At 48.8% G+C, this 71,818-nt stretch overlaps 2 protein-coding genes across 4 annotated transcripts in view; both read left to right on the plus strand.

Annotated features, from left to right (window-relative positions):
* The window catches only part of LOC139239201 (cyclin-dependent kinase-like 1), an 84,536-nt gene extending 74,468 nt beyond the window's left edge, over positions 1 to 10,068 (plus strand). The window contains exons 8-9 of one of the 2 annotated variants that reach the window (XM_070867842.1): positions 5,540 to 5,695; positions 9,708 to 10,068. In XM_070867842.1, coding sequence (XP_070723943.1) covers positions 5,540 to 5,695; positions 9,708 to 9,803 — 252 coding nt within the window. In that variant the 3' untranslated portion in view covers positions 9,804 to 10,068. The remainder of the gene's footprint in view (positions 1 to 5,539; positions 5,696 to 9,707) is intronic. The other variant, XM_070867843.1, reaches the window with a different exon arrangement.
* Positions 10,069 to 27,875: 17,807 nt separating this feature from the next.
* srsf7a (serine and arginine rich splicing factor 7a) lies at positions 27,876 to 57,754 on the plus strand. Of its 2 annotated transcripts, XM_070867845.1 has the most exons (8): positions 27,876 to 27,971; positions 42,817 to 43,041; positions 46,478 to 46,657; positions 49,141 to 49,227; positions 49,353 to 49,397; positions 50,395 to 50,442; positions 51,931 to 51,960; positions 57,427 to 57,754. In XM_070867845.1, the coding sequence occupies exons 2-7, from the start codon at positions 42,827 to 42,829 to the stop codon at positions 51,944 to 51,946; spliced, it is 591 nt and encodes a 196-aa protein (XP_070723946.1). In that variant the 5' UTR covers positions 27,876 to 27,971; positions 42,817 to 42,826; the 3' UTR covers positions 51,947 to 51,960; positions 57,427 to 57,754. The 2 variants fall into 2 exon arrangements, with proteins under 2 accessions (XP_070723946.1, XP_070723945.1); XM_070867844.1 differs by lacking the exon at positions 51,931 to 51,960.
* Positions 57,755 to 71,818: the final 14,064 nt, after the last annotated feature.

Raw genomic sequence — 71,818 nt, forward strand, 5'->3', positions numbered from 1 at the left:
TACACCACATCCACTGGCTCCCCCTTATCCACCCTGCTCGTTACATTCTCAAAGAACTCCAGCAAATTTGTCAAACATGATTTCCCTTTCATAAAACCATGCTGACTCTGCTTGATTGAATCATGCTTTTCCCAATGTCCCACTACTGCTTCCTTAATAATGGACTCCAGCATTTTCCCAACGACAGATGTTAGACTAACTGGTCTATAGTTTCCTGCTTTCTGTCTGCTTCCTTTTTTAAATAGGGGCGTTACATTTGCAGTTTTCCAATCCGTTGGGACTGCCCCAGAATCCAGGGAATTTTGGTAGATTACAACCAATGCATCCACTATCTCTGCAGCCACTTCTTTTAGGATCTTAGGATGTAAGCCATCAGGTCCAGGGGACTTGTCCGCCTTTAGTCCCATTATTTTACCGAGTACTACTTCTTTAGTGATAGTGATTGTATTAAGTCCCTCCCTCTCTATAGCCCCTTGATTATCCCTTATTGGGATGTTTTTAGTGTCTTCTACCGTGAAGACCGATACAAAATATTTGCTCAGAGTCTTTGCCATTTCCCTGTTCCCATTATTAATTCCCCAGTCTCATCCTCCAGGGGACCAACAATTGCTTTAGCCACTCTTTTCCTTTTTATGTACCTGTAGAAACTCTTATTAACTGTTGTTATATTCCGTGCTAGTTTACTTTCATAATCTATCTTCCCTCTCTATTATTTTTTTAATGTTAGTTAGGCAATGCGGGTAACTCAAGGCTGACCAGTGACAGTCAGGCTGCGGAACTGATGATGTCGACGGCAGGATTGGCTTCTGGTTCAAGCTGTCGACGTTGAAACCATTCTCTGTACGAGGGCCCCGAACCCTATCTGTATAACAGTCTGTTCCACACCACACCCCTCACAGCAACACTTGGATCCACAACACCCGCCCTCCCCATGAGTAACATTCTGATCTACACCAGTCAGTAACACTAATGTACCCCACACCCCTCACTGCAACACACTGATATACCCCACACCCCTCACTGTAACACTGATAAAGCCCACACCCCTCACTGTAACACTGATATACCCCACACCCCTCACTAACACTGATATACCCCACACCTCTCACTGTAACACTGATATACCCCACACCCCTCACTGTAACACTGATATACCCCACACCCCTTACTGTAACACTAATGTACCCCACATCCCTCACTGTAACACTGATATACCCCACACCCCTCACTGTAACACTGATATACCCCACACCCCTCACTAACACTGATATACCCCACACCTCTCACTTTAACACTGATATACCCCACACCCCTCACTGTAACACTGATATACCCCACACTAACACTGATGTACCCCACACCCCTCGCTGTAACACACTGATGTACCCCACACCCCTCACTGTAACACTGATATACCCCACACTGCAACACTGATATACACCCCACCCCTCACTGTAACACTGATATACCCCACACCCTTCACTGTAACACTGATGTACCCCACACCCCTCACTAACACTGATATACCCCACACCCCTCACTGTAACACTGATATACCCCCCACCTCTCACTGTAACACACTGATGTACCCCACACCCCTCACTGTAACACTGATATACCCCACACTGCAACACTGATATACACCCCACCCCTCACTGTAACACTGATATACCCCACACCCCTCACTGTAATACTGATATACCCCTCACTGTAACACGCTGATATGCCCCCCCCACCCCTCACTGTAACACTGATATACCCCACATCCCTCACTGTAACACTGATATACCCCACACCCCTCACTGTAATACTGATATACCCCTCATGTAACACACTGATATACCCCACACCCCTCGCTGTAACAGTGATATACCCCACACCCCTCACTGTAACACTGATATACCCCTCACTAACACTGATATATCCAACACCCCTCACTGCAACACACTGATATACCCCACACCCCTCGCTGTAACACACTGATATAGCCCACACCCCTCGCTGTAACACACTGATATAGCCCACACCCCTCACTGTAACACTGATATACCCCTCACTGTAACACTGATATACCCCACACCCCTCGCTGTAACACAGATATACCCCACACCCCTCACTGTTACACTGATATACCCCGCACCCCTCACTAACACTGATGTACCCCACACCCCTCACTGTAACACTGATGTACCCCACATCCCTCACTGTAACACTCTGATATACCCCACACCCCTCGCTGTAACACTGATATACCCCATACCCCTCACTAACACTGATATACCCCGCACCCCTCACTGTAACACTGATGTACCCCACACCCCTCGCTGTAACACTGATATACCCCACACCCCTCGCTGTAACACTGATGTACCCCACACCCCTCACTGTAACACTGATATACCCCAAACCCCTCACTGTAACACTGATATGCCCCTCACTGTAACACTGATATACCCCACACCCCTCGCTGTAACAGTGATATACCCCACACCCCTCACTAACACTGATATATCCAACACCCCTCACTGCAACACACTGATATACGCCACACCCCTCGCTGTAACACTGATATACCCCCACTGTAACACTGATATACCCCACACCCCTCGCTGTAACACACTGATATACCCCACACCCCTCACTGTTACACTGATATACCCCGCACCCCTCACTAACACTGATGTACCCCACATCCCTCGCTGTAACACTGATATACCCCATACCCCTCACTAACACTGATATACCCCGCACCCCTCACTGTAACACTGATGTACCCCACACCCCTCGCTGTAACACTGATATACCCCACACCCCTCGCTGTAACACTGATGTACCTCACACCCCTCACTGTAACACTGATGTACCCCATACCCCTCACTGTTACACTGATATACCCCACACCCCTCGCTGTAACACTGATGTACCCCACACCCCTCGCTGTAACACTGATGTACCCCACACCCCTCGCTGTAACACTGATGTACCCCACACCCCTCGCTGTAACACTGATGTACCTCACACCCCTCACTGTAACACTGATGTACCTCACACCCCTCACTGTAACACTGATGTACCCCATACCCCTCACTGTTACACTGATGTACCTCACACCCCTCACTGTAACACTGATGTACCCCATACCCCTCACTGTTACACTGATATACCCCACACCCCTCGTTGTAACACTGATATACTCCACACCCCTCACTGTAACACTGATATACCCCAAACCCCTCACTGTAACACTGATATACCCCTCACTGTAACACTGATATACCCCACACCCCTCACTAACACTGATATACCCCACATCCATCACTGTAACACTGATGTATCCCACACCCCTCGCTGTAACACTGATATACCCCACACCCCTCGCTGTAACACTGATATACCCCATACCCCTCACTAACACTGATATACCCCGCACCCCTCACTGTAACACTGATGTACCCCACACCCCTCGCTGTAACACTGATATACCCCACACCCCTCGCTGTAACACTGATGTACCTCACACCCCTCACTGTAACACTGATGTACCCCATACCCCTCACTGTTACACTGATATACCCCACACCCCTCGCTGTAACACTGATGTACCCCACACCCCTCGCTGTAACACTGATGTACCCCACACCCCTCGCTGTAACACTGATGTACCCCACACCCCTCGCTGTAACACTGATGTACCTCACACCCCTCACTGTAACACTGATGTACCTCACACCCCTCACTGTAACACTGATGTACCCCATACCCCTCACTGTTACACTGATGTACCTCACACCCCTCACTGTAACACTGATGTACCCCATACCCCTCACTGTTACACTGATATACCCCACACCCCTCGTTGTAACACTGATATACTCCACACCCCTCACTGTAACACTGATATACCCCAAACCCCTCACTGTAACACTGATATACCCCTCACTGTAACACTGATATACCCCACACCCCTCACTAACACTGATATACCCCACATCCATCACTGTAACACTGATGTATCCCACACCCCTCGCTGTAACACTGATGTATCCCACACCCCTCGCTGTAACACTGATGTACCCCACACCCCTCGCTGTAACACTGATATACCCCACACCCCTCGCTGTAACACTGATGTACCCCACACCCCTCGCTGTAACACTGATGTACCCCACACCCCTCGCTGTAACACTGATGTACCCCACACCCCTCGCTGTAACACTGATGTACCCCACACCCCTCGCTGTAACACTGATGTACCCCACACCCCTCGCTGTAACACTGATGTACCCCACACCCCTCGCTGTAACACTGATGTACCCCACACCCCTCGCTGTAACACTGATGTACCCCACACCCCTCGCTCTAACACTGATGTACCCCACACCCCTCGCTGTAACACTGATGTACCTCACACCCCTCGCTGTAACACTGATATACCCCATACCCCTCACTGTTACACTGATATACCCCACACCCCTCGTTGTAACACTGATATACCCCAAACCCCTCACTGTAACACTGATATACCCCTCACTGTAACACTGATATACCCCACACCCCTTGCTGTAACACTGATATACCTCACACCCCTCACTGTAACACTGATATACCCCATACCCCTCACTGTTACACTGATATACCCCACACCCCTCGTTGTAACACTGATATACCCCAAACCCCTCACTGTAACACTGATATACCCCTCACTGTAACACTGATATACCCCACACCCCTCGCTGTAACACTGATATACCCCACACGCCTCACTGTAACACTGATATACCCCACACCCCTCGTTGTAACACTGATATACCCCACACCCCTCACTGTAACACTGATGTACCCCACACCCCTCACTGTAACACTGATATACCCCACACCCCTCGCTGTAACACTGATGTACCCCACACCCCTCACTGTAACACTGATATACCCCATACCCCTCACTGTTACACTGATATACCCCACACCCCTCGTTGTAACACTGATATACCCCACACCCCTCACTGTAACACTGATATACCCCAAACCCCTCACTGTAACACTGATATACCCCATACCCCTCACTGTTACACTGATATACCCCACACCCCTCGTTGTAACACTGATATACCCCACACCCCTCACTGTAACACTGATATACCCCAAACCCCTCACTGTAGCACTGATATACCGCTCACTGTAACACTGATGTACCCCACCCCTCGCTGTAACACTGATGTACCTCACACCCCTCACTGTAACACTGATATACCCCATACCCCTCACTGTTACACTGATATACCCCACACCCATCGTTGTAACACTGATATACCCCACACCACTCACTGTAACACTGATGTACCCCACACCCCTCGCTGTAACACTGATGTACCCCACACCCCTCGCTGTAACACTGATGTACCCTGCACTCTCCGGTGCGGATGGGCCTGCCTCGGTCTCCGCCGCGTTGTGTGCCGCGGTTTCTGGGTGGCGGGGCTGCGAGCCGCGGTTGCCGTGTTGGCGAGTTTGAAGGTCTGTCCCCTCTGTCGCTTGTCCCCAGGGCTGTTTGATGATGAACCCCGCCGAGAGGCTGACCTGCGAGCAGCTCCTGCAGCACCCGCACTTCGCCAGCTGCCGGGAAGAGATGGAGAGCGGCCGGGATGGCGAGAAGGTGAGCCGGCGGCACGAGAGGGTGCCCCGCCGGCGACCCCCAGGGGTAAGGTCACGGGCTGCTCCCACCCATTGACGGGGCCACCTCGCCACTGCCCGTCCACGTCAATCATCGCGGAGCTGTGAGCCGCCAGTGTGCGAGGCCCATAATGTACAGATTATTTCTCTCTTCGTTCCTGGGATGCAGGCATCGCTGGCAAGGCCGGCATTTATTGCCCATCCCTAATTACCCCTTGAGAAGGTGGTGGTGAGACGCCTTCTTGAACTGCTGCAGTCCGTGTGGTGAAGGTGCTCCCACACAGTGCTGTTAGGGAGGGAGTTCCAGGATTTTGACCCAGCGACGATGAACGAAAGGCCGATATATTTCCAAGTCAGGATGGTGTGTGATTCCAAAAGTCTCAGTCTCAGCCTTGAGTATACTCGATGATTCACCATCCACAATCCTTTAAGGTGGAAAGTTCCAAAGACTCATACCCTCCAAGTGAAGAAATTCCTCCTCCTCGTCTTAAATGGCCGACCCCTTATCCTGAGACTGTGACCCTGGTTCTAGACTCCCCAGCCCGGGGAAAACATCCTCTCAGCATCTACCCTGTCAATCCCCCTCAGAATGTTATATGTCTCGATCAGGCCACCTTTCATTCTTCTAAACTCCAGAGAGTCTCGGCCCAATCTGCTCAATCTCTCCTCATAGGACAACCCTCTCATCCCAGGAATCAATCGAGTGAATCTTCGATGCACTGCCTCTAAGGCAAGTCGATCTTGCACACATTACTCCAACTAATACACCTCGACTTTTATATTCTGTAGCTCTTGCCATGAAACCCAGTATTTCATTCACTTTATTTATGGCCTTGTCCACTTGAGGTGCTGTTTTTAATGTTTCAAGAACCTGAATCTCCAAATCCCTCTCTTCTTCCACTCCACTCAGCCTTCCCCCATTCAAAGTATAATTATTACTTTTATTTTTCTACAAAAACATACCAGCTTACGTTTACTGACATTGAATACCATCTGCCACACCTTGTCCACGTCCCCTTGATGTTCTTTTGGGTCCTGGGTCACCTATTTTAGTATCGTCCACAAGGTTGGATACCACTCTCTCCAGGCCTATATCCAGCTCACCAGGGCAAGGAGACGGGGCCTCGGTTTACCGTCTCATCTGGCTCATCGCACCTTCGACAGCGCCAGCGCTCCCTCGGGACTGTGCTGACGCGCCTGCCTGGACTATAGGCCGAAGTCCTGGTGAGACGCAGCACCCAGTTTGGGTACTGAGTCACAATAGACCGGGAACCATCCCTGGCCTGTGCTGGGCTGGTTCATCCCAGCCACAACAATAAGGAGCCTGGCAAGCTTCTGGACTCGGGAGTAGGTTATCCAGATTTACAAAAGGCCTTCGATAAGGTATCACATATTGAATAAGGTCAGGGGATAAGGAGCAGAATGGCTAGCCAGCGGGCTTCATAGACAGAAAGAGCGAGCAGGGGTAAATGGTAGCTATATTTTCTATTCGTTCACGGACTGTGGCCAGCATTTATTGCCCATCCCTGATTGCCCTGTGAGGCCATTTCAGATGGCAGTAAAGTGTCAACCACATAGCTCTAGGTCTGGAGTCACATATAGGCCAGACCGGGTAAGGATGGCAGATTTCCTTAGTGAAGGGTTTTTTTTCCCTAGCAATCCAGTAATTTCATGGTCACCAGCTTTTTATTCCAGATTTATTAATTTAATTATTTTTATAATTTCCCCAGTTGCCGTGGTGGGATTTGAACACTTGGCACCGGGTTATCAGTCTAGGCCTCTGGATTTCTAGCCCAGTAACCACTATGCTACCGTTCCCTCTTCAGAGCGGCAGAAGGTGGGAAGTGAGTGATGTTCCACTACTAGGATCACTGTTACAACTCTTTTGTTGCAAAAACAAAATCAATGAAATCAAGTGCCCCCTGATTAAAAGGGGGAGCGAGGGGGGGGGAACCCTCCAAACTGTTTCAGTGTCCTTTTTTGATTTTTTTTTTGGGGGGTTCTTTGGGCCCTTAAACCACAAATTATTACAAGTGCCCCCTGGCTAAAAGGGGAGGAGGACACTAAAACCGGCAATAAAATAAATTGAACATTAAAACCTATAAAATCAAATTAAAATTTGGTTGCCGGGGGTGATGATACACTCCAGTCCCTCCGGCACCCACCTCTCGCGGAAGGCCGCGAGCGTACCGGTGGACACCGCGTGCTCCATCTCCAGGGACACCCTGGCTCGGATGTAACCGCGGAAGAGAGGCAGGCAGCCAGGCTGAACGACCCCCTCGACCGCCCGCTGTCTGGACCGGCTGATGGCCCCCTTGGCCGTGCCCAGGAGCAGTCCTACGAGGAGGCCCTCGGACCTACCCGCTCCCCTCCGCACAGGGTGCCCAAAGATCAGGACTGTGGGACTGCACCAGAAATTGAGGAGCAGCCCCTTTAAATAATGGAAGAGGGGCTGCAACCTCGTGCATTCGATAAAAAAACGTGGAACACGGACTCTTCCAGACCGCAGAAATTGCAGGCGGCCTGGGAGCCCGTGAACCGACTTAAAAATTTGTTGCACGGGACTGCTCCAGGCCAAGTCCCCGATAAATAGTGGGAGGACTCCTGCGTAGAGTGCACTCCATCGGGGACCCCCGCCTCCTCCGGACGGCAAGATGGTACGCCATGGCGTGTCCGGACGGCAGACAAGGATGACAAGGTGGAGAGTGTGCAGGAGCAGCCCGTACAGGAAACCCCTCCGCGCAGAACTGAAAGGCACGGAGGGTATTTCCCCGAGGCGGCTCAAGTTGTGAGGTGCCGGTTCCCAAGGGAGGTTTCGGGGCTTGGCGCCGATGAGGAATTCCGTCCGGACCACTGTTACATTCACAATTTGGACTTTGGAATCAAAAACATAATTTCTAAATTTGCAGATGACACTAAATTGGGAGCGGTGGGGGTGAGGGGGGGGATCGTGTCTACTTCAATAGATTACAAGAACACATTAATAAACTCGCAGAATGGGCATATAATTGGCAAATGAAATTCGACACAGATAAATGTCAAGTATTACATTTTGGTAAGAAAAATAGGGAGGTCACTTGTTACTTGGAAAATACCAATCTAAATGGGGTAGCGAGGCAAAGGGATCTCAGAGTACAAATACACAAACCACAAAAAGTTGCGACACAGGTTAGCAAGGCCATAAAAAGCAAACCAAGCACTAGGGTTTATTTCTAGAGGGATTGAATTGAAAAGTAGGGAAGTTATGCTGAACTTGTATCGAACCTTGGTTAGACCGCACTTAGAGCACTGCGTACAGTTCTGGCCGCCATATTATAAAAAGGATGTAGAGGCACTGGAGAGGGTGCAGGGAAGATTTACAAGGATGATACCAGAAATGCGAGGGTGTACCAAGCAGGAAAGGATGAACAGGCTGGGTCTCTCTTCTCTTGAAAAAAGAAGGCTGAGGGGTGACCTAATAGAGGTCTTTAAAATGATGAAAGGTTTTGATAGAGTTGATACAGAGAGAGTGTTTCGACTTGTGGGGAAGAGCATAACTAGAGGCCATCAATATAAGATCGTAACCAAGAAATCCAATGGGGAATTCAGGAGAAACTTCTTTACCCAGAGAGTGGTGAGAATGTGGAACTCGCTGCCACAGGGAAGGGTTGAAGCGAATATATCGATGTATTTAAGGGGAGGGCATAAGATAGATATGCTTCGTTCCATATGCAGGAGAAGGGAATAGAGGGTTATGCTGATAGAGTTAAATGAGGAATGACAAGAGGAGGCTCGAGTGGAGCATAAACGCCGGCAGGGACTGGTTGGGGCTGAATGAACCTGTTTCTGTGCCATATATCCTGTGTAAAGTCTGCTGGGGTTCCTGCTCTTCATCGCCATCTAGTGGCTGCTGTTGGAGATTGCATGGTGCAGGCGCCTTGGCCGAGCAGGCTGGACTGCGACGCACCCCGCGGTCCACCAGCCTGCACCATGAAGAAGGGCCGAATTCGGAGTGCACGTGTGATTGTAGTTTATTTTTTGTTTGTGTTCTGCATCTCCAGTACCTGCCTCAGCTGACGAGCAGCAACATCTCGCCCGCGCCCGAGACCAAGAAGTACCATCGGCACAAATTCGACCATCACTTGCCCAACATCTGACTATATGGCAGCAAAAGCCCGCGAGCCCAGCCAAACGCCCAGGCGCACCTCCACACCTACCCCAGCAAGTGGAAGTCCTGACAACCGCTTCCAAACCCGCACTCCACATTTAAAGGGACCTGGCTGTTCAGTCCAGGGCGTTAAAGAGGAGGGGGGACACTCACATAGTAATCCTCCTGATGGCCAGGCCCCTTTAATATCTGTGAAGATACCTGCGATTATACAGCCACGGGTGCTGACGTATTCACAATAAATTTGTACCTTTTGTGGTTTGCACATACTTTTTATAGACCAGTAGATCACAAGTGGCAGTCCTGCTAGTCGGTTGATGCATAGATTTTTTTTTAAATACAAGGAGTGTAAAATGTTGCGGTGCAAGGGGTATCGCGGTTGTGTGGGGCGGACTGGTTGGGCCGGATGTTCTTTACCTGTCCACCATTGTTCATGGGTTTATATGTGACCTTCAGGGCTGCTGACAGAGGGCCGTGCGGCTCTTTGTCGACCAGCGCAGACACGATGGACCGAAATGGCCTCCTCCTGCGCTGTAAATTTCGATGTTTCTATGTGACAATGAAGTTGATTCTTCAGATCCTTGTTGCACAGCGCCACCTAGTGGCCAGAGCCTGCAACTACAGCGTGACGGTTGACAGAGTAAAATTGAATGGGAAATGTTAACGTCGCAATCTACACTGGGAATTGTTGGCACAAAAGTGCGACCAAAGATTGTGACAACAGGGAGTAAGCTTTTATGGACAGTAAGTGTGCGTCCTATGTAAGAATTTTAGATGACCAAAAAAACAGTGTGTGTGTGCATGTCATCGGCAATGGGCCGGATTTACAGCTTTCAGGGTTTTTCAGCAAACGGTAGCAATACGTGGAAATTATCGTTTTCGCTGCTGCTACCGTTTTTGGGCCGAACTTTCGGCTTTTGGGGTCTGACGTTCCATGATTATTCACGGCGCAAAATGCGAGTCTCGGCATCTTTAGTGCGGGGTCATTTGCGCTGCGAGAGAGGCCTTGGGAGGGGTGTGGGGGAGGGGGGGGGATCCAAAAACATTTACTAGACCCTTAACTAATTATTCGCTGGAAAAAAAATTGAAACGTCTTAACTTATCTTTTTTGCAGGTTTTTGTACTTATCGCTGCTGGCAAAGCTGCACCGACAGGTTTGACCTGTCTCTGTTCTGGGCGCAGCGCATGGGTCGGGACAGTGCCAAACTTTGGACGGTAAACGCAATCCGCGTCGCTACACGTCCGGCACAGCTCTCCCCGGCGGTACGTCCCAAAGTCCCAGCGCCGCCGGGACCTTTGTGACTGCGGAGGGTCAAAAGGCGGCAAAAACCCGGTCTCAAATCCGGCCCGGTGTTCTCTTGTCATTTTTGGGGGTGCGCGGTCCCTTTAAATTTGCCATGTGGCCGTCTCTCTTCTGGCGGCAATGGCTGGTGAGTGGCCTGCGCGGGACGTCCCGATCGGCGCGAGCCTTCGGCGGGAATGTTGGTCGTGGGGGGCGACTTTTCCCTCTTGTTTGAAACCCGAGTGTACACCCAGCCCCTCCCCCCCCCCCCCCCCCCCCCCCCAGACATTCCCCGGGCTCTCCCTCCCTCCTCAGTGCCGACATCGAATTAAAAACCATTACTCCAGCTTGAATTTAAACCTGGAGCGGCCGCTGATGAAACCCTTGTTTTATAAAACTGACGGCAATAACGTTCCTGAAATGCCGGCACAAATCTGACAGCGGTGATCGAATTGTGTTTTCTCCACCCACATCAAAGCGTTTTACAGTCAATGAATGACTTTTTGAAGTGTAGTCACTGTTGTAATGTGGGATTCAGAGCCTGACATTATAGCAGGACGTAGAGAGGTGTACGCTGACCAGTGTCTCTCAGCCACCCCGAGCTTCACAACCACCCTACCTGTATCCAGCACTCCGAGCACACCAGGTTACTGAGCCACGCCAGTCAGTGTACAAGTATCACCCACTTTAAGATTATGAAGCAATTTAATAGCCTCTAAATCTCTTTGACCCAAACCCTTCCTTTAACGACTGCCTGAGAGCTATACTCGGACACTGCGCCAGCTCTGCTCGCTGACCCTTCCCCCCACTAAGGGTCGCCAACACTCCAGGATTGGCCTGGAGTCTCCAGGGACGAAAGATTAATCTGTTGGACTCTGCCTGAGAGCAAACCAGAGAGAGAAATCATTTTTTTTAAATGTTTTTTTTTTACAATTTTCTTTTGACAACTTTTGTTTTAGTTATAAAAATATGGGAGATGGACAATGGCCGCTTGACCGGGGCAGGTCGTGTGGTCATGTGATGAAACCTCCGGGAATATGGCCAACCAGAGTTGGGAACCCTATTCACCCCCTGCACCTCACTTGCTGTACAGTCTGGAAGGCTTGGCATGCAGAAAGGCAACAGTTCCTTTGACTTGAGACAAAGTTGTCTGTCTTTAAATCCCACTCTGGTACCAGGCCCATGTCTCTCCTTGCAGAAGAACGCGGGCCTGTGGAGAGAGGCTTGTGAACTCGGGGTATGGGGAGTGGTGTGTTTGGGTCACTCTCGAGCTACAGGGCCCACTGATTTGGGGCTAATCTTGGGGCCATGGGCCTCTCGTTGGTGCAGACAATGGATAGCATAGCAGGAAGCCATTCGGCCCATCGTGCCTGTGCTGGCCTTTGATAGAGCTATCGCGTAGTGCTAATGTTACTGGACTATTAATTCAGAGGCGGGGGTTAGTAATCCGGAGGCAAGTGTTCAAATCCCACCACGGCAGCTGGGGAATTTAAATTGTTAATTAAATAAATCCGCAATTTTTTTTTAAAAGCTAGTATCAGTAATGGTGACCATGAAACTACCGGACTGTTGCAAAAACCCAATTGGTTCACTAATGTCCTTTAGGAAAGGAAATCTGCTGTCTTTTCCCGGTCTGGCCGATATGAGACTCCAGACCCACAGCAATGTGGGTGACTCTTAATTACCCTCAAAGCCTCCCTGATTAAAGTGCAACATCCCCACTGACACCTGGGAGTCCCTGGCCAAAGACCGCCCTAAGTGGAGGAAGTGCATCCGGGAGGGCGCTGAGCACCTCGAGTCTCGTCGCCAAGAGCAAGCAGAAACCAAACGCATGATTGGTTTCTGCATGCTCTCACCCACCCTTTCCTTCAACCACTGTCTGTCCCACATGCGACAGAGACTGTAATTCCTGTATTGGACTGTTCAGTCACCTGAGAACTTGCGTTTAGAGTGGAAGCAAGTCTTTCGAGGGACTGCCTATGATGATGGCCCTCACCACCACCTTCTCCAGGGTGAGTAGGGATGGGCAATAAATGCTGGCCTTGCTGGTGACGCCCACATCCCATGAACGAGTAAATAAAATGTTTTAAAAATGAGTCCCACTCCCCATTGCCCTGCAAGTTTTTCCTCTTGACGTATATCTCCAATTCCCCTTTGAAAGTTACTGCTGTGTGAGACGGGTCACCCAACCTGGGTCTGACCAACAATTTAAGTGGCCTGTAAATGGGATGATACTGTCCCCACCGGCACCTGGGAGTCCCTGGCCCAGGACCGCCCTAAGTGGAGGAAGTGCATCCGGGAGGGCGCTGAGCACCTCGAGTCTCGTCGCCGAGAGCATGCAGAAACCAAGCGCAGGCAGCGGAAGGAGCGTGCGGCAAACCAGTCCCACCCTCCCTTTCCCTCAACCACTGTCTGTCCCACCTGTGACAGAGACTGTAATTGCCGTATTGGACTGTACAGCCACCTGAGAGCTCATGTTAAGAGTGGAAGCAAGTCTTCCTCGACTTCGAGGGACTGCCTATGATGATGTTGATACTGGAGGCGACGGTGCTACCCACTGAGCCATGGGCTCGCATGTTTTCAACTGTAGACCCAGCCGAGGGGGGGAGGGCAGGAGGGTCGGTGATGCACGAACAGGGTCTCTTCTGTCCCCCAATAAAAATGGGGCCGCTCTATTCGTTACACACGCAGCGGCTTCTGCGGAAACGGCGAGGGGTCACGAAGGCAGCCCCTTTGCTTCCTTTGCCGCCCGCGGTATCATCCCATTTTACACGGCCGGCCAATCGCCAGCGATCGACCGGACAGGTGACGGAAGGCTTGGCGGCTTTGTGTAACTGGGCCCTGCCCACGGGACGGGCGCGGGAATGGGAGGTCGGACCTGGACCTCGGATCGTTCCGGCTCTCGGGTCACCGGACACTCGGCCAGTCCACCCTCGCTCCGTCCCCTCGATACAGCCAGTCCGCGTAAGGTGATGTACAACTAAGGGCCCGGCCCAAGCAGGCCGCAGAATGCTTCTGTCTACCATTAAACCTGTTTCTTTGAAGCTAAACTGAACAGCTGGTGGGTTTTGTTGTGTGTGTGTGTGTTTTATTATCTGTCACTCTCGCAAACACTTCACAACGGAGATAATATGTGTACGGGTAAAAAGGAAGGTTTCTCTTTCTCGGGGCAGACTACCTGATATAGGTAATCGACACCTTGTCCTTCACCCTCGGCATAACGACCACGGAAAACTTAGGTTCAATCGGCTTTATTTCGAGCAATGCACGGGAAGGTTCAGTCATGGAACCTCCGTGGTCGTTATAGATAATCGCCCTTCGCCCTCAGTATATCAGTTAATCCACCCCGAAGAAGAGAAGCCTTTTTACCCCTACAATATGAAACATACAAAATTCTTACACGGCTCGACAGGGAAGCTGCAGGAAGAATGTTTCCCCCGGGCTGGAGAGTCTAGAACCAGGGGTCACAGTCTCAGAATAAGGGGTCGGCCATTTAGGACTGAGATGAGGAGAAACTTCTTCACTCAGAGGGTGGTGAATCTTTGGAATTCTCTACCCCAGAGGGCTGTGGAGGCTCAGTCGTTGAGTATACTCAAAATAGAGAGCGATAAATTTTTAGATATCAAGGGATATGGGGATAGTGCAGGAAAGTGGAGTTGAGGTCGAAGATCAGCCATGGTCTTATTGAATGGCGGAGCAGACTCGAGGGGCCGAATGGCCGACTTCTGCTCCAATTTCTTATGTTCTCATAATATCAAAAAAGGAGATAATACAGCCTTCAGCCCGACACTTCCCCCATCGCCCATTTTCCCTCAGGTTTAGTGTTAGGTATGGCAGCATAGTGCTTATGTTACTGGACTAGTAATCTGGAGGAACACAGGAACAGGAGGAGGCCATTTAGCCCCTCGAGCTTGTTTCGCCATTCACTGAGATCATGGCTGATCTGCGACCTAACTCCACATATCCGCCTTTGGCCGATATCCCTAAATACCTTTGGTTAACAGAAAGCTATCAATCTCCGATTTAAAATTAATAATTGATCCGGCATTAATTGCTGTTTGCGGAAGAGAGTTCCAAACTTCAACCACCCAATGGGCTCAAAATTGGCCAGGAGTTGCTCCGTTTTTTTTGGAGCAAACTTGATTTTTCTGAAATATCTTAAAAATCCACATTTTGCACATTCAATTTGCATTCAGTGTAAGTGAGTTAGTTAGGATTTTTTTTTAGTTTAGTTTTTTTTTCCAAAGGAGGCGTTACTAGCCACCTATACCTATTTAGGCCACTTTGGCCAGCTAACAGTTACTCCAAACTAACTTAGGCCAGCATTTGTGGTCGCTTGTGAAAACCCTTGCGGAAAGTTAAGAAATCTTGCAGGTAGGTACATCGGAGGCCAGCAGAACTTAATGACGTGAATAGGATCAAACAGCTATACAGGACATCATATGACAAACTTCGCAAAGTTAATTTACTATTCAACAGAAGCATTCATGGAAGCTTAAACTACAAAAGTAAAAGAAGTAAAAGATAGTTGAATTAAATTGCCCTAATCTCACAACTAATTTAAACAACTATTTGTTTGCAATGATTATACTGGGCCAAAATTGAGCCCATATTATCGAAATGAAGTCTACTTCAATAAATAAGATATTCTCTCAGTGTTCCTCTGTCACTTATGTTCTTCTTTCACAATAGCACCAGATGAATAGGCTTGACAAATGGTCATCACTATTCACAAGAGACAAACATATTTACATAATTTTTTCAAAATATCCAAATAAAAAATAGGAGTCAGTCCTACCCAACCTTCATCTCCAGCCCGGGAAGACAGCGGGCTAGCCTGTGCGGTAGACCACTCGGCCTGGGATAGGGGCAGGATGCACCAGCAGCCGGTATGATGACGATGATCGGGTCCCACGCTGCAGCACGCACACCGAGAGGCTGCGGGCAGGAGCTACTGCGCATGCGCGCACACTCCAACGCGCACGTGCAGACGTCCCAGCACTGTTTTCAGCGCGGGACACTGGCTCTGCCCCCGGCCCAACTGGCCGTGCTGCGCAAAGACCTGGGTGAGGCCCGACAGTGGCCAAAGTGGGGACCGATTTTTCTCGGAGCACTTTTCAACGCAGAAAAGCAGCGCATCTCTGGTCAGTGCACCGAAAAAAGGTGTGCCAATTTTGAACCCTTTGTGTGTAGAAATGTTTCCTAATTTCACCCCTGAAAGGCCTGGCTCTAATTTTTAGACTATGCCTCTTCACCCTACAATCCCCAACCAGCGGACATAGTTTCTCTCTATCTATCCTATCCGTTCCCCTTAATATCCTGAAAACATCGATCAGGTCACCCCTTAACCTTCTAAATACCAGGGAATACAGTCCTAGTTTGTGTAATCTCTCCTCGTAACCCTTGCAGTCCGGGTATCATTCTGGTAAACTCACGCTGCACTCCCTCCAAAGGCCAATATACCCTCCCTCAGGTGTGGAGCCCAGAACTGCTCACAGTGCTCCAGGTGGGGTCTAACCAGGGCTTTGTACAGCTGCAGCATAACTTCTACCCCCTTGTATTTGAATTGGAGATAGACTTCAAAATCCAGAGACCTGGGCTAATGATCCAGAGACCAGAGTTCAAATCACACCATGGCAGCTGGGGAATTTAAATTCAATTAATTAAATAAATCTGGAATTAAAAAGCCAGTATCAGCAATGGTGACCATGAAACTACCGGACTGTCGTAAAAACCCACTGATTTTTTTTTTCAGAAATATACTTTATTCATAGAATGTTGTCAAAATACATTAAGTTACTTTTCAAGATACATTGCAATACAATACACAAATCACATTACATGTCGCATGATGCAGATGAAAGCAGTACATGGTAATCTATTTACACAAACTGATTTCAAATACATTTTCATTAAAAATATTTTCTGCTTCATACAATCCGAGTGGGTTGTTATACTGGTTCCGGCCCCTCAGTGAAGGGAGGGCTTTAAAGTGTGGCCCCTTCCCCATCGTGCCCTTGCAACGGCTGCAGCAAGTTTTCATGTGTCCCTCAGCACGTACTCCTGGACCTTGGAATATGTCGGTCTGCAGCAAGCGGTCGTGGAAGACCAGCAAGTTTCGGGCAGAGCAAAGGGCTTCTTTCACCGAGTCGATGATCCTCCAGCAGCAGTTGATGTCTGTCTCGGTGTGCGTCCCCGGGGACGGTCCGTAGTGCACGGAGTTCCTGTGTCACGGAGCTGCTCGGGTGAACCTCGACCGGAACCACTGCATTCCTTTCCAGACCTTCTTTTGCAACAGCATAGTCCAGAAGGAGATGGATGATAGTCTCGTTCCCCCACCGCAGCCTGGTCCACTGTTGCCCTTTAGGGAAGGAAATCTGCCGTTTTTACCCGGTCTGGCCTATATGTGACTCAAGACCCACACCAGTGCAATGGCAGCCACCACCTTCTCGAGGCAATGAATGCCAGCCTTGCTTCCGACGCCCACGTCCCATGAATGAATAAAATAGTTAACCCTTCCTATGCTGACCAATTTTAAAAGGGGACGGTTCAGGATTTAGCAAAGGGTCAAATAACAGATTGTTTCAGCGGTCTTATTCCATTGGTCACTGAAGGGCTGCAGTAATGCCATCCTGCCTTTTGGCGGCGCTGCCGAGTCGAAAGGCCCAACAGTGACACCACGAGGCTGTTGGATGTTACTGCAGCTGCTCCCTCCAACAGAAGGCAAAGGTGGAATTGTCATGTGGGAATATTGAGGAAAAGGCAGAATGCTGCAGATGCTGGAAGGAAACTAGGGGACGCTCAGCAGGTCAACAATCCAAGTGGCCTGTAAACGGGATCATAATGTGAGCCGAGAGGGAGAGAGCTCTTGGCATAGAAGTCAGGGGACAAACAGAAAACGCTGGAAATACTCAGCAGGTCAGTAGCATCTGCGGAGAGAGAAACAGAGTTAACGTTTCAGGTCGGTGACTTTGGTCAGAACTGGAAAAAGTTAGCAATGTAACAGGTTTTAAGCAAGTGCCGAGACAGGGAAAGGGGGTGGGGAGGAAAGAAGAAAAGGGAAGGTCTGTGATAGGGTGGAAGACAGGAGAGATTGAGTGACAAAAGGGATGATTGTTCAAAGCACAAGGAGGTGGTAATGGGAAAAATAAAGAAACAAACGATGGGTCTAGAAGAGGTGTACTTGCTTAAAGTACTAGGTCAGCGAGCACAGGGGTGATGGGTGAGCGGGACTTAGTGCGAGTTAGGACTCGGGCAGCCCAGTTTGGATCACCTCTAGTTTACATAGGTGTGGGAGGCCAGCCAGTAGTGTGGTGGAATAATCAAATCTAGAGGTAACAAAGGCATGGATGAGGGTTTCAGCAGCGGATGAGCTGAGGCAAGGGCGGAGACGGGCGATGTTACGGAGGAGGAAATAAGCGGTCTTAGTTATGTCGTGGATATGTGGTCGGAAGCTCGTTTCAGGGTCAAATAGGACACCAAGGTTGCGAACAGTCTGGTTCAGCCTCAGACAGGAGTTGGAGAGAGGGATGGAGTCAGTGGCTAGGGAACGGAGTTTGTGGCAAAGACCGAAAACAAGCGCTTTGGTCTTCGCATTATTCATTTGGAGAAAATTTCTGCTCATCCAAAACTGAATGTGGGACAAGCAGTCTGACAATTTAGAGACCGTGGAGGGGTCGAGAGAAGTGGTGGTGAGGTAGAGCTGGGTGTCGCCTGTGTACATGTGGAAACTGACGCTGTGTTTTAGGATGATGTCACCAAGGGGCATGAGAAATAGGAGGGGGCCAAGGACAGATCCTTGGGGGATACCAGAGGTAACGATGCGGGGACGGGAAGAGAAGCCATTGCAGGTGATTCTCTGGCCACGATTAGATAGATAAGAATGGAGTGCAGTCTCACCCAGCTGGACGTTGGTGGAGAGGCGTTGGAGGAGGATGGAGTGGTTAAGAAAGCAAATGGCATGTTGGCCTTCATAGCAAGGGGATTTGAGTACAGGGGCAGGGAGGTGTTGCTACAGTTGTACAGGGCATTGGTGAGGCCACACCTGGAGTATTGTGTACAGTTTTGGTCTCCTAACCTGAGGAAGGACATTCTTGCTATTGAGGGAGTACAGCGAAGGTTCACCAGACTGATTCCCGGGATGGCGGGACTGACCTATCAAGAAAGACTGGATCAACTGGGCTTGTATTCACTGGAGTTCAGAAGAATGAGAGGGGACCTCATAGATACATTTAAAATTCTGACGGGGTTAGACAGGTTAGATGCAGGAAGAATGTTCCCAATGTTGGGGAAGTCCTGAACCAGAGGTCACAGTCTAAGGATAAGGGGTAAGCCATTTAGGACCGAGATGCGGAGGAACTTCTTCACCCAGAGAGTGGTGCACCTGTGGAATTCTCTACCACAGCAAGTTGTTGAGGCCAATTCACTAAATATATTCAAAAAGGAGTTAGATGAGGTCCTTACTACTAGGGGGATCAAGGGGTATGGCGAGAAAGCAGGAATGGGGTACTGAAGTTGAATGTTCAGCCATGAACTCATTGAATGGCGGTGCAGGCTAGAAGGGCCGAATGGCCTACTCCTGCACCTATTCTCTATGTTTCTATGTTTCTATGTTTCAAACGTGTCAAAGGCTGCAGACAGGTCCAGAAGGACGAGGAGGGATAGTTTACCTTTGTCACAGTCACAAAGTACGTCATTTGTGACTTTGACAAGAGCCGTTTCAGTACTGTGGGAACCGGATTGGAGGGATTACTGTGGGAACCGGATTGGAGGGATTACTGTGGGAACCGGATTGGAGGGATTACTGTGGAAACCGGATTGGAGGGATTCAAACATGGAATGGCGGGAAAGATGGGCACGGATTTGGGAGGTGACAATACATTCAAGGACTTTGGAGAGGAAAGGGAGGTTGGAGATGGACCTCGGTAAATACGCCGACTATGTCCTGGAGTTCAGGCACTGTGCGTGCACAGACGCAGGCGTCGTCCGCGTACTGTAGCTCAACGACAGAGGCTGGGGTGGTCTTGGTGCAACTGCTCAATCACACCCTCACCACCACCTTTGATGCCCTAGTACCTGTTGAAACAATTACTCTCTCACCCTGGATGTTCTCCCCAGTACAGCCCTGATCTTTGCTCCCTTCAACCACTGTCTGACCCACCTGTGACAGAGACTGTGGTTCTCATATTGGACTGTTCAGCCACCCAAGAACTCATGCTAAGAGTGGAAGCAAATCTTCCTCGATTCCGAGGGACTGCCCATGATGATGATGAGCTGCCGAAATGTTATGGTGAATGGAAGGACAAAGGCTGGACAGTTGGGATGTGTAAGTGCAGTTGTCAGAGAGTCGAGGGAGAGATTGTTTCCAGGGGCGGGCACAGAAGGAGGTAGAATTGGAGGAGGGGGCCGGAGGGGGAAGGGGGATTTGGGTGGAGAGCGATACGAGGAAGAGGTAAGAGATGGCCTTATCTGCGATTGACACGATGGGAGTAGCGAGGCCATAAGAGGTGACAAGGTCGAGGGGTTGGCTGTGTATATGGGTTGGGGAGTTTATAAGGAGGGAGAGATTAAGGAAGGATAGGAGGCTAGTGAACTCAGTGGAGAGAAAGCATGATGAATTGAGATAGAGTTTGAAATCACAGAGGATGAGAAGTCGTTCGGTGCGGAGGCAGAGGGAGGAAAGCAGTGAAGAAATATTGGTAATAAATCATAGAAATGTACGGCACGGAAGGAGGTTATTTGGTCCGTGCCGGCCAAAGAGCTACCCAGCCTAATCCCAGTCTCCACCTCTTGGTCCGTAGCCCTGTAGGTTACGGCACTTCAAGTGCACAACCAAGTACTTTTTAAAATGTGGTGAGGGTTTCTGCCCCTCATCATCATAGGCAGTCCCTTGGAATCGAGGAACATAAGAACATAAGAAATTGGCGCAGGAGTAGGCCATACAGCCTCCCGAGCCTGCCCTGCCATTTAATAAGATCATGCTGATCCGATCATGGACTCAGCTCCACTTCCCCGCCCGCTCCCCATAACCCCTTATCCCCTTGTTGTTTAAGAAATTGTCTATTTCTGTCTTAAATTTATTCAATGTTCCAGTTTCCACAGCTCTCTGAGGCAGCGAATTCCACAGATTTTACAACCCTCTGAGAGAAAAAATTTCTCCTCATCTCTGTTTTAAATGGGCGGCCCCTTATTCTAAGATCATGCCCCCTAGTTCTAGTCTCCCCCTCTCTGCATCCACCTTGTCAAGCCCCCTCATAATTTTACACATTTCGATAAGATCACCTCTCATTCTTCTGAATTCCAATGAGTAGAGGCCCAACCTACTCAACCTTTCCTCATAAGTCAACCCCCTCATCTCCAGAATCAACCGAGTGAACCTTCTCTGAACAAAGCAAGTATATCCTTTCGTAAATATGGAAACCAAAACTGCACGCAGTATTCCAGGTGTGGCCTCACCAATACCTTATATACCTGTAGTAAAACTTCCCTGCTTTTATATTCCATCCCCTTTGCAATAAAGGCCAAGATTTGTAAAATTTACCAATATTTCGCGAAGATTCCTTGTACCTTTCCCCTGCAGAGGAGACAAATCCCTTTTTGGACTTTTAAAATGCGTTTAAAGGGCAGACGAGGCCTGCAGGAGATAAACAGGGGATGCACCCAATGTTTGGACTCATAGGAAAGGGAATTTAATTTGGAACTCGATGAACATTTTGGTATCCTAGGAAAAACTCTGAGGAAGATACCTAAGAGCTTTACAAGTTTAAGATCTCTAAAGGAGCAATTTGGAACAGACTGCCAGAACAGAGGGTGGGACTTCACTCAGGAATCGGGTATTGGAGCTAATTCAATTTGTCTGGGAGAATGATTCAATCGATAACTAACAAGAACTGTGAGGCATACAAATTCGCTCCCTAGGACATAAACGCATCAAGAGCTATCAGGCTAATCACCGGAGACCATTATTGGCATGTATGTGCAAATAGACCTATAGAAATCACAGGCCCAGCCCAACGGCCCAAGAGTTTAAACACTGCATCAACAATGGTGATTTTCCACATTACCACATCATAATCAAATTACTGTTGAACGAGCCCGCCAAATTCTGACAAAGAAGACAGCTCAAAACTAATGAGCAGCTTCCTTGAAACAAGGAGCTGGGCCAGATTTGGCGGGAGATAAGGAAGCCTTTTTGGGGTATATCTATTCCCAGTTTTACAAGGGAACATCGACAAGCAGCAGGAGGTGGGGAGTGAAGAAATGGAGTAGTGGGGAAAACTACAAGAAACCATCAAGGACCGACCAAGCACGCCGACAGCAAGAGGCCCACGAAACGGAAGGTTGTCAGCAACCAAATTGACGACCCGGGCCACCACAACCTGCGAAACGGCCAACCGAAACCAACTCAGCAAAAAACGAAGAATCGACATTTATTTCCACTCTACAATCTACTTCTGAACGACCAAAGAGTGAGAAATTACCGAAAAGGACGCACTAAAACTATTCCTAACCAAAGAAAGTGAGTACTTACCCCATGCGTCCAAAACGCGACTTACCGCATCAGCGGACTCACCCCAACTGAAGACTAAGCAGTCCGAAGTCCTCTCCTCCGTCCGGGGTACAGCTCACCTAGAATGCAAAGTGCAGCGAACCCCGATTCACTGGCAACTGTCAAAAGGGATTGGTGAGCATAACCCCCTGAACCCCCAGAGCTATAACTTAGTTAGTTAGGGGAATTGGGAGGGGGAGGCTGGGATAACTTGTGTTAATGTATCTGCATTCTCCTCTTTACCCCATTTAGAGTTTAAACTGTATTCTTTTCCCCACAGGCTGTATTTTGACATTTTATTCAATGTGTTGTACCTCTCAGTGTGTATTGGTATCACTATTCTGTGTGTGTTATTAAAGGTGTTTTTTAAACACAATAAAGCCATACCTGCTTCCTACCTTGAAACTGATTGCCTGTCCAAGTCTGTCACAGTCCCTTCATAATTCCAGAGTCTAGAACCAAGGGTGTGGGAGCAATTCGAAACCGCACATATAAGGTCAGAAGGGAAAGCTGACCCCCTGAAAACCACCCCTTACAGATTCCATTGGCCTTCCTGATCACTTGCTGTGGCTGCATACTAACTTTTGTGTTTCATGCGCAAGTACCCCCAGGTCCCGCTGTACTGCGGCACTTTGCAATCTTTCTCCATTTAAAATAACTCGCTCTTTGACTTTTTCTGCCAAAGTGCATGACCTCACACTTTCCAACATTATACTCCATCTGCCAAATTTTTGCCCACTCACTTAACCTGTCCTTTTGCAGATTTTTTGTGTCCTCACAACTTTGTATCATCAGCAAACTTGGCTACATTACACTCGGTCTCTTCTTCCAAGTGATCAATATAGATTGTAAATAGTTGGGGTCCCAGCACTGATCCCTGCGGCACCCCACTAGTTACTGGTTGCCAACCAGAGAATGAACCATTTATCCTGATTCACTGTTCTCTGTTAGTTAGCCAATCCCCTATCCATGTTAATATATTACCCCCAACCCCGTGAACTGTTATCTTGTGCAGTAACCTTTTATGTGGCACCCTGAAGTGAGTTCTTTGGTGGCTGAACAGTCCAATACGAGAGCCACAGACTCTGTCACAGGTGGGACAGATAGTCGTTGAAGGAAAGGATGGGTGGGACTGGTTTGCCACACGCTCTTTCCGCTGCCTGCGCTTGATTTCTGCATGCTCTCGGCGACGAGACTCGGGATGCTCAGCGCCCTCCCGGATGCACTTCCTCTACTTAGGGCAGTCTTGGACCAGGGACTCCCAGGTGTCAGTGGGGATGTCGCACTTTATCAGGGAGGCTTTGAGGGTGTCCTTGTAATATTTCTGCTGCCCACTTTGGCTCGTTTGCTGTGAAGGAGCTCCGAGTAGAGCACTTGCTTTGGGAGTCTCGTGTCTGGCACGCAAACTATGTGGCCAGCCCAGCGGAGCTGATCGAGTGTGGTCAGTGCTTCAATGCTGGGGATGTTGGCCTAGACGAGGACGCTAATGTTTGCTCGCCTGTCCTCCCAGGGGATTTGTAGGATCTTGTGGAGACATCGTTGGTGATATTTCACCAGCGACTTGAGGTGTCTACAGTACATGGTCCATGTCTCTGAGCCATACAGGAGGGCGGGTATTACTACAGCCCTGTAGACCATGAGCTTGGTGGAAATTTTGAGGGCCTGGTCTTCAAATACTCTTTTCCTCAGGCGGCCGAAGGTTGCACTGGCGCACTGGAGGCGGTGTTGGATCTCGTCGTCGACGCCTGCTCTTGTTGATAGGAGGCTCCCAAAATATGGGAAGTGGTCCACGGTGTCCAGGGCCGCGCCGTGGATCTTGGGGGGGAGGGGGAGAGTGCTGTGCGGCGAGGACAGGCTGGTGGAGGACCTTTGTCTTACAGATGTTTACCACCCTTTGAGGCAGTGAGTTCCAGACCCTCACCCTCTGGGGGAAAAAATGTCTCCTCAAATCCCCTCTTAAACCTCCTACCAACTATTTTAAATCTATGCCCTCTGGTTATTGACCCTTCTGCTAAGGGAACTAGGTCCTCATAAATCTCCTCTGTACCCTCTCCAGTGCAACCTGTAACGTGGTGACCAGAACTGCACGCAGTACTCCAGCTGTGGCCTCACTAGTGTTTTATACAGTTCAAGCATAACCTCCCTGCTCTTATATTCTATGCCTGGGCTAATAAAGGCAAGTATCCCGTATGCCTTCTTAAACACCTTATCTACTTGTCCTGCGACCTTCAGGGATCTATGGACATGCACTCCAAGGTCCCTTTGTTCCTCTACACTTCTCAGTGTCCTACCATTTACCTACTCGGAACTCCTTCACGGCAAAGGAGCCAAAGGTGGGCAGAGGAAACATTACAAGGACACCCTCAAAGCCTCCCTGATAAAGTGCAACATCCCCACTGACACCTGGGAGTCCCTGGCCAAAGACCGCCCTAAGTGGAGGAAGTGCATCCGGGAGGGCACTGAGCACCTCGAGTCTCGTCGCCGAGAGTGTGCAGAAACCAAGCGCAGGCAGCGGAAGGAGCATGCGGCAAACCTGTCCCACCCTCCTTTCCCTCACTGACTATCTGTCCCACCTGTGACTGAGACTGTGGTTCTGTTCAGTCACATAAGGACTCATTTTTAAAGTGGAAGCAAGTCTTCCTCAATTCCACGGGACTGTCTATGATGATGATGATGATTTCCTTGCCTTGTTAGCCCTCCCCAAATGCATTACCTCATACTTCTCGAAATTGAATTCCATTTGCCGCCATTCTGCCCACCTGACCAGTCCATTGATATCTTCCTGCAGCCTACAGCTTTCTTCATTATCAACCACACAGGCAATTTTTGTATCATCTGCAAACTTCTTAACCATACCCCCTACATTCAAGTCTAAATCATTGATATATATCACAAAAAGCAAGAAACATAGAAACATAGAAAATAGGTGCAGGAGTAGGCCATTCGGCCCTTCTAGCCTGCACCGCCATTCAATGAGTTCATGGCTAAACATGCAACTTCAGTACCCCATTCCTGCTTTCTCGCCATACCCTTTGATCCCCCTAGTAGTAAGGACTACATCTAACTCCTTTTTGAATATATTTAGTGAATTGGCCTCAACAACTTTCTGTGGTAGAGAATTCCACAGGTTCACCACTCTCTGGGTGAAGAAGTTTCTCCTCATCTCGGTCCTAAATGGCTTACCCCTTATCCTTAGACTGTGACCCCTGGTTCTGGACTTCCCCAACATTGGGAACATTCTTCCTGTATCTAACCTGTCTAAACCCATCAGAATTTTAAACGTTTCTATGAGGTCCCCTCTCATTCTGCTGAACTCCAGTGAATACAAGCCCAGTTGATCCAGTCTTTCTTGATAGGTCAGTCCCGCCATCCCGGGAATCAGTCTGGTGAACCTTCGCTGCACTCCCTCAATAGCAAGAATATCCTTCCTCAGGTTAGGAGACCAAAACTGTACACAATACTCCAGGTGTGGCCTCACCAAGGCCCTGTACAACTGTAGCAACACCTCCCTGCCCCTGTACTCAAATCCCCTCGCTATGAAGGCCAACATGCCATTTGCTTTCTTAACCGCCTGCTGTACCTGCATGCCAACCTTCAATGACTGATGTACCATGACACCCAGGTCTCGTTGCACCTCCCCTTTTCCTAATCTGTCACCATTCAGATAATAGTCTGTCTCTCTGTTTTTACCACCAAAGTGGATAACCTCACATTTATCCACATTATACTTCATCTGCCATGCATTTGCCCACTCACCTAACCTATCCAAGTTGCTCTGCAGTCTCATAGCATCCTCCTCGCAGCTCACACTGCCACCTAACTTAGTGTCATCCGCAAATTTGGAGATACTACATTTAATCCCCTCGTCTAAATCATTAATGTACAGTGTAACAGCTGGGGCCCCAGCACAGAACCTTGCGGTACCCCACTAGTCACTGCCTGCCATTCTGAAAAGTACCCATTTACTCCTACTCTTTGCTTCCTGTCTGACAACCAGTTCTCAATCCATGTCAGCACACTACCCCCAATCCCATGTGCTTTAACTTTGCACATTAATCTCTTGTGTGGGACCTTGTCGAAAGCCTTCTGAAAGTCCAAATATACCACATCAACTGGTTCTCCCTTGTCCACTCTACTCCACTCAAGGGATCCAGCACTGAGCTCTGCAGAACCCCACTGGATACAGCCATCCATTCACAAAAACACTTACCAACCATTACCCTTTACTTCCTGACTCTGAGCTAATTTTGGATCCAACTTGCCACTTTACCTTACATAAGAACATAAGAAATAGGAACAGGAGTAGGCCATAGGGCCCCTCAAACCTGCTCCGCCATTTAACACGATCATGGCTGATCCGATCATGGACTCAGATCCACTTCCCTGCCCGCTCCCCATAACTCCTTATCCCCTTATCGGTTAAGGGGTCCCATGGGCTTTAACTTTCATAACCAGTCTGCTATGTGGGACCTTATCAAAAGCCTTGCTAAACTCCATATACATTACATCAAATGCACTGCCCTCGTTGACCCTCCTGGTTACCTCCTTGAAAAGTTCAATCAAGTTAGTCAGACACGACCTTATCTTAACAAATCCATGCTTATGAAAGTCTTTTTATAATATAGAATATACAGCACAGAAACAGGCCATTCGGCCCAGCCGGTCCATTCCTAAGACAGACTTACATTTATATAGCGCAATTCACAATTTCAGGACGTCCCAAAGCACTTTACAGCCAATGAAGAACTTTTTGAAGTGTGGTCACTGTTGTAACATGGGAAACGCTGCAGCCAATTTGCGCACAGCAAGCTCCCACAAACAGCAATTATTGTCTGCAGCTCGCAGGCTGGACGACAATGAGGCAGTGGGCCCAATATTGTGCGCCCCTTGGGCCTGTCCACTCAGGCGCAGGAAGCGCCTCCTTGGCGCCCAATTTTTGGAGGCGCTCCGTAGCACAGCGCCCTCCCGCGGCTTCAGGCCGGCAGTTTGCCGGCGCGCGCATACTCCTGCCGGCATCCGGCGGGTGGGTGAAGCGGCGCATGCTCCGGTGCCGCGGCGAGCGATGACAAAGCGCGCATGCGTTTCTAACCTTCCCCCACCGAGGGCGTTGACATATTCCGCATGCGCCGCACTCCCAGGCGACGCCAAGTTGCGCATGCGCTGCCCCTTGAGGCGGACCAATTACGCGTGCACGGACAAGCCGCGCATGCGCCTTCCCCGCCCGTGATTAAACTGCGCACGCGTTAGCGGCCGCCTGGTTGGTGTGGGGAAGTGCGCAGGCGCCGAGTTCCGCGGGTGGCGAGAGCGGGACGGAGGGAAAGAAAACGGTAAAAAAAAACACATCAACACAGCCCGAGGCCGGGGGGGGGAAATCCAGGGTGAGGGGAAGGGAGGCCGCGGGCTGGGCCCGAGAGCCCCCCCTCCCTCCCTCCCTGAGTGTGGTGCCCGGCTCTAGGCTCCGTGCGGCGGCGGCGTGGTTGGTGGCGCGGCGGGGGGCGGCCTAGGCCGCAGGCCTTTGTTACAGCGGCGCCGGGTGATGGACCGGGCCAGGGGGGGGAGCGCGCCTTTTAACCCCAGGCCCTCGGGCCCTGCTGACCGGGGGGGGGGAGTTGGTGTGACTGTGGCCGGGCGGCTGGACCGCGTGTGTCGAAGGTAAGCCGGGGTCCCGGGCCTCGGTCTCCGCCTCCCCGGGGCCCGTGTGTCCTGGAGACCCGGCGCTGGGCTTCAGCCAGCCGATGGGCGGCTCCTGGTACTGGCACAGCCCCCCGATGACCGTTCTACACCCATTTAAATGCAAGGAAAAGTCTTTCGTTCTTTAGATAATGAAAAAAAAGACTTTCATTTATGTAGCGCCTTTCACGTTCTAAAGTGCTTAAGAGCCAATGAAGTACTTTCGGAGTGTAGTCACTATTGCAATGTGGGAAACGCAGCAGCCAATTCGTGCACAGCAAGCTCCCGCACACAGCAATGTGATCATGACCAGATAATCTGTTTCTCGTGATGTTGATGGAGGGATAAATTTTGGCCAGGACACCATAACTCCCCTGCTCTTCAAAACAGTGCCATGTGGTCTTTTACCTGAAAGCAGACGGGCCTCGGTTTAACATCTTCCCTCAGCACTGCACTGGGAATGTCGGCCTGGATTTTTGTACTGAAGTCTCACTTGAACACACAACTTCTGACTCCAAGGCGAGAGCCTGCGACCCACTGAGCCACTGCTGACATTGACAAAGGAGATAGACAAAGGGATCGCGTATAATGTATCCAAGTTTCCTGACGATACAAAGCTAGGTGGGGACAGTAAGCTGTGAGGCGAGCATCTGCAATGGGATATAGACTAAATGAGTGAGCAGTAAGGTGGCAGATGGAGTATAATGCAGGGAAATGTGAGGTTATTCACTTTGGTGGGAAGAATAGAAAAACAGAATCTTTTTTAAACGGAAACACTTTTAAATGTTGGTGTTCAGAGAGAAATGCAGAAAGCAAGCAATAAGGAAGGCAAATGGCATGTTGGCCATTATTGCAAGGGGGTTGGAGTATAAGAGTAAGGAAGTCTTGCTACAATTGTACAGGGCCTTGGTGAGATCATACCTGGAGTACTGCGCACAGTTTTGGTCTCCTTATCGAAGGAAGGATATGGAGGTTCACTAGATTGATTCCTGGGATGAGAGGACTGTCTTGGGATGAGATTGTGTAGAATGGGCCTATACGCTCTGGAGTTTAGAAGAATGAGAGATGATCTCATTGAAACATACAGGATTCTGAAGGGGAGTGACAGGGTAGATGCTAAGAGGCTGTTTCCCCTGGCTGGAGTGTTTAGAACTAAGGGGCACAATCTCAGGATAAGGGGTCGGCCATTTAAGATAAAGACGGGGAGGAATTTCTTCACTCAGAGGGTTGTGAATCTTTGGTGTTCTCTGCCCAAGAGGATACTGAGTCTGAGTATATTCAAGGCTGAGATAGATAGATTTTTAGAGTTGAGGGGAATCGATGGATATAGGGATCTGGCGGGAAAGTGGAGTTGAGGTCGATGATCAGGTCTTTGGATTGCTAGCTCAGTAACATAACCACAATGCTGCGGTACCCTTGAGCCAGGTTGGTGGGCTGAGCAGCCAGATCTCAGCCAGGGACTACAGAGACGTGGAGTTAGGGGAGGGAGAAATCAGTCTGTGTTCCTGACCACACTTTAGTGATCGTTGCTGGATGTGAGGATATTAGGGCAGCGTACGGCTGTCGTGCTCCCATGGTCAAATAGTATCCTGATAGGATGCAGAGGCTTGTGCATGAATAAGAGGCATTTCAGGTACTGAAAATAGAGACTTATTTAGATAGCTCCTTTCACAATCCAAAATGCTTTACAGCCAATGAGTACTTTTGAAGTGTAGTCACTGTGTAGGAAATGCAGCAGCCAAATTATGCACAGCAAACTCCCACAAACATCAGTGTGATAATGACCAGGACATCTGTTTTAGCAATGCCGGTTGAAGGAGAAATATTAACCAAGAATGCACCTGCTCTTCTTTGAATAATGCCCTGGAATCTTTTACGTCCACCTGAGAGACCACATAAAAGGTTACTGCACAAGATAAAAGTTCACTGGGTTAGTGGTAATATATTAGCATGGATAGAGGATTGGCTAACTAACAGAGAACAGAGAGTCGGGATAAATGGTTTATTCTCGAGTTGGCAATCAGTAACTAGTGGGGTGCTGCAAGGATCAGTGCTGGGACCCCAACTATTTACAATCTATATTAATGACTTGGAAGAAGGGACTGAGTGTAACGTAGCCAAGTTTGCTGACGATACAAAGTTGGGAGGAAAAGCAATGTGTGAGGAGGACACAAAATCTGCAAAAGGACATACAGGCTAAGTGAGTGGGCAAAAATTTGGCAGATGGAGTATAATGTTGGAATGTGTGAGGTCATGCACTTTGGCAGAAAAAAAATCAAAGAGCAAGTTATTTAAATGGAGAAAGATTGCAAAGTGCAGCGGGACCTGGAGGTACCTGTGCATGAAACACAAAAGGATAGTATGCAGGTACAGCAAGTGATCAGAAGGCCAATGGTATCGTGGCCTTTATTGCAAAGGGAATGGAGTATAAAAGCAGGGAAGTCTTGCTACAGCTATACAAGGTATTGGTGAGGCCACACCTGGAATACTGCATGCAGTTTTGGTTTCCATATTTCTGAAAGGATATCTTGCTTTGGATGCAGTTCAGAAAAGGTTCACTTGGTTGATTCCGGAGATGAGGGGGTTGGGCCTCTGCTCATTGGAATTCAGAAGAATGTGGTGTGATCTTATAGAAACATATAAGATTATGAGTGGGCTTGACAAGGTGGATACAGAGAGGATGTTTCCACTGGTGGTGGAGACTAGAACTAGAGGGCATGATCTTAGAATAAGGGGCCGCCCATTTAAAGCCGAGATGAGGAGAAATTTCTTCTCTCAGAAGGTTGTAAATCTGTGGAATTTGCTGCCAGAGTGCTGTGGAAGCTGGGACATTGAGACAGAGAGAGACAGTTTCCTAACCGATAAGGGGTTATGGGCTACAGGCAGGGAAATGGACCTGAGGCCATGATCGGATCAGCCTGATTGTGTTAAATGGCGGAGCAGGCTCGAGGGGCCGTATGGCCTACTCCTGCTCCTATTTCTTATGTTCTTAAACTGAGGCCCCGTTTGCCCCCTCACAACGTCTCATCCGAAAGATGGCACCTCCGACAGTGCAGCACTCCCTCGGTACCACACTGGAGTGTCAGCCCAAATTTTGCGCTCCAGTCTCTGGAGTGGGATTCGAACCCACTCCGGTGTGAGAATGCTGCCACTGACGAATACTGGAGGGATTCCAGACCTTTGGTATCTTGGTCGATTTCAGTTTTTCCAGGAATGAGAAAAGTTTGCAAGGAAGGGAGGAAAAATCCCCATAAGCTGCCAAGCGTGACCGCTTGTTACAACAAACCACTCTACTGTCACTTTTAGCTGGTGTGGTTCAGTTATGGGCATAAGCCGTTGCTGCTTGGCAATCCTCCTCTATAAATCGGATCTGTTCATCAAAGTGCATTTATTTTGGTGAGCGCCTTTTGAGATTTTAAAATGCTGCAGAATGCCAACTGCACTGACGCGTCACGTAAGGTTCGGTTATATTGGTTGTAGCGATCCTATCAGCTGCTGAACTTGTGAATTGAGAGAGTTTTGGCGCCAGATGCATTTGTGCTTCCTATTTTGAGAAGTTTGTTTCTGGCCGCACTTCCAGTTTAGAATCTGGAGCGCTGCACGGATCCGGCGAGCTCAGGTTCTAATCACTGAAGTGGCTTTGTGGTGCCTGTTTCACGCTGTGTTGCTATGTGACGCTGTGCATCACTAAACAATTACAAGAAGTTGGAATTGTATCGAGCCTTTAAGGCAGTAAAAAGCCCCCAAGGCACTTCACAGGAGTGTTATAAAACAAAAGAAGAAATTAGGGCAGATGACCAAAAGCTTGATCAAAGGTAGCTTTTAAGAACATAAATAGAGTAGGCCACCTGACCCCTCGAGCCTGCTCTGCCATTTAATAAGATCATGGCTGATCTGATCATGGACTCAGCTCCACTTCCCCATCCGCTCCCCATAACCCTTTACTCCCTTATAGAAACATAGAAAATAGGTGCAGGAGTAGGCCAATCAGCCCTTCTAGCCTGCACCGCCATTCAATGAGTTCATGGCTGAACATGCAACTTCAGTACCCCCTTCCTGCTTTCTCTCCATACCCCTTGATCCCCCTAGTAGTAAGGACTTCATCTAACTCCCTTTTGAATATATTTAGTGAATTGGCCTCAACTACTTTCTGTGGTAGAGAATTCCACAGGTTCACCACTCTCTGGGTGAAGAAGTTTCTCCTCATCTCGGTCCTAAATGGCTTACCCCTTATCCTTAGACTGTGACCCCTGGTTCTGGACTTCCCCAACATTGGGAGCATTCTTCCTGCATCTAACCTGTCTAAACCCGTCAGAATTTTAAACGTTTCTATGAGGTCCCCTCTCATTCTTCTGAAATCCAGTGAATACAAGCCCAGTTGATCCAGTCTTTCTTGATAGGTCAGTCCCACCATCCCGGGAATCAGTCTGGTGAATCTTCGCTGCACTCCCTCAATAGCAAGAATGTCCTTCCTCAAGTTAGGAGACTAAAACTGTACACAATACTCCAGGTGTGGCCTCACCAAGGCCCTGTACAACTGTAGCAACACCTCCCTGCCCCTGTACTCAAATCCCCTCGCTATGAAGGCCAACATGTCATTTGCTTTTTTAACCGCCTGCTGTACCTGCATGCCAATCTTCAATGACTGATGTGCCATGACACCCAGGTCTCGTTGCACCTTCCCTTTTCCTAATCTGTCATCATTCAGATAATAGTCTGTCTCTCTGTTTTTAGCACCAAAGTGGATAACCTCACATTTATCCACATTATACTTCATCTGCCATGCATTTGCCCACTCACCTATCCAAGTCACTCTGCAGTCTCATAGCATCCTCCTCGCAGCTCACACTGCCACCCAACTTAGTGTCATCCGCAAATTTGGAGATACTACATTTAATCCCCTCGTCTAAATCATTAATGTACAATGTAAACAGCTGGGGCCCCAGCACAGAACCTTGCGGTACCCCACTAGTCACTGCCTGCCATTCTGAAAAGTACCCATTTACTCCTACTCTTTGCTTCCTGTCTGACAACCAGTTCTCATCGCTTTTCTTTTCTTATTGCTCAAAAATCTGTTTTATCTCCCCCTTGAATATATTCAATGACCCAGTCTTCACAGCTCCCTGGGGCAGAGAATTCTGCAGATTTACAACCCTCAGAAGAAATTTCTCATCAGTTTTAAATGGGCGGCCCCTTATTCTGAGATTGTCCCCTAGTTTTAGTTTCCCCTATGAGTGGAAATATCCTCTCTGCATCCACCTTATCAAGCCCCTCATTATCTTATGTTTTGATAAGATCACTCTCATTCTTCTGAACTCCAATGAGTACAGGCCCAAACTACTCAACCTATTTTCATAAGTCAACCCCCTCCAGAATCAACCGAGTGAATCTTCTCTGAACCAGCTCCAATACAAGTATATCCTTCCTTAAATACGGAGATCAAAACTGTACACAGTACTCCAGGTGTACAGTTGTAGCAGGACTTCTCTGCTTTTATACTCCATCCCCCTTGCAATAATGACACACATTCCATTTGCCTTCCTGATTACTTGCTATAGAAACATAGAAAATAGGTGCAGGAGCAGGCCATTCAGCCCTTCTAGCCTGCACCGCCATTCAATGAGTTAATGGCTGAACATGAAACTTCAGTACTCCCTTCCTGCTTTCTCGCCATACCCCTTGATCCCCCGAGTAGTAAGGACTTCATCCAACTCCCTTTTGAATATATTTAGTGAATTGGCCTCAACTACTTTCTGTGGTAGAGAATTCCACAGGTTCACCACTTTCTGGGTGAAGAAGTTTCTCCTCATCTCGGTCCTAAATGGCTTACCCCTTATCCTTAGACTGTGACCCCTGGTTCTGGACTTCCCCAACATTGGGAACATTCTTCCTGCATCCAACCTGTCCAAACCCGTCAGAATTTTAAACGTTTCTATGAGGTCCCCTCTCACTCTTCTGAACTCCAGTGAATACAAGCCCAGTTGATCCAGTCTTTCTTGATAGGTCAGTCCCACCATCCCGGGAATCAGTCTGGTGAATCTTAGCTGCACTCCCTCAATAGCAAGAACGTCCTTCCTCAAGTTAGGAGACCAAAACTGTACACAATACTCCAGGTGTGGCCTCACCAAGGCCCTATACAACTGTAGCAACACCTCCCTGCCCCTGTACTCAAATCCCCTCGCTATGAAGGCCGACATGCCATTTGCTTTCTTAACCGCCTGCTGTACCTGCATACTAACTTTTTGTGTTTCATGCATAAGGACCCCCAGGTCCCTCTGTACTGCAGCACTTTGCAATTTTTCTCCAATTAAATTATAATTAGCTTTTCTATTTTTTCTGCCAAAGTTGATGACCTCACATTTTCCCACATTATACGCCATCTGCCAAATTTTTGCCCACTCACTTAGCCTGTCAAAATCTGAAAAGGGATATATTGTGTCCTCCTCACAATTTGCTTTCCCACCCATCTTTGTATCATCAGCAAACTTGGCTACATTACACTCAGTCCCTTCACTTTTATCTTGTGTAGTAATCTTTTATGTGGCACCTTGTCGAATGCCTTCTGGAAATCCAAATACACCACATCGACTGGTCCCCTCCCCTTCCCGCTCGTTACATCCTCAAAGATCTCCAGCAAATTTGTCAAATGTGATTTCCCTTTCATAAATCCATGCTGACTCTGCTTGATTGAATTATGCTTTTCCAAATGTCCCGCTACTGCTTCCTTAATAATGGACTCCAGCATTTTCCCAACGGCAGATGTTGGGCTAACCGGTCTGTAGTTTCCTGCTTTTTATCTGCCTCCTTTTTTAGGAGCGTCTTAAAGGAGGAAAGAGAGGTGGAGAGGTTTAGGAATGAATTTCCAGAGTTTAGGGCCAAGGTAACTGAAAGCACGATCGCCAATGATTGAGCGATTAAAAGCGTGATTTCTTAAGATGCCATAACTGGAGGAACGCAGATATCTCTGAAAGGGGGGGGGGAGGGGAGGGGTTGTAGGGCTGGAGGAGATTAGAGATAGGGAGCTGCGAGGCCATGGAGGGATTTGAAAAGTTCCAGTAATTCTTGTAGGAAGCATCAGCTAACCTATTGCACTCCGCAGTTGCTATATAAAACAGTGGACTTAGTTTAGACCTATAAACGGGAGGCTACATTCTGCACTTGTTTTCTGTGACTGGTGAGGGACTGTGCTTTTCAGGATTATGAAGTGAAAGGGTCCCAGTTTAGAAGAAAGGTTGAGCAGGTTGGGCCTGTATTCATTGGAGTGTAGAAGACTGAGAGATGATCTTGAAACGTACAAGGTTCTGAGGGGGCTCGACAAGGTAGATGCAGAGAGGATGTTTCCCCCTCGTGGGGGAATCTAGAACAAGGGGCATAGTTTCAGAATAAGAGGTCGCCCATTTAAAAAGGAAATGAGGAATTTCTTATCAGAGGATTGTGAAACTTTGGAATTCTCTACCCCAGAAAGCTGTGGAGGCTGGGACATTGAATATTTAAGGTGGTGATACAGATTTTTGGAAGATCGGGGGGTCGAGGGTTATGGGGAGTAAACGGGGAAGTGGAGTTGAGGCCAGGATCAGATCAACCATCTTATTGAATGGCGGAGCAGGCTCGAGGGGCCAAATGGCCAACTCCTGCTCCTATTTCTTTTGTAGAATATGTACTCTGGGCTCTCTCTTTCTAACCGTCCCCTTCCTGTGCTGCACACCTTTCCAAGATGTTCCATTTCAGTTTTGAGCTGATGCTGGAAAATGCTTAAATGGATTGGACTGATGCGTTCAGATTGCGTCTCCCTCACTGGTGGCGAAGGAGCTGGCCTCCATTTGGCCCCTGCACCGGTTTAAGAAATCAGATCTAAGGCATGTCACGAAGAGAACCTCTGTGAATCTGGTGTCCTGTTCAGAAACTGTTGCATAGGGGCAGCATGTGGATGGTCGATAGGTGGGGACTAAGAATAAGCCCTTGGGGGACTCCGGGAAGAGTCGCTATTGCAGGAGGCTCTCTGGCTACGACTGGTGAAGTCAGGCGATCGCAGTCCCACTCAGCGAGACAGTGGCGGAGTTGCAGAGGAGGATGGTGTGGTCGACCGTGTCAAAGGCTGCAGAGAGGTCGAGAAGCACGAGGAGGGATAGTGCACCATGAAAGAAGCTGAGGGTTATCATTGCGTTGCAGGATGATACTGGAGCAGAGAGTAGTTTTGAGCACCAAGTGCTTGATGTGGTCCAGTCAGATCCGGTGATGAGTAGCTAAACCATATATGTTCAAGTCTGCATCTCTTGGACTTAAGGGAGCAAAGCTGGGGCCATACTAGGGGTGTAGCGACCAGAATTAGAGAGTAATCGTTTTGCTGGGGAGGAGGGCATCAAGGGTGAAAATGAGGAAGCAATTGAGAAAGAAAGACTTACATTTATATAGCGCCTTTCACGACCACCTGACATCCCAAAGCGCTTTACAGTCAATGAAGCACTTTTTGGAGCAGTCACTATTTGTAATGTAGGAAACGCAGCACACTATTTGTGCACAGCAAGCTCCCACAAACAGCAATGTGATAATGACCAGATAATCAGTTTTTGTTATGTTGATTGAGGGATAAATATAGGACACCGGGGATAACTCCCCTGCTCTTCTTTGACATAGTGCCATGGGATCTTCTGAGAGAGCAGACGGGGCCTCGGTTTAACGTCTCATCCGCAAGACGGCAACTCCGACAGTGCAGCGCTCCCTCAGCACTGTACTGGCGTGTCGGCTTGGATTTTTGTGCTCCAGTCTGCGGAGTGGGACTTGAACCCACGACCTTCTGACTCAGGTTGCTACCCACTGAGCCACAGGCTGACAATTAACAGCTGCAGAAGTATCATTGCAAGCGGAGGGACAGAGAGAGTTAGGAGTTTGTGGCGTAAGTGGGAGAGCTTTTTTCCCCCGGTGGTGGATGCAGAGGAAGTGGGGTTTGAAAAGGGGTACAAGGAAGTGATCAGAGATGGCCTTGTCTGTGCTTGAGTTGATGGGAATAGGGGAGAGTCCACATAAGAACATAGGAAATAGGAGCAGGAGTCGGCCATTTGGCCCCTCGAGCCTGCTCCGCCATTCAATAAGATCATGGCTGATCTGATCTTGGCCTCAACTCCACTTCCCCACCTGCTCCCCATAACCCTTGACTCCCTTATTGTTCAAAATCTGTCTATTTCCATCTTAAATACATTCAATGACCCAGCCTCCACAGCTCTCTGGGGCAGAGAATGCCAAAGATTCATGACCCTGAGAGAAGAAATTCCTCCTCATTTCTGTTTTAAATGGACGACCTCTTATTCTGAAACTATGCCCCATAGTTCTAGATTCCCCCACGAGAGGAAAACATCCTGCCTGCATCCAACCTGTCAAGCCCCCTCAGAATCTTATACCTTTCAATAAGATCACCTCTCATTCTTCTGAACTCTAATGAGTACAGACCCAACCTGCTCAACCGCTCTTCATAAGACAACCCCTTCATCTCCGGAATCAACCGAGTGAACTTTCTCTGAACTGCCTCCAATGCAAGTATATCCCTTTATTCTGAAACTATGCCCCCTAGTTCTGGATTCCCCCACGAGGGGAAACATCCTTTCTGCATCTACCCTGTCGAGCAGAAAGTTCTCCTGCTATTTACATCTGAATTTTCATATGGCTGTTTGTGTTCACAACATCATGTTAGAAGGAAAATTCTCCGGGTTTATACATACACAAAGTGAGTGCAGCTTCAGCTTTGTTTTTGCTTCTCTTTGTCTTGATTTGGCCGAAACTAGTTTAACAACTCAACCCTGCCAGTGCTGCTATTTTTATAAATACTTAAAAATGAGATAGGATCAGAGAGTAAAAACATAAATGTTCGGTGCACTCCAAAGCTGAGTAACGTTGCTGTGGCCAACATTGGTCACCGTGCTAGATCCTATTGCAGCTTTAGAAAAGATGCAGAGAAGGACCACGAGATAAATTGCCAATTTAAAACACCTTTGCTTCCCAGTCAGTCTTAGAGCTGGGACATGAAAGAAAGACTTGAATTTATATAGCGCCTTTCATGACCACTGGACGTCTCAAAGCCTTTTACAGCCAATGAAGTACTTTTGGAGTGTAGTCACTGTTGTAATGTGGGAAACTCTGCAGCCAATTTGCGCAGAGCAAGCTCCCACACACAGCAATGTGATAATGACCAGATATGATGATTGAGGGATAAATATTGGCCCAGGACACCAGGGATAACTCCCCTGCTCCTCTTCGAAATAGTGCCATGGGATCTTTTACATCCAGCTGAGAGAGCAGACGGGGCCTCGGTTTAACACCTCATCTGAAAGACGGCACCTCCGACAGTGCGACGCTCCCTCAGCACTGCACTGGGAGTGTCAGCCTAGATTTATATGCTGGAAATGCTCAGCAGGTCAGGCAGCATCTGTGGCGAGAGAAACAGAGTTAACGTTTCATCTCTGACAAAAGGTCACCTACCTGAAACAATAACTCTTTCTCTCTCCACTGACAATTAGAAGAGCTGGGTGTGTGCACTTTCGGGAAGCGTAGACTTGGGGGTGATTTGATCGAGGTTTGCGAGGCTAATTTGTGTTCATGTGGACAAATCATTTCAGCTGGTAGGTTCGGGAGAACCAAAGATCACGTTTACAAGTTATGTAAGGGCAGAGCTACAAATTCATAAATCATTAAAAGTAGTAACGCAGGCTAACAAGGCCACAGAAAATGCGAATTGAAAAGAGAGAAGTTATGTTGAACTTGTTGAACTGGTTAGAAAACACTTGGAGTACTGGGCACAGTTCTGATCTCCTTTATTATAAAGGCACTGGAGGAAGTTCAACAACAAAAAAGATTTACAAGGATGATACCAGAACTGAGAGGTTATAACTATCAGAAAAGACTGAACGAGGCTCGGGCTGTTCAGAAGGCTGAGGGATGACATAATAGAGAGCTTTACAATTATGATGGGGTTGGATGGGGTCGATGTAGAGAAGATGTTTCTACGTGTGTGTGTGGGGTCCAAAACTAGGGGCCATAAATATAAGATAGTCTCTAATAAATCCAATACGAAACTTCTTTACCCAAAGAGTGGTTAGAATGTGGAACTCGCTACCACAGGGAGCAGTTGAGACAAATAGCATAAATGTGTTTAAGCTGAAGCTAGATAAGCACGCGGGAGAAAAGAAATGAAGGATATTCTGACGGGGTTAGATGAAGTAGGGTGAGGAGTGTAGACCAGTTGGGCCGAATGGCCTGTTCCTGTTCTGTAAATTCTATGTAATAACTAGCTTGGATGTTGGACAGTGATTCTTTGTCCAAGTAGTGGGCCTGTGGCTCGTGCAATGAACTCTAATTCACTGTATTGCTTCAAGCGAGAGCTGGACTTCCTTCTGGCTGGGGAGGCGATCACCATAGTACAAGTCGATATCCTATAATATAAATGAGGGTCACAGTGACCTACTGGACTAGTTTCGATTGCCTAAAGGGCTGGAGTGGAATTTTTCTCCTCCCCCCACCAATTCGCCTGGGTTTTTAATCTGTTTTTTCGCTCCTCCCGGGAGATGACATGGATCCAGGTGGGGATTGTCTGTATTGCAAAGCATAGGGCATCATGACAGTGTGGGATGGGAGAGTGAGTCTTTTCATGTTCCACGTTTTCGTATGTTAATATGTAACATTCTCAGACTATCTTGTCTATCGATCTGTAATTATGCCCTGTAAACCTTTCATGTAGCTCCGTGAGTTTAGAGGGCTTCCAACACTCCCAGATCTGTTTTAGTCTCATAAACCCCGAGGGTTAATATGGTGCACTTCAGGTGCAGGTTACTTGCTGGTTATTAACCTGGTTGTGTGATTACTGAATGCACTGTAGTTGTTCGTTGGCACATCTCTCTCTAAGCTCAGGTGGTGCTGTTTTGCACTTGCAATACACGGCGCTCCTATATCTGTCCTCTTCCCACAGTCTTAACTGTGTCACTCTGCGATGGACTCTTGTCATTGCCCCCTGCAGTTATGGTAAAAAAAAAGAAAGATTTGCATTTATATAGCGCCTTTCATGGCCACCCGACGTCCCAAAGTGCTTTACAGCTAATGAAGCACTTTTGAAGTGTAGTCACTGTTGTAAGCTACATGGCAGCCAATTTGCGCACAGCAAGCTCCCAAAAACAGCAATGTGATAATGACCAGATCATTTTTTTTTGTGATTTTGATTGAGGGATAAATATTGGCCAGGACACTGGGGGATAACTCTCCTGCTCTTCTTCGAAATAGTGCCAGATCCACGTGAGGGAGCAAACAGGGACTCGGTTTAATATCTCATCTGAAAGGCGGCATTTCCGACAGTGCTGCACTCCCTCAGTACTGCACTTGAGTTTCAGCTTAGATTTTCTTTGCTCTAGTCTCTGCAATGGGACTTGAACGCACAACCATCTCACTCGGAGGCAAGAGTGTGAGCCACTGAGCTGTCTGACCAGCTGTGAACCGCGCTTGGCACTGGCCCTTGTAGCATTGGGAGCATGAGAGCTCATGCAAGTTTTATGGGGTCATACTTGATACGATAGCGTTGAAATGGGTTATAAATAATACTGGCCTGCTTCCTAAAGGAGACTGCAGAGAATCAAATCCGTTACACTGCTAGAAGGCATCTGGCACTTTAGGTAAATGGTATTTTATCCTTGAGGTGTTGCAATCTTATTAGTGGCCATGTCCTGAGAATTGTACTTAATGGAGTTTCTGTCTTGTTTCACAATGTCTTCCTGAATTAATTTTCAAGAGATGCTCTTTTTGCGACCTCGATTATGTCAAGAAACCTCACTTTATTGGCATACTGTAATACTGTATGGCACTGTGCATTTCTGTTAATGTCGCATTGTATTACGAAATGGTGCTGTGCATTGCTGCATGGACGTACTGCTCATTGCTGTATGGGCTGTGTGCATTGCTGCACAGTTCTGCTCCGATTATGTAACAATAACGTGGGAGGGTACTTTGATCATCTGCAACTTAAATTTATATAACTCATATACCGTGGCAAAACATCCCAAGGCACTTAATAAGCACTTGACACCGAACCACATAAGGAAATATCAGGACAAATGACCAAAATCTTGGCCAGAAGTAGGTTTTAAGGAGCATCTGAAAAGAGGTAGAGAGGTTAGGGAAGGAATTCTAGTGGGCGAGGAGGGCGAGAGAAACAAGATATCGCTGCTGGACTTTCCTCATTCCTGGTGTTAAAAGAATTCCATGTGCGATTTTTTTTTCTCTCTCAAGGATTTTAAACCAATGTTAGGAAAGGAAACTCAGCTGTGTGGCTGACTGTGCAAGTTGTCCCCTGGCAGATACATTTAGTGTGCGTCAGTGCCTGTGGTTCCTGCTGTTCAGTCTGCTCCAGTGCCGGTTGGCATGGGCCGCTGTGACTGAACACACGACTCGAGCGCTGCGCATTCTCCAGTTTAGCTGTGTGAGGGCACCGAAGCTCTCAAGGTTGTGCGAGTGTCGTTTGCCTCTGAGGTACATTTTATACTCTCGCACTTGGTACCGCTGTGTTCTGTGATCCTCTCGGTTTCCACATGTTCTCCAGGAGAGCCGGGAGCTGTGTCAAACATGGCCACGCACGACAGCGAAGTGTTTGAAAATGTTGGCTTACAGGTGCTCTTAAAGACCATAGCTATCATCGCAACCTTGTACTAACGCATTTTAATTGTGCAGAATGACAAGTAGGCAGATTCTGAGCCAGTTTTATCTCAAAACATAGAAAGTGGCCAGTGATTAACAACTTGTATTTATATAGTGCCTTTAACATAGTTTAAAAAGTCCCAAGACACTTCACAGGAGAATTATGAAACAAAATTCGATGATGAGCCACAAAAGGAGATATTTGGGCATCTGAGGTAGGCTTTAAGAACATAACAAGAATTAGGAGCAGGAGAAGGCCATTCGGCCCCTCGAGCCTGCTCTGCCATTCAATAAGATCATGGCTGATCTACCTCAACTCCACTTCCCTGTACTAACCCATAGCCCTTGATTCCCTTAATATCCGAAAATCTATCAATCCCTGTCTTGAATGTACTCAAAGACTGAGCCTCCACAGCTCTCTGGGGTAGAGAATTCCAGAGATTCATCACCCTCTGAGTAAAGAAATTTTTCCTCATCTCAGTCCTAAATTGCCGACCCCTTATTCTGGGACTGTGATTCCTGGTTCTAGACTCCCCAGCCCGGGGAAACATCCTCCCTTCATCTACCCTGTCCCGTAAGGATTTTGTATGTTTCAATGGGATCACCTCTCATTCTTTTGAACTCTAAAGGAGCGTCTTGAAGGAGGAAAGAGAGGTAGAGAAACGCAGAGGTTTAGGGAGGGAGTGCCAGAGCTTGGGGCCCAGGCAGCTGAAGGCACAGCCACCAATGGTGGAGCGATTAAAATCCGGGATGTTCAAGAGGCCAGAGTTGGAGCCGCCAGTATATAAGGGAAGAAAATAATTGATGGGGTTAATGTGTTTTTTGCTTTGTGGACAGGAGCTGAAGAATGTCGTACTACTCCAGAAGCTCCCGGGCTTCCGACTGCAAGGTCTACGTTGGTGACCTGGGAACGGGAGCGGCCAAAGGAGAACTGGAGCGAGCTTTCAGCTACTATGGCCCTCTGAGGAACGTGTGGGTGGCGCGGAACCCCCCGGGTTTCGCTTTCGTGGAGTTCGAAGACCCCAGGGATGCAGAGGACGCCGTGCGTGGGATGGATGGCAAGTGAGTATCTCGCAAAGCCCCTCAAACTGAGCACTGTCAGCGCCCCCAATGTCCATCGGCAGCCATCAGTCGGGGCTCCCTTGAAGCTTGAGCTCATTTTGATGGTAAATGACTGAGTCATAAAGGTCCCAGCTTCCATCCCCAGTCTTGCGTAGAGCGTACAGTACTGAAACAGGCCATTTGGCCCAACTGGTGCATGCTGTGGTTTTTATGCTCCTCCCACCCCCTTCATCTCCCCCTACTGCTTTATCTGTTCTCCCTTGTGTTTACCTATCTTCCCCTTAAATATATCTGCTATTTGCCTCAACCACTCCTTGTGGTAGCGAGTTCCACATTCTAACCCCTCTCTGGGTAAAGACTTTATTGGGTTTATTAGTGGCTATACCTCATTGGCTGTATAGCACTTAGTTTCCTACATTACAACAGTGACTACACTCCAAAAGTACTTCATTGGCTGTAAAGTGCTTTGATGTCTTTCTTTCTTATATTGATGGCCCCTAGTTCTGGTCTGATCCACAAATGGAAACATCTTCTCTACATCTACCCGATCAAATCATTTTATATCAGTCTTTTCGGTAGGGGACGCTAACAATATTCCGACAGTGGGTAGTCTAGGGGCTATGGGGAGAAAGAAACTTAATCACAATCACTAAGGAGGTGGTACTCAGTAAGATAATGGGACAAAAGGCAGATAATTCCACTGGACCTGATGGCTTGCATCCTAGGGTCTTAAGAGAAGTAGCGGCAGGGATTGTGGATGCATTGGTTGTAATTTATCAAAATTCCCTGGATTTTGGGGAGGTCCCAGCAGATTGGAAAACAGCAAATATAACGCCCCTATTTAAAAAAGGAGGCAGACAAAAAGGAGGAAACTGTAGTCCAGTTAGCCTAACATCTGTGGTTGGGAAAATGTTGGAGTCCATTATTAAAGAAGCAGTCGCAAGATATTTGGAAAAGCAAAATTCGGTCAGGCAGAGTCAGCATGGATTTATGAAGAGGAAGTCATGTTTGACAAATTTGCTGGAGTTCTTTGGGGATGTACCGAACGGGGTGGATAAAGGGGAACCAGTGGATGTGGTGTATTTGGACTTCCAGAAGGCATTTGACAAGGTGCCACATAAAAGGTTACTGCACAAGATAAAAGTTCACGGGGTTGGGGTTAATATATTAGCATGGATAGAGGATTGGCTAACTAACAGAGAACAGAGAGTCGGGATAAATGGTTCATTCTCTGGTTGGCAACCAGTAACTAGTGGGGTGACGCAGGGATCAGTGCTGGGGCCCCAACTATTTACAATCTATATTAACGACTTGGAAGAACGGACCGAGTATAACGTAGCCAAGTTTGCTGACGATACAAAAATGGGAGGAAAAGCAATGTGTGAGGAGGACACAAAAAAATCTGCAAAAGGACATAGGCTAATTGAGTGGGCAAAAATTTGGCAGATGGAGTATAATGTTGGAAAGTGTGAGGTCATGCACTTTGGCAGAAAAAAAATCAAAGAGCAAGTTATTATTTAAATGGAGAAAAATTACAAAGTGCCGCAGTACAGTGGGACCTGGGGGTACTTGTGCATGAAACACAAAAGGTTAGTATGCAGGTACAGCAAGTGATCAGGAAGGCCAATGGTATCTTGGTCTTTATTGCAAAGGGGATGGAGTATAAAAGCAGGGAAGTCTTGCTACAGCTATACAGGGTATTGGTGAGGCCACACCTGGAATACTGCGTGCAGTTTTGTTTTCCGTATTTACGAAAGGATATACCTGCTTTGGAGACAGGTCAGAGAAGGTTCACTCGGTTGATTCCGGGGATGAGGGGGTTGACTTATGAGGAAAGGTTGAGTAGGTTGGGCCTCTACTCATTGGAATTCAGAAGAATGAGAGGTGATCTTATCGAAACATCAGATTATGAGGGGGCTTAACAAGGTGGATGCAGAGAGGATGTTTCCACTGATGGGGGGAGACTAGAACTAGAGGGCACGATCTTAGAATAAGGGGCCGCCCATTTAAAATAGAGATGAGGAGAAATTTCTTCTCTGAGGGTTGTGAATCTGTGGAATTCTCTGCCTCAGAGAGCTGTGGAAGCCGGGACATTGTCTATTTCTGTCATAAATTGATTCAGTTTCTTAAACGATAAGGGGTTATGGAGAGCGGGCGGGGAAGTGGAGCGGAGTCCATGATCAGATCAGCCATGATCTTATTGAATGGCGGAGCAGGCTCAAGGGGCCGTATAGCCTACTCTTGTTTCTATTTCTTATGTTCTTAAAATAAAGACCTCAATCAGGTCACCTCTCTGCCTTCTCTTTTCGAGAGAATGGGCTGGGGCTCTCTTCTATCAGTCTGTGTTGAGTTCGCTGAATGGTGGTGGTGTCTTTGGTACCGTATATTAGGGAGGGGGAAATCAGCCAGGCGGCCCACCCTTGATCACCAGTCCTGCAAAGTGCCCGTGGAGGATTTGGGTTGAGCGTGGCTGTGAGGCCCACTGGTTGAATAATGTATGGACGCATGTGGGCAATGGCTACTTATGCCAGGGCGATTGGCGGGCAATGGGTCGTTGGTAGCCTCAAGCTGAACTTTGCAGCGCCACGTCCGATTTCTTTGGGTGGTAAACAAGTTTTAACTTGTTTTGGAAAAACTGGAGATTTGAGAAATGCATGGAACTGAATAGGCAGCAGGTGCTAACCTCAAAAGATGGGTCAGTGTTTTGAGTTGGAGGCAGTTTGTCAGAAATTTGAACCCATCTTTTCTTTTTTAAAGCACCTGTATTTCCGACATTGAGTTTCTTGCTTCAAACCTGTATTTAAAAAAAAAAGAAAGAACTTGCATTTCTATAGCGCCTTTCACAACCCCCAGGACATCCCAAAGTGCTTTACAGCCCATGAAGTATGTTTTGAAGTGTAGTCACTGTTGTAATGCCGTAAAACGCGGCAGCCAATTAGCGTACAGCAAGCTCCCACAGACAGCAATGTGATAATGACGCAGATAATCTGTTTTTGTGATGTTGATTGAGGGATAAATATCGGCCAGGACACCGGGGATAACTCCCCTGCTCTTCTTCGAAATAGTGCCCTGAGATCTTTCACGTCCACCTGAGACAGCAGATGGGGGCTCGGTTTAACGTCTCATCCGAAAGACGGCTCCTCTGACAGTGCAGCGTTCCGTGAGCAGTGCACTGGGAGTATCCGCCGCGATTTTTGTGCTCGAGTCCCTGGGGTGTGGGACTTGATGACTATTTAGTGTCTGTGATGAGGAACGGTGGGGGTTTAGTGCAGCACGCAGCTAACTGGTTGCAAATGATTACTCCATCTCTAATACGTTATGTAGCGAATGCAACGTGTGGTTAAGGCCCTGATGTGGATGTGCAGCTGCCTGTGCGTTGCCCCCTCCCTCACTCTTTAGAAACTCGTTTCTTTCTCTCCCTTTCTCGCTCTTGCAGGGTTCTGTGCGGATCGAGGGTGCGTGTCGAGCTGTCGAATGGGATGTCGCGCAAGTCGCGCTTTGGCCGTCCTCCGGCTCGCCGCCAGTTTGACCCCAATGACCGTTGTTACCAGTGCGGCGAGCGTGGCCACTATGCTTACGACTGCTACCGCTACAGCAAAAGGAGGCGAGGCATCAGGTAAGCTGCAGGCGGGGGGGCACGCTGGCCGCAAAGTGGGGCAATCGGCATCTTTCAGATCAGCAGAATAAGCATGGGTCTTAGGAAGGAACTGCTATATAAGTAACTGGCCCTTGAAAAATCTGAGCAAAACGAAGGGAAGAACTGTGTAAAAGTCCAGAGAGAGAGAGCAGTAAGAGAGGTTGGCGAACCTTTACCGGCCTGGTGTTGCCCTAGCACAAGTGTTTCATTGGGAGATTGGCAACGCAAGGTTTTCCATGACCATTCCTCCCGCTGCAGTGATTTCTGCCGTATATTTGGCCAAACGCCACGCTGTCTTGTTCTTGAATCGAATGCTCTGAAACGCCTGGTCTAGCAGCCCCACTGACTGGTAAAGTTCTGCTCGGTTGTGTTCCAGCGCACAGCAATATTGAGGGAGTCCCGTTACCTACAGCTTTAGAAGATCATATCGTTCGCCCTTGCACCTTGGCTTGCTTCTCTCCCACCAAAAGAGTGCAACACATGGGCGCTCCATTAAATTCCTCTAGGCTGCGGGTAACGGAATTTGCTAATGGAGGTATCCAAAATGTTTTATCTTGAAGCGACTAATAACATTTTTAGAAGACTTAGAAAAATGTTTTCCAATTTCCATGTTGTTTTTGTATGCAAGCGTATATTATATATGTCTGATCTGTCTTCTGTTTAAATGCTAAAATATGTACATGTTTGAATGTCTTAACCTTTTTTAAAACTTGCCCTGTATATATGTAAAGTAAGTTTTCACTGTACCTGTACCATGCAGTTTGAACCCTGTTAATTGGGACTCCCAAGGTGGAAAGATCCTAATGTTGCACGGATCAAAGTACCCCACAGACCTGAACCTGTCCATCCCGGGGAAGGCCCTGCCTAGTCTGTCCAAATTAACAGACGTCAGCTGTTTGTGAAATGAGTTGAAAGTTGCGAATTAGTGAGGTGCATGTTGACTCCAGCGTGACAGTAAAGACAGATCCTGCGAATAATTAGTAATCCCAGACAGTTGTTCGTTGATGCTTTTAGTTTTGAGGAATAGATTGTATTGGTGGCAGGGATGGAACAATCAGTGTTTTTAAAAAAAAATTTAATTGCCACATGCCCACGCTGACTGTAACCTTTGACCCCCTGCTTCCCTTGTGGCAAATTGCCAGATGGAGAAACCGCAGATTTTTTTTTCCCCCCAATTTGTTTTTCACCCACTCCTGAAGGTGCAACCTCCTCCTGGACTATGGTTCCCTCGGTGTCCCGTCTCCCTCTGGTACCCATGCACAAGTGGCTCTTCCATCGGTGAGCCTGGCTGGTGTGAGTCGGCAGACCATTGCTCCATGGAGGGCAATCCCAAACTTGACTTCAACCTCCTGCATGTTTCTGCAGGCGTGATAACAGAATGGGAATGCTGACTTTTCTTTGTCTCCTTCCCCACCATTCAATTGAACAGCCGCCTCCGCTGAGATTCGTTAATTCACTGCGAACTGGAAATTGGACACGGGGCCTTCTGGAACACTGGTACTTCACAGTGTGGTGCATTTGCCCAGTTGGGCCATTGGGGGGGGGGGGGGGGGCGGGCAGGGGGCAAATGCAGTTTTGTCGAACTAAAAATTGATGTGGCCGTTTTTTTTGGGGGGGGTCACACCATTCTAATCTTGCTATTGTTCCTCCCTAACCACCGGGCTGACTGTATTTTTCAAGGGCTGTTAACAATGTTTCTGGTGTAATAATTATTCTTTGGCTAACGATTCACCTGATCCAACCTTTCAGGTTGCTGCATTTGAGTCTGCCGCCATGGTTAATGATCTTCTGACCCTCATGGCACCGGGCCTTCTAGCAAACTTTGGCCACTGCGGGTTCAGATCTCCTGTGGTGTGCACATACCAGTCCTCTACCTGAGGTTCTGCTTCGTCCTGCCTTTAACAAAACAAAAAAAAAAATCAATCTACAGTCTTTGAGATACAGAAAATTGGCCTGTTCTAAAGATGTAACGCTAAAGTGCGCCCATCAAGCCGCGTAATCAGGCTCTCCGGTTTGCGAGAGGAGCGTCCATCTTAGTCCGTCCTAGTCCAAACTCCCCTCAAATATTCCACAATCAAGCACCACATGTATCCTGATTTGGGCTTTGTGTTTGGAAGATCTGCTAGATACAACGAGAAATGAACATAATTAGACCAACCTGCGTCTTCTAGATCTTCTAGATCTCTCTGGGGGCAGAGACGGCTAATCTGTTCTGTAAAGGTTAATTTCTTATCAGGAGTAGTTTATAATTTTACAAGCCTTTTTTTATAAAAAAAAACAGTATTTAATTTTAATGTGACATTTTTTTTAACACTTTCAATTAAAAAAAGTGGCTGTGCAAATCCACGTTTAACTTTTTAAAAGTAACCGTTTTGATTAATTTTTTGACACTTGTGCAGCATGGCTAGCTGTCGCGCGTGCTCTTACACCGCGCCCGCTCATAATCTTCTCTTCTGTTTTAGTCGGTCGCGGTCTAGGTCTCGGTCCCGCTCGAGATCCAGATCCAGGGGCCGCCGTTATACCAGGTCCCGCAGTCGCAGCCGCGATCGGTAAGTGACTGGAGCCAGTTTGGGGAGGGGGGTGTGTGTGTGTGTGGGTGTGTGTGTGGGTGTTGGGTCGGCGGCCATTATGCGGGACGGTAACTCTGTTAATGTAATTTTTTTTCTCGTTGCAGCCGATCCCGTTCCCGCTCTCCTTCATATTCGAAGAAGAGAAGTCGGTGAGTGTCAAATCCGTAACCTTCAAATTAGAGCGAGGGGGGGATGTCGGCACTTCTTCACACACAGGGTGGTGGAAACGTGGAATTCTCTCGGTCCAAATACACTGTAAAGGCTGCAGGTCAATTGAAAATGTCCAAAATGATGATTTTTGTTAGGCGAGAGTATTGATGGTTACAGAACCCAAGGCGGGTAGATGGAGTTAAGATCAATATCCGTCATGAGTGGCTGAGCAGGCTCGAGGGGCTGAATGGCCTACTTCTGTTTCAATGAAATTTGGAGCAGAGGAAAACTTGGAACTGCCTCCTCCTCCCTCCACCACCCCCTCCTATTCTCTCCTAAGCCCTCCTCTCCTCTCCGCTGCCGCTCCCCCTATCTCCGCCGTCACGCCCCCTTGTACACTATAATTAATGCTACCATATGGAGTAGTTGAGGTGAATAACATGGATGCATTTAAGGGAAAGCATGAGAGAGAATGGAATAGAGGGTTGTGCTGATGGGTTAAATGAAGTAGACTGGGAGGAGGCTCGTGTGGAGCATAAAACCTGTTGGGCCAAATGGCCTGTTTTTGTAGTGTAGTTTGTATGTAATCTTTGCAGATATTTTATTGCCCCCTGTTAGTGCAGTTGCTTCTCATTTTTACATTGAGTTGGGCTGTTGGCCTGAATCCATGTAATCAAGATTAAAGTAGTCATTGAAGGTCTTGTATTATATCCTGATGGTGGCCAGTCCCGGGATAAGGTTTGGTTTGGATTGGGATTTTGATGCAGTGGATCTTAATAGGAATTGTGGACACGTTGGGAGGTGTTGGGTCACATGCGCACAAACTATTGTTCAACGTATTGGGCTTGCAGGAGTGTAAGCCCAGTGAACTGACTAACTCTTCTGAATGTCCTTTTTAATATGGCGCAGTTTAAAATGGGTAGTGTGTAATGTTGTTTTAACAGCAATCCTTCTCTCTCTCTCTCTCTCTCTCTCTCTCTCTCTCTCTCTCTCCAGGTCCCTCACTCCAATGAGGTCCAAATCCAGATCTCCACTTAGAAGAAGGTAGGTGGAATTCTTTTTCTGTTCAGAGCGCCGCAATTCGGAAAGTTTTATGCGTGTTTCCGTGGAGGGGAAAGGGAGTGGTCATTCTCTGAAAGGCCAAAGTGTGTGTGTGGAGGAGAGTAAACCTCTCTCCCCAAAGCACCACTGGCTCTGTGAGTAGCTGAACCATGAACAACTAGGAAGGTTCCCGGGTTCACTGCCTGGTACGTGCTGATTTAGCTGATGCTAGCCGCAGTGGCGGTGATGCAGTGCTTCAAGTGTGATTAGGCTGGAGAGCCTCTTATTGGCCGGCATGGACATGATGGGTCGAAATGGCCTCCTTGGGTGCTGTCGACTTCTAATTAACCTCCGCATTCCTGGGTTGGGGAGGAAGGTTTCCATCTCCTGATCATTATCCAGTGTCTCCTGATAGAGGTCCACCAATGTGGGCATTAGACAAAGACCAGAATCAGCTTAGCTGTGATTCCTCTAATCTGCCTGCACTTGGGGCAATTGTTTAAAAAATCGTTCCTGGGATGTGGGCGTCGCTGGCAAGGCCGGAATTTATTGCCCATCCCTAACTGCCCTTGAAAGGTGGTGGTGAGCCGCTGCCTTGAACCGCTGCAGTCCGTGTGGTGAAGGTGCTGTTGGGTGGGGAGTTCCAGGATTTTGACCCTGCGACGATGAAAGAACGGCCGATATATTTCCAAGTCAGGGTGGTGTGTGACTTGGAGGGGAACGTGGAGGTGGTGGTGTTCCCATGCGCCTGCTGCCCTTGTCCTTCTAGGGGGTAGAGGGGGTGGGTTTGGGAGGTGCTGCCGAAGAAGCCTTGGCGAGTTGCTGCAATGCATCGTGTAGACGGTGCACACTGCAGCCAGGGGGCGCCGGTGGTGGAGGAAGGGAATGTTTAAGGTGGTGGATGGGATGCCAATCAAGCGGGCTGGATGGTGTCAGACTTCTTGAGTGTTGTTGGAGCTGCACTCATCCAGGCAAGTGGAGAGTACTCCTGACTTGTGTCTTGCAGATGATAGGAAGGCTTTGGGGAATCAGGAGGTGAGACACTCGCCATAGAATACCCAGCCTCTGACCCACTCTTGTTGCCACAGTATTTACGTGGCTGGTCCAGTTAAGTTTGTGGTCAATGGTCAATTAACAGTCAGTTGGACAAGGTAGTGGGATGAGGCAATTATTGTCAGGAGGGGAGACAATTGACTGGAAGGTTATTTATTGTTTTAAATGAAGACCCTCCCCACCTAGCTTTGCCAGGTAGGGTCTGTTGCTCTGCATAGTCATTTGGCAACAACTTGTATTTATCCTAGCGCCTTTAACATAAAACCATTCCGAGGCACTCCACAGCAGTGCAACTATGTAAAAACCAGACAAAAATCAACACCGCTCCAAAGGAGGGTCTAGAGGGTGACTAAAGGCTTAGCCAAAGAGGTGGATTTTAAGGGGGCTAATGATTAGAATTTTTTCCCCCACACCAATTATATCCCCATCTCTCCCAAGGCTGTTACCTGCTTGAAGCCCGATGACTGCGTAAGTACACTTTCTTTTTGAGTCTTGACTGTAAGTGTTGATGGGCCATTTGACTGCAGGAGGCATCACACCTGAGCCTGATCCTGTCACTTCCAGCAGGGGTTTTGGGGCAGTGTGAAAGAAGGGGATCCTGGCTGGGCCGAGGTGAGCTTCCAACCACACGTCCGCTCTGTCATCAAGGCCGCCTACTTCCACCTTCGTAACATCGCCCGTCTCCGTCTCGGCCCCTGCCTCCGCTCATCTGCTGCTGAAATCCTCGTCCGTGCCTTTGTTGACCTCTAGACTTGACTTCCACCCTACTCAAATTGGTCTCCCAGCTCTTCCTTCCCTTCTAACTCTCACCAGTCCTAATGCCCGTCGCCCCCTGTGCTCGCTGACCTACGGCTGTCTACCAACTCCTCATTTAAAATCCATTCCTGTTTCAAATTCCTCCTGGCCTCACTCCTCTCCGCTCTCTGACCTAGCGGCTCCTGGTCTACCAACGCCTCGATTTAAATAAAATTCTCATCCTTGTTTTCAAATTCCTCCATGGCCTCACCCTCTCCCTAGCCTCCTCTAGCCGCACAACCCTGCAAGGTCTCGCCGCTCGTCCAATTCTGGCCTCGTGCGCATCCCCCATTTTAATCGCTGAACCAATGGCGGCTGTGCCTTCAGCTGCCTAGGCCCCAAGCTCCGAAATTCCTTTCCTGGAGGCGGAGGCCTCTCTACCTCTCCTCTTATGATGCCTTTGGTCATCTGTCCTGATATCTCCTTGTGTGGCTCGGTGTCAAATTTTGTTTGATAATCATTCCTGTGGAGTGCCCTGGACCTTTTACTACATTAAAAGACGCTGTACAAGTTATTATTGGGTTCTCCCTGTAACCCAAAGCCACTAGGGCTAACCCAGCACTGACCTGGGATCGAACTAGGTGCCTCACTGATGTGTATAGGTCAGCTACTTGCTGCACAAAATGTCTTGCCCCATAATGGGACCTCTAGTGATACATAAGCACCCAGGAGCATCCTGGGAAAACTCTAGGCCGTTCCTTTCAAAACTGCCAGTGGAGTCCTTTGCAATGAAGTGTTCTTTAATGTACTGTCTTGACATGAATTTTGTCCGGAAATGTCTTGATTTGAGTTCTTGGTGAGTGTCATGAGTGGTAAAATGGTGAATTTATTTTGTGCAGTATATGATAGTGAAATGATTGGTACTTGCATGCATAGTATGCTGTATAGTGTGTGTTCTCTCTCCCCCTCCCCCCCCCCCCCCTGCTTTTCCTGAAGATCTCTGGGTTGCACTCTTGCCTCTGAATCAGAAGGTTGTGGGTTCAAGTCCCACTCCAGAGACTTGAGCACAGAAATCCAGGCTGACACTCCCGGTGCAGTGCTGAGGGAGCGCTGCACTGTCAGAGGTGCCGTCTTTCGGATGAGACGTTAAACCCGAGCCCCGTCTGCTCTCGCAGGCGGATGTAAAAGATCCCATGGCACTATTTTGAAGAAGAGCGGGGGAGTTCTGCCCGGTATCTTGGCCAATATTTATCCCTTCACCAACATCGCTAAAACACATTATCTGGTCATTATCACATTGCTGTTTGTGGGAGCTTGCTGTGCGCAGATTGGCTGCCACGTTTCCTACATTACAGCAGTGTCTCCACTTCAAAAAGTACTTCGTTGTAAAGGGCTCTGGGACGTCCTGAGGTTGTGAAAGGCGTTATATAAATGCAAGTCTTTTTCCCTGAAGCGGGTGGCCATGTGCTGAGCCTCTCCCTCGCAGGTCTCACTGGATGGTGATCAGGCGTGCTGTGATCCCTCCCTCGGCTGGAGATGTTGGAGCCAATCGTGGCCCATCCTGCCACACTCATCATTTACGTACTGAGCCCCCATGGGTTCCAGGCAAAGTGTCAGGAATTCCCTTCGATACTCTTCCCGTCTAAAAAGCCACGCAGCGCGGCACTCTATTAATAAGTAACAGCACGCTGCCGTCTTGACCTGACTTCTGAACTGCAGTTCGCCTGTCTCATTAGGAAATGAGAACACAAGAGTGGTTAGCTTGTGGGTCAGTGACACAGCAGGTCGCTGTGCACACAGCACGTGTTCCCGGTTCACGCAGTGCAAGGCCGCTCGAAAGACGAAGAGTTCACGATGCAGAGAGAAAATCTGATTAGACTTGCCGGTTCCTGCTTGCCGATTGTATTATTAAAGCTCGAAGCCTGGCGAGAAATAACCGCTCACTCCGCAGCGGCAACGCTCGATGTGGTTACGGTGTGGTCAGGGCAGTGAGCATTACTACGCTGTGATCGGTGCCATCGGCACGTAAATTGGGACATGGCGGGAGCTGAACACTAGTTTCTCTAATATTTAGCCCTTCAAACTCACAGTCTTGGTCACTGTCTCTTTCCATGAAACGCGGAAGGTAAGTCCCGCCCGTTTAGCAACCGACCACGATGTAGTGCCTTTTACGGTAGAAAAATGCCCAAAAGGACTTGAGGTGTAATCAGAAAATGGCCGCCGAGACACCATGTGTTTGAGGTGAGGGGGGGCTGCCATCTTTAATATAGGAAGCCTTCCCATCTATAATGTGGGAAGCCGTACAGCCTGGTCAAGGTGCGGTTAAAGGGACGGTCTTGGAGGAAAGGGAGGTCGAGAAGCAAAGAGGTTTGCGGAGAGAGTTCCACAGTGTGGTGCTGAGATGGCTGAAGGCACAGCCGCCGGGGGGACGGGAGGGAGGGGGTGGGCACAAGAGCACGGGAACGGAGGGTTTGGGTGCATTGTATGAAGAAAATTAAACAAGTGGCTGAGCGTTTGAAGTTTGTGGGGAAGCTGGACACCAATGAGGCGAGGGATGGTAGCAGTGTGTTTGAGAAGTTTACAGAGCAGGTGTAGAATGGTTTCAGCATTTTCCAGAGACAAGAATGTGTTTGTGTGTTAAGTCAAACTCGCTGCTGTTTCAATGAACCTTCAGTTCGATGTTGGTGGTTCTATCTGGTCAGAGTTTGTCCTCGACCTGTACGCTCACCTCTTGCTCAGTTAGCATGTCTCTTCCCTAATGTAACTTATTACTTCTGTAGTAAAAGGACAAGGAGGAAGTTGACATTTTGGGCATGAGCCTTCAACAGCTGTTGGCTGACAGCCAACCATGCGATGAGGTAGAAACCACCAGGTTTGTCTCATGAAAGACCGCTGGGCCCAATCTGGCATTACACCTGAAGTACTCTGTCCCTTTAATGTTATGTGAAAACTGAAACCCAGTCTAAGGCACTGCATTTGAGAGAGCTAGTGAGAAGCTAGTTGCTGCTGTCTTGGAAACAGAGTGACCCTTTGTAGTTGAACCGACAGGATTGAGGTGGAACTTATGCTCCCTGGGCATTTTGTGAAATTTCTGTGGTCATGGACTGCTGAATGGGCATCTCAACAATTCTGTCACGAAGCTGGACTCCAGGAGTTGGGGTTATTTACTTTGCGAGAAAGACAAGCTTCGTTGGGATAAGACTTGAGGTTTTTAAAATAAAGGGATCGCACAAATTGGTTTGATGGGTCATTTGAAATGGATGGAGATGGCAGAAATCGAGTTCGGGTCGATAAAATCTGTGGCGTTGGGTTCAATGCCAGGAGGTATTTATTTGGCCAAGTCCTTGCTCTCTGAGTGGGAGAACTTTTGAAGACACAAATGACTGCAGTCCTCTTTGCGAGTTCCTGGTTTAGCTGTGATCGCAGAGTCATAGACAACCGTGCCGCCCTGGTGCTTGCGTGGTGACCTTGGCTAGTCGATCAGGAATTCCCTAGAGCTTATCCTGAATTATGCTTCCGGTGACCATGGGGTTATTGCACTGGAAGAGCAGACCACAAGCGACAACTTCAAATCCCACCATGGCAAGTTGGGAAACTGAATTCAAAAAATCTATTAATTTAGGCTTGGGGAAAATGCCCGAGAAAGCTGCTGGGTTTTTGTAAAACCCCAACTGGTTTGCTAAAATGCCAACACGTAACTCCTGCTCGTCATCATAGGCAGTCCCTTTGGAATCGAGGAAGACTTGCTTCCACTCCTGAAGTGAGTTCTTTGGTGGCTGAACAGTCCAATACAAAAGCCACAGTCTCTGTCACAGGTGGGACAGACAGTCGTTGAGGGAAGGGGTGGGTGGGACAGGTTTGCCGCACGCTCCTTCCGCTGCCTGCGCTTGATTTCTGCATGCTCTCGGCGTTGAGACTCGAGGTGCTCAGCGCCCTCCCGGATGCACTTCCTCCACTTAGGGCGGTCTTTGGCCAGGGACTCCCAGGTGTCAGTGGGGATGTCACACTTTATATCAAGGAGGCTTTGAGGGTGTCCTTGTAACGTTTTCTCTGCCCACCTTTGGCTCGTTTGCTGTGAAGGAGTTCCGCGTAGAGCACTTGCATGCCAGACACTAGACTCCCAATGTGGCCTGCCCAGCGGAGCTGATCGAGTGTGGTCAGTGCTTCAATGCTGGGGATGTTAGCCACACACTACGTGGTTGACTCTTCGTGTCCTCGACACAGCCAGGGTAGGGCACCGTTGTCTACATTCCAATGCCTTTTTTAAAAATTGGCTTCCGGTTTCTAATGTGGTTTACATGCTTCATAGAGGCACCGAAGGAGGCCATTCAGCCCATCATGCCTACACTGGCCGAAAAAGAGCTATCCAGCCTATTCTCACTTTCCAGCTCTTGGTCCGTAGCCCTGTAGGTTACAGCACTTCAAGTGCATATCCGAGTACTTTTTAAATGTGGGGAGGGTTTCTGCCTCTACCACCCTTTCAGGCAGTGAGTTCCAGACCCCCACCACCCTCTGGGTGCGAAAAGTTCTCCTCAACTCCCCTCTGAACCTCCTACCAATGACTTTAAATCTATGCCCCCTGGTTATTGACCTCTCTGCTATGGGAAATAGATCCTTCCTATGCACTCTACAAGTTGTTGCTGGATATAAAATTATAGATTTATATAGCGCCTTTAACGTAGTAAAACATCCAAAGACGCTTCACAAGAATGTTGTAAGACAGATCGAATAAATTTGACACTGAGCCACAGAAGAAGAAATGACGGTGGTGACCAAAAGCTTGTTCAAAGAGGTAGATTTTAAGGAGCGTCTTAAAGGAGGAGCGAGAGGCAGAGAGGTTTAGGGAGTGAGTTCCAGAACTAAGGGCCCAGGCAGCTGAAGGCACGGCCACCGATGGTTGAGCAGTTATAATGAGGAGCGCCGACATCTCTGAGTGGGGGGAGGGGTTTGTGAGGCTGATGGAGATGAGAGATAGGGAGGGGCGAGGCTATGGAGGGATTTGTAATCCTCAAATTAAGTCTCTCCCCCCCCCCCCCCCCCAGCCTCCTCTGTTCCAAAAGATGGAAAAAAACAATCCCAGCCAATCCAATTTTTCCCCATCGGTTTGCTGTGTGGCTTTCCTTTGATGGGCTTGGAACACAGAAGAATGTGAGTTCAGTTGCTGCCTTTTGACGGAGGTTTCGTTTTTCTTTCTTTCAGTCGTTCCCCTTCAGAAGGTTCACGGAAGAGCCCCAGTCCAGTGAGAGGCGATTGAAACGGACAAACGTTGTGACGTGCACGGCAATGGAAGGGGCCCTCGTCGCCTGATGACCTTTTAAACTAACCTAGATGTTTTAGTGCCTTTTTACAATGCATGCATTCCACAGAGAAGTGTTACTGCTCTTCATTTAGCACGAGTAAATGTTATAATTTGAATGTTGTGAACTGGACTGTACAGCTTGTTCTGCGAGGAGCGTCCTCATTAGCTGACAGGGGTTCGGTAAAGCTGCTCGCATTTCTTTGTATTAAATTTTACACGTTTATCAAAGTACAGAGATTCTGCTTCAGTGAATTTGTCGCAGTACGTGCCAGGTAATGTTATGAAGGTTATACAATCGAATTTCTACAGCTTCCAGACCGGTTTAACTATTTTTGTCTCTTTACAGTTTTTTCCTCCCAATTCCCAATAATAAAAAAAAGGCTTAAAATATAACCCAAGTATGTGCTCTGTATTATAACGGTATGATGGAGAGGATACAAGTGCGAGATATATAGTGAAGCCTCTGGAATGGCTTCATTTCCATCACCTTCGTCCATGCTGCATGTTTGGTCACTGCCGTTGTGTTGCATTTAAGATTAACTGCAGTCGCGGGACATCTGGAGGTGTTAAACTGAAGCAGCGACTCAGTCAACTCCGATTACACTCGCGTGCAGGCAGGTGTCTCCCAAGAATTTTATATTAAGCAGGATAGGGCTGAGTGGGAAGGGTCAAGAGGAGAGGGTTGGGGTTGGGGTGGAAGTTAAGGCATTGCAGAAGAGCTTTGCGATCTTTGAGAGCAGGGAGGTCGGGAGAGGAACTGAGATGTGGAGTTTGATGGGCCATCAGTGGAGCAGGGGCAGGAGCAGAAGGGGTGTATGTGGGGTTGAGTAGCAGAAGGTGACCATAGACATGTGGCCATTGAGTGACCTGAATACTAGGATAGGGCTTTTGACGTTAACTTGGGCACGGGAAGCCAGTGGGCCTTGATGGCAGGATGAAGAGAGTCCGGGACTCGGCACACGTGGGCTGCAGTGTTTCGAACGCGTTGAAAGGCGAGCGTTAATTTGGGCTGATTAAACTGCGGGCTCATGCTTGACAGCAAAAAGTAACGTGGGGAGGGGTGGTGGATTGTCTCGGTAACTTGTGTACATGGGAGGGAGTGCTGAGTTTGTGGCCGTGCCAAGATTCAGCTCCACCTGTCCGAGCAGGGTGAAGCCAGAAGCAAAGTTCTGGGAGTAGCTCCAGGAGGATGGCTTCGGTTAAGCTGAAGGAACCTTCGGCTGATCGGGTCTGAACATTGGGACAGGCTGTAGGAGAATGTAGTAGCGGACTCTGGTGGCAGATGTCTTTTTGGGCGGTCCCTCGTATTGAGGATGACTTGCTTCCACCAAAAAGGGATGAGTTCACAGGTGTTTCAATGAAGGACCTAATATTCCAGATCCCGAACTCCATGTTAAGGGTGGAAGATGCCTGTGCATTAATTTTTTTTTAACGCGTGGTGGCCGTTGCACACCAACCACCACATGGGCTTGACAGAGCTAGGTCTTAGTCCAGTGGCGAGGATTAACCAGGACAACTGGAGACCAGCTCTGCTGCACGGACCTAGTGCGCGCACACATCACACAGTGTGGGCTGGACCCCGAACTCTCTCCTCTCCTCCTGAGCCCCGAACTCTCTCCTCTCCTCCTGAGCCCCGAACTCTCTCCTCTCCTCCTGAGCCCCGAACTCTCTCCTCTCCTCCTGAGCCCCGAACTCTCTCCTCTCCTCCTGAGCCCCGAACTCTCTCCTCTCCTCCTGAGCCCCGAACTCTCTCCTCTCCTCCTGAGCCCCGAACTCTCTCCTCTCCTCCTGAGCCCCGAACTCTCTCCTCTCCTCCTGAGCCCCGAACTCTCTCCTCTCCTCCTGAGCCCCGAACTCTCTCCTCTCCTCCTGAGCCCCGAACTCTCTCCTCTCCTCCTGAGCCCCGAACTCTCTCCTCTCCTCCTGAGCCCCGAACTCTCTCCTCTCCTCCTGAGCCCCGAACTCTCTCCTCTCCTCCTGAGCCCCGAACTCTCTCCTCTCCTCCTGAGCCCCGAACTCTCTCCTCTCCTCCTGAGCCCCGAACTCTCTCCTCTCCTCCTGAGCCCCGAACTCTCTCCTCTCCTCCTGAGCCCCGAACTCTCTCCTCTCCTCCTGAGCCCCGAACTCTCTCCTCTCCTCCTGAGCCCCGAACTCTCTCCTCTCCTCCTGAGCCCCGAACTCTCTCCTCTCCTCCTGAGCCCCGAACTCTCTCCTCTCCTCCTGAGCCCCGAACTCTCTCCTCTCCTCCTGAGCCCCGAACTCTCTCCTCTCCTCCTGAGCCCCGAACTCTCTCCTCTCCTCCTGAGCCCCGAACTCTCTCCTCTCCTCCTGAGCCCCGAACTCTCTCCTCTCCTCCTGAGCCCCGAACTCTCTCCTCTCCTCCTGAGCCCCGAACTCTCTCCTCTCCTCCTGAGCCCCGAACTCTCTCCTCTCCTCCTGAGCCCCGAACTCTCTCCTCTCCTCCTGAGCCCCGAACTCTCTCCTCTCCTCCTGAGCCCCGAACTCTCTCCTCTCCTCCTGAGCCCCGAACTCTCTCCTCCTGCTGTACCTGCCCACGCTCCAATCAGCGACTTGGATTATGGTGACGTCCAGTCGCTCTCTTCACAGTCGTCTCCCTCCCTGGCCGGCTCACGCTGCACCTTGCAGTGCTGTGCTCCTTTTCAGGCCCTGGCCTGTCGCTGATGGTTCCTCGCAGGTCAGGGCCTCGCTGTTGGCCGGGTCGCGCACCTCTGCATTTAAGGCACTGACCGGCCGCTGATGCTTCCCATGTAGTTGCGTTCCCAAACCGTGTCACCAAGATGTAGATGAACAGGAGCAGTGCACAGTTGGATCCTCGGGGGACATTGGAGATGAGATGAATAAGGAAAGCATCTTATTGAGCATGTAATCTTGAGGATTGCCATTATTCAACCACAAAAAGACTTTTTGATAAAGCATCTGATTACATCTCCGATTACTCGATTTCTCACACACATCTTTGAAGTGCGCTAACACTTGGAGGTTCATGTGTTGCGCAAACACTGGCATGGACCAGTCGGACCGAATTGCCTGCTTCTGTGCTGTAGACTACATAATTCTCTCTAACGGTTATGTCGGCAGATTGCATACTAGCGCTTAATTGGTTCCATCCAAAGGCCCTTTCAAAGACATCTAATACTTTTGTACCATTTGAGAACTGGGGGTCTCAGGATAAGGGGTCGGCCATTGGGGACTGAGATGAGGAGGAATTTCTTCCCTCAGAGGGTGGTGAATCTTTGGAATTCTCTGCTCCAGAGGGCTGTGGAGGCTCAGTCGTTGACTATATTCAAGGCTGAGACAGATACATTTTGAGACTCTAGGGGAAGCGTGGGATATGGAGATCGGGTGAGAAAGTGGAGTTGATCTGTCGTTATATTGAATGGTGGAGCAGGCTCGAGGGGCCGTATGACCGCCTACTTCTGCTATTTTTAGTGTTTGAGGTAGCTTTGTACCCTGCTGATGTCTGGTCTAGGATAAACAAACCATAGATTTGTTCAGCTATAGTTCCCCTTGCACACTGGATACTGCAGATCCCTCCCCACTCGCATTTGTTAATGGAGTGACTTTTTTAAATTTAGGATTTTCCCCTCGACTTTTAATGGATGGGTTTAGGGACTGGAAGTGACAATACTTGTGGTCGGTTAATTCAAAACCAAACTGGCTGTGAATACACTGCATGGCAGCCAGTGTCCCAAATAGGAAGGGGCACATTTGGGAAGGGGTCCTGCAAATATGCTTCGGTATATTGTGTTTAATCGGAGTTCAGGGGGGGAATATAATACACTATACAGCAAAAGCATACGACCATGACAAGCAGCTGGTAGTGGACCCAATTGGAAAAACAGCTGGCGTGCGCGAACAACTCTCATTCATTCTCATTGTGTCACGTGTCCCTCTCTCCTTGATCTACCCAAGAGTGTCGCCAAAGTCAGCATCGTATCCAACCTTGGGAGTCCTTACTTCACCGTCTGCCCTAAGGGCTTTTCAGGTCTTGCTTTTATTCTCTTTTTAAGGGTGGGCCTTGGGTAGAATATGGACAGGACCATTTAACCTATAGTGTTCCCCTTAAAACAAGGTGCCCAATGGCATATCAAGTTCTTTGTTTCAGCCATGGAAAAAGGCCAGCCCTCCTGTTATCTTCCACCTGTCAGGGGTTCTCGCAACCATTACACACGCGTTCTGTGATTGACCAATCATGGCCTTCCTATATCTCACCCGGCCCTGTCCTCCGAAGGCTAGAGTCTCATACTAATTTTCCAGGAAAATGAAACTTACACTGTTCCAGGAAGACACAACTTATACATTAACCCCATACATTAAGCCCTTGTCTTGAGCAGAAACATACAATCATTTAAACACAGTATTATTCATGTCAGTTTCATTAGCATAACCATTTGCAATTTTAGGCACCCCTAATTTCTTACAGTTCCTTCATTGTTGCTGGGTCAAAATCCTGGAACTCCCTCCCTAACAGCACTGTGGGAGCCCCTTCACCACACAGGACTGCAGCAGTTCAAGAAGACAGCTCATCACCTCAGGGCAATTGGGGATGGGCAAAAAATACTGGTCTCGCCACCATCCCGAGAATGAATTATTTTTAAAATCCTACGGGTTCGTACTAATCATCTTTCACACACATTCAGCTTTACAAAATATAGAATCTAGGCTAGTTTTCTCCTCAATGCTGATTTGTGTCAGCAAGTGCCTGATATCTAGCAATAGCCCGGGAGATCCTAGCACAGGGAAGTCTTACTCTGGCTTCATGTCCTAATGTATAGTAAAGTACAGGCAGTCCCTTGAGTCGAGGATTGACACACTTCGCACCAAAAAAATGAGCTCACAGGTGTTACAATGAGCTACATCTTGAAGGGTGGAAGATGCCTGTGTGTGGATTTTTTTTAAACATGTGGTGACATTTGTACACCAGCCACGACACGGGCTTGACAGAGCTAGGCCTTGATCCAATGGTGAGAAGATTGGTGAGGATTGACCAAGACGACTGGAGACCAAGCTCTGTTGTGCCTCCCCTGGGCCCCGAACCTGCTGCTGGTAAATGCTGGGCCTAGACCCCCCCTTGTTATATGCTGGGCCACGACCACAGCGATCTTAAATGCTGCGCTGGGCTCAACTTCCGCCCCACCCTCTCTGAGCTCGACTTCCGCACCCCCCTCCCAGTTGGGCTCGCCTTCCGCCGCGCCCCACCCCCTCCTTGCTGGGCTCGACCTCCGCCCTTTACTGGTATCGAACACCACTCTCGCGCTGGGCTCGATCTCTGCCCCTCATTGGGATTGAGCGCTACCCCACGTTCGGCTCGACCTCCGCACCTGCTGGGCCCGAATCTCAGCCCCCCGCTGGGCTCAGAAGCCGCACCAACGGGCTGTCTGGGCTCCTGTGACATCAGCGCAACTTTGTCTCAGAATAGACAAGCAAGAACTTGTCCAATTTATTTACTCTGTCTTCCAAGGTATAACTAACGTGTCCAAATCAGACAGCATAGAAACATAGAAAATAGGGTCATTCGGCCCTTCGAGTCTGCACCATCATTCAATATGATCACGGCTGATCATGCAACTTTAGTACCCCATTCCTGCTTTCTCTCCATATCCCTTGATCCCTTTAGCCGTGAAGGCCACATCTAACTCCCTAGTCTCTGAATTAACTGTGTCACTCTCCATCTTAATGAAGAATTCTACCATATTATGGTCACTCTTCCCCAAGGGGCCTCGCACAACAAGATTGCTAATTAAGCGCCTCTCATTACACAATACCCAGTCTAGGATGGCCAGCACTCTAGTTGGTTCCTCGAAAAATATTGGTCTAGAAAACCATCCCTTATACACTCCAGGAAATCCTCCTCCACCGTATTGCTACCAGTTTGGTTAGCCCAATCTATATGTAGATTAAAGTCACCCATGATAATTGCTGTATCTTTATTGCACGCATCCCTAATTTCCTGTTTGATGCCATCCCCAACCTCTCTAATACTGTTTGGTGGTCTGTACACAACTCCCACTAGTGTTTTCTGTCCTTTGGTGTTCCGCAGCTCTACCCATACAGATTCCATATCATCCAAGCTAATGTCCTTCCTTACTCTTGCATTAATCTCTTTAACCAGCAATGATACCCCACTTTTCCTTTCTGTCTATCCTTCCTGAATATTGAAAACCCCTGGGTTTTGAGTTCCCAGCCTTGGTCACCCTGGAGCCATGTCTCCGTAATCCCAATTAAATCATATACGTTAACAGCTATCTGCGCAGTTAATTCATCCACCTTATTACGAATACTCCTTGCAATGAGACACAGAGCCTTAAGGCTTGTTTTTTTTAACACACTTTGTCCTTTTAGAATTATGTTGTAATGTGGCCCTTTTTGATTTTTGCCTTGGGTTTCTCTGCCCTCCACTTTTCATTTTCTCCTTTCCACCTTTTGCTTCTGCCCCCATTTTACTTCCCTCTGTCTCCCTGCATAGATTCCCATCCCCCTGCCATATTAGTTTAAAGCCTCCCCAATAGCAGCAAACACTCCCCCTAGGACATTGGTTCCGGTCCTGTCAAGATGCAGACCATCTGTTTTGTACTGGTCCCACCTCCCCCAGAACCGGTTCCAATGTCCCAGGAATTTGAATCCCTCCCTCTTGCACCATTCCTCAAGCCACGTATTCATCTTAACTATCCTGCTATTTCTACTCTGACTAGCATGTGGTACTGGTAGCAATCCTGAGATTACTACCTTTGAGGTCGTACTTTTTAATTTAACTCCTAGCTCCCTAAGTTCAGCTTGTAGGACCACATCCCATTTTTACCTATATGCACCACGACAACTGGCTGTTCCCCCTCCCCCTCCAGAATGCCCTGCAGCCGCTCCGAGACATCCTTGATCCTTGCACCAGGGAGGCAACATACCATCCTAGAGTCTTGATTGCGGTCACAGAAACGCCTATTATTCCCCTTACAATAGAATCCCCTACCACTATAGCTCTCGCACTCTTTTTCCTGACTTCCTGCGCAGCAGAGCCACCCCTGGTGCCATGAACTTGGATGCTGTTGCCTTCCCCTGATGGGCCATCTCCCCAAACAGTACCCAAAACGATATATCTGTTTTGGAGGGAGGTGACCGCAGGGGATCCCTGCATTACCTTCCTTCCACTGCTCTTCCTGATGGTCACCCATTCCCTCTCTGCCTTTATCTGCGGTGTGACCAACTCACTAAACGTGCTATTCACGACATCCTCAGTATCGTGGATGCTCCAGAGTGAATCCATGTGCAGCTCCAGTGCTGCAATGCATTCTGTCAGGAGCTGCAGCTGGACACACTTCCTGCACACATAGTAGGTGTCCCTGATTTCCCACTTAGCACAGGAGGAGCATGACACGGGTCTGGGCTCTCCTGCCATGACTTAACCCTTAAATTAACTTAATTTGGCAACAATGACAAAGGTTACCTATTGAAAAGAGAAAGAAAAAGAAAAATGACTCACCAATCCACCAGCAAATCATGTACCTGCTTGGCTGTGACGTCACACCGATTTCTTTTTACTTCTTTGTTTATTTTCTGCCCCTGCTGCAGCTGGCTCCCCCGACTGCCGCTGCTCCAAGCTGCCACTGCACTTTATCCACCTACGCCGCTCCGCTCTCGCAATGCTGGCTCCTCCGACTGCCGCTGCTCTAAGCTGCCGCTGCCCTTTATCCTCCCGCGCCACGCCACATTCCTGCTTCGGCGGTTCGAGGCGGGGCAAGGAAATACTACTGTGCTGCAATCAGGACTGATCTTCGGGGTCACACTGGAAACTCAAATAGTAACCAGAAAATGTTGTGAGACCCTTCGCTTTTCCTGGACAAACTTGTATTTAACAAGAGGTGAGAGTACCTCTTGATTGACTATTGTAAGATGGGACAGAGCCAGACTTGCCTTATGGAGGATAACCCTGGGCCAATATTTATCCCTCAATCAACATCACTAAAACAGATTATCTGGTCAATATCACATTGCTGTTTGTGGGAGCTTGCTGTGCGCAAATTGGTTACTACATTTCCTACATTACTACAGTGGGATATCCAGAGGTCGTGAAAGGCGATATAGAAATGCAAGTCTTTCTTTTCGTTGGTTTTAAAAACTTGCCCAAAGCAAACTTTCATTGCTATTAGGGTTTCTAGTATAGCACAGCTACAGATTCCTCTGGGCAAGTGTTGCCGCAAGCCAAATGGAACTATCTTCCAAGTAAAGGGTGGATGGAATGCATTTCCAATCCCACCATATTCGGTGTTTCTAAAATCCCCACTTGGATTCAATATTCTGCAACCTGGCATCTATTTGTCAGTCCCTTACGATGGTTTGACCTTGGCAATGTTAGCAGTTCCCTGTTGGCCCGTGTTTACTTTCCAACTGTCCAAGGATGCAGTTTAGGTATTTGAGACTGATAAGGATTTGTAGTTTGTTTTGGGGGAGAGTGGGAGGAATTGATTGTATTTAGTGTAGAACTGCTACATTAGTATTGCATGATTTTTTTTTTAAATTGCATTTATATAGCACCTTTCACAACATACCAAAGTGCTTTACAGCCAATGAAGTACTTCTTGAAGTGTAGTCACCTGTTGTAATGTAGGAATCGCAGCAGCCAATTGGCACACAGCAAGCTCCCACACACAGCACTGAAATGAATGACCAGACCATTGGTTGCAGAGCATGCCCGAGGTTGCTGATAAAGCAGGGGGTTTAGCCCCGGTGTCCTGGACAAGTATCTATCCCTCAATCAACATAACACAACAGAGTATCTGGTCATTATCACATTGCTGTTTGTGGGAGCTTGCTGTGCGCAAATTCCTTCCCTCCTTCCTCTTTCTTTCCTTCCTTCTTTTCTCCTTTTTTCCCTTCCTTCTTTTCTTTTCTCTTTTTCTCTTCCTTTTCTTTCTTCCTTACTCCCTTTTTCCCTCCCACCGGGGTGGGGGGGGGGGCGGTACATATTCTTCTCTAGAACAATTCCTCGGGTGTCAGTGGCTCTCAGTACCTCCATGTGTGAGCCCAGATTACGTCCGCAGTCTATTCTGCCATGGTGGCATCGCTGCTGAGCCTTTGTTTCTATTGGCCAGGACACTGGGAAGAACTCCCCTGATTAGACGCAACGAAAGACGCCACCTCCCGACAGTGCAGCGCTCCCTCAGTACTGCCCCTCCAACAGTGCGGCGCTCCCTCAGTACTGCCCCTCCGACAGTGCGGCGCTCCCTCAGTACTGCCCCTCCGACAGTGCGGCGCTCCCTCAATACTGCCCCTCTGACAGTGCAGCGCTCCCTCAGTACTGCCCCTCTGACAGTGCGGCACTCCCTCAGTACTGCCCCTCCGACAGTGCACTGCTCCCTCAGTACTGCCCCTCTGACAGTGCGGCGCTCCCTCAGTACTGCCCCTCCGACAGTGCGGCACTCCCTCAGTACTGCCCCTCCGACAGTGCAGCGCTCCCTCAGTACTGCCCCTCCGACAGTGCAGCGCTCCCTCAGTACTGCCCCTCCGACAGTGTGGCGCTCCCTCAGTACTGCCCCTCTGACAGTGCGCACTCCCTCAGTACTGCCCCTCCGACAGTGCGGCGCTCCCTCAGTACTGCCCCTCCGACAGTGCGCACTCCCTCAGTACTGCCCCTCCGACAGTGCGGCACTCCTTCAGTACTGCCCCTCTGACAGTGCAGCACTTCCTCAGTACTGTCCCTCCCGACTCCCGCTCACCCATCGCCCATCACCCCTATGCTCACTGATCTATACTGACTCCCAGTTAAGCAACGCCTCGATTTAAAAATTCCATTCTTGTTTTCAATTCACTTCATGGCCTCGCCCCTTCCTATCTCTGTGATCTCCTCCAGCCACACAACCTGAGATATCTGCGCTCCTCCAATTTTGACCTCTTGAGCATCCCTGATTATAATCACTCAACCATTGGTGGCCATGCCTTCTGTTGCCTAGGCCCCAAGCTCTGGATTTTCCTGCCTAAACCTCTCCGCCTCTCTTTCCTTCTTTAAGACCCTCCTTAAAACCAACCTCTCTGACCAAGCTTTTGATCATGGACCCTAATTTCTCCTTATGTGGCTCGATGTCAAATTTTGTTTTATAACACTACTTTAAAGCGTCTTGGGACGTTGTATTACGTTAAAGGCGCTATATAATACAAGTTGTTGTTGTGGACTGATTCATGTTTAATTGTTCAATTGTGCGATTCAGTATTGTGCTGTTTCTTTTTGCTTCTGTATATTATTTCATCTGTAAATAAATGTGACCCAGTAATTTAGCCTGTATACATTGGTCTGAGAGAATGTGGTGGGCATCCTAAATGTGAGTTACAGCAACTGGAGATTTACTGCAAGTGCTATATAAATGCAAGTTCTTTCTTTCAATTGTAAACTTGGACGCGCTCGTCCATATATAACAGGGAATAAACATAAGAACATAAGAAATAGGAGCAGGTATAGGCTATACGGCCCGTTCTTCCAAGTTGTTAATATAGATTGTTAATAGTTGGGGTCCCAGCACTGATCCCTGCGGCATCATAAGGCACTTGTTCTGCTATGGAAACTAATGCAACTGCAAACACAAAAGCACATGTTGGGGGAAAGTTTGGAATTGTAAGAGATGTGTGTTTGGAATTAGCATCCACTCTGCCCCCCCACCCCCCACCCCATACTGCTGTGTTCCAATCACGGGCAGGTCACCCTGTGGATCAGTCAAGTGAGGGACAGACAGCACTTACTCTACTGAGGTGGGGAGCGCTGTTCTGCTGCCGCATGCCCATTGGCAGACGGTCTCATAATGGCAGAGCCCATAATGAGTCCAGTGCCAGTCAGCACATCAATGTGGGCAGTGCGTTGCCTGCGAGGGACAAGCTGTAGAAAAATAAATCTGAGCATTGCCTTGACTGCGGGCACAAATGGATGGAATTAGCATTCTAAAGCTCCGGGTTGTAAAGTGGGTTACATTACCATGACTGTAATGCACCTGCGACCTGCGGCCTGCGAGCACCATCGGAGCAGGCTGGGGAGCGGAAGGAGCAGTGTGGCGGCCTGGCCCAGCAGGCTGAGCGGCTCCCGGCCTGCGAGCACCATCGGAGCAGGCTGGGGAGCGGAAGGAGCAGTGTGGCGGCCTGGCCCAGCAGGCTGAGCGGCTCCCGGCCTGCGAGCACCATCGGAGCAGGCTGGGGAGCGGAAGGAGCAGTGTGGCGGCCTGGCCCAGCAGGCTGAGCGGCTCCCGGCCTGCGAGCACCATCGGAGCAGGCTGGGGAGCGGAAGGAGCAGTGTGGCGGCATACCACTCCAGGGAGCAGCCCGTGCTGGAGCAGGAGAGCAACGGCAGTGAAGAGTGACATCACCAAGATCCAGGTCACTGATTAGAGCATAGGCAGGTACACCAGGCACCAAGATCCAGGTCGCTGATTGGAGCGTGGGCAGGTACAGCAGGCACCAAGATCCAGGTCGCTGATTGGAGCGTGGGCAGGTACAGCAGGCACCAAGATCCAGGTCGCTGATTGGAGCGTGAGCAGGTACAGCAGGAGCGGCGAGGTTGGGGTGAAGGAGCGGTGAGAGACTGCAGAGGGACGTGATCGGGGCCCAGGAGAGGCGTGGGTTTGGGGCCCAGAAGCGGCGCGGGCCCAGCCCACACTGTGCGATATGTGCGCGCACTGGGTCCGTGCAGCAGAGCTGGTCTCCAGTCGTCCTGGTTAACCCTTGCCACTGGACCAAGACCTGGCTCTGTCAAGCCCGTGTGGTGGCTGGTGTGCAACGGCCACCCCACGTTAAAAAAATCCACGCACAGACATCTTCCACCCTTCAACATGTGGTTCGGGATCTGGAATATTAGGTCCTTCATTGAAACACCTGTGAACTTTTTGACGTGGAAGCAAGTCATCCTCGACTCGAGGGACTGCCTACGATGATGAATGCACCATTGCTGCAATGGCTGTTGCTTGCTGATGTATCCACCAGGTGACACTGTTCTAAAATTGTGCTCCACAAACAGGTCACCTTGTCAGACTTTCCTTTTGTACTCAGTGTAAAAAAAAATGTCACGATTAAATTCACCGATTATTTCATCTACCTCCGCATGTACTACCCCGCTTACTTCTTTTTATGCTCGAAGATGATGTTATTACTGTCTCAATGGGTAGTACTCTCACCTGTGATTCAAAAGGTTGCGGGTTCATAGCCCCAAGCCAGGGACTTGAGCCCATAATCCAGGCTGACACTCCCAGTGCAGTGCTGAGGGAGCGCCGCACTGTCGGAGGTGCCGTCTTTCAGATGAGCCGTTAAAACTAAGGCCCCGTCTGCCCTCTCAGTTGGTCATAAAAGACACTATTTCGAAGAAGAGCAGGGGAGTTCTCCCCGGTGTCCTGGGCCAATATTTTTCTCTCAGCCAACATCACTTAAAAAAAAATCTGACGATCCGGTCATTTATCTCATTGCTGTGTTTGTGGGAGCTTGCTGTGCGCAAATTGGCTGCCGCAGTCCCCACGTTACAACGGTGACCACACTTCAAAAGTACTTCGTTGGCTGCAAAGCGCTTTGGGACAGCCTGCGGCTGTGAAAGGCGCTATATAAATGCAAGTTCTTTCTTAACAAAATCCCAGACCCAGATCCGAACAGGGACGGTTAACACAGAGGGCAGAGCAGTTATCCCCATGCCAGCGGGGAAGATTTTCTCAAGGGGTTTTGAGTTTAGGCCAGGTTTCAGACTGTGCCTTGACTGTGGGAAACCTGTCAGTGTGACTGGCAGTCAGGTATTTCTCCGTGCCCTTGTTGGATGGCGCGGATATAATGGTAAGTACTGCAGGGAATAGAATGCGGCCAGGGTGATCGCCTGGGTGGGTCGGAGAGGAATTTTCCCAGATTTTTTTCTCCCTAAATTTGCCTGGGTTTTTATCTGGTTTTTGCCTCTCCCAGGAGATCACATGGCTCCGGTTGGGGTGGAGTGTAGAATGTTTCAGTGTAAGGGGGTGTCGCAGTTGTGTGAGGCGGACTGGTTGGGCTGGGTGCTCTTTGCCTTTCCGTCATTGTTCATAGGTTTATATGTAACCTTCAGTGCTGCTGATCAAGGGCCTTGCTGTTCTTTGTCGGCCGGCGCGGACACGATGGGTCAGAATAGCCTCCTGCACTGTAAATTTCTATGTTTCTATGAAACCTGGCTGCAATAATTTCCAATTGATGATGGGCAGAGAGTTACAGTAACAGAGCTCTCCCTAATTGGACTTCACTCCTAAAGGGCGCTGATCACCTCTGAGAAACCACACGGCAACAACTTGTATTTATATAGCACCTTTCACATTGTAAAACTACCTGAGCATTATCAAACAAAATTTGACACCGAGCCATGAAAGGAGAAATTAAGGCAGATGAGCAAAAGCTTGGTCAAAGAGATAGGTTTTAAGGAGCATCTTAAAGGAGAAGAGAGAGACGAAAAGGTTTAGGGAGGGAGTTCCAGAGCTTGGGGCCCAGGCAACAGAAGGCACGGTCACCGATGGTGGAGCAAATATAATCAGGGATGCTCAAGAGGGCAGAATTAGAGGAGCGCAGACATCTCGGGGGGAGCGGGGTGAGGCTGGAGGAGATTACAGAGATAGGGAGGGGGCGAGGCCATGGAGGGATTTGAAAACAAGGATGAGAATTTTGAAATCGAGGCTTTGCTTAACCGGGAGCCAATGTAGGTCGGCGAGCACAGGTGGTGATGGGTGAGCGGGACTTGGTGCGAGTTAGGACACGGGGCAGCGAGCACAGGGGGTGATGGGTGAGCGGGACTTGGTGCGAGTTAGGACACAGGGCAGCGAGCACAGGGGGTGATGGGTGAGCGGGACTTGGTGCGAGTTAGGACACCGGCAGCCGAGTTTTGGATCACCTCCTAGTTTACATAGGGTAGAATGTGGGAGGCCAGGAGTGTGTTGGAATAGTCAAGTCTAGGGGTAACAAAGAGGTAACGCACTGCGATTACCGTAACGAAGCTGCTCAGCCATGATGTTGCTCGTGGGGTCTGGACACAGTTGTAGTGATTCGTTGCCGACCTGGCCTGTGCCTTTAAGGCCCCTTGCTCAAGCATTGCTTGTGAAAAATGATCGACGTTCCAAGGGCGAGTGCGGGTTAATTATTGTTAGTGGGGGAAGTGTGTAGATGGTCAGATCTTGCAAATTCCTACTCAGCCTCCCAACCTTCCTCCCTAGCAGAAATTAACCTGTAATTGACCAGAGTGTGAAATGACTGTGCTACTTTTTGATACATACTTCGAGAGCTGGACCTGTTTCTGGCTGGGCCAGAGATCAC

The sequence above is a fragment of the Pristiophorus japonicus genome, chromosome 26, assembly GCF_044704955.1.
Source record: "Pristiophorus japonicus isolate sPriJap1 chromosome 26, sPriJap1.hap1, whole genome shotgun sequence".
Lineage (NCBI taxonomy): Eukaryota > Metazoa > Chordata > Chondrichthyes > Pristiophoridae > Pristiophorus > Pristiophorus japonicus.

Bases quoted from the DNA above. Each gene is read 5' to 3' on its own strand.
- srsf7a (XM_070867844.1), top strand. From the start codon at position 42,827: ATGTCGTACTACTCCAGAAGCTCCCGGGCTTCCGACTGCAAGGTCTAC. The intron at 43,042-46,477 runs GTGAGTATCTCG...TCGCTCTTGCAG, and splicing joins GTGCGTGGGATGGATGGCAA to GGTTCTGTGCGGATCGAGGG. The intron at 50,443-57,426 runs GTAGGTGGAATT...TCTTTCTTTCAG, and splicing joins AGATCTCCACTTAGAAGAAG to TCGTTCCCCTTCAGAAGGTT.